Source organism: Bubalus kerabau, chromosome 3, assembly GCF_029407905.1.
Source record: "Bubalus kerabau isolate K-KA32 ecotype Philippines breed swamp buffalo chromosome 3, PCC_UOA_SB_1v2, whole genome shotgun sequence".
In the NCBI taxonomy this organism is placed as follows: domain Eukaryota; kingdom Metazoa; phylum Chordata; class Mammalia; order Artiodactyla; family Bovidae; genus Bubalus; species Bubalus kerabau.
This window is the reverse complement of record NC_073626.1, coordinates 186633877-186704630: the sequence shown is the minus strand read 5'-3', so window position 1 is coordinate 186704630 and position 70754 is coordinate 186633877. Positions and strand designations below refer to the sequence as shown.

Below are 70754 nucleotides of genomic sequence, written 5' to 3'. Positions count from 1 at the left end.
AGGAACTGAGTTTTTTTTTGGCGGGGGGGGGGTTGTCTGTGTTTTAAGGTTCCAGCAATGCCATTTCCTACCAATCATATATTTTAATTGTCAAAAAAACTGGGGATAAATTCTCAGAGAATTCTGAGACATGTTGACATATTCTCAATGCCTTTATCTAAAAATGTGGGCTTTTGCTTGCCATGGTGAAAGGGACTCACCACCTTTCAGGAATGGCCTCAGGATCCTCTGGGAGCTTTTCCTGATGTTCCTGCTCTGCCCTTCACTTCTGGATGGCAGGTCCTAGCACCCCAACTCTGGCACTAGAGATGTGACATCATCATGAAACGTGCAGTCTTGTTGTCCAACCTCTCCCAGACACGAGAGCCTTCTTATCAGCGGTGCGCTCTGCCTTGGGTACCCAGCAGAGGCATCCAGGCTAAATTTTCTAGAAGAGCGGTCCTTACTCATTCACTTCCTGCACTTGTCCATTCCACTCAACACCCATTAATGGGGCCTCTAAGGCCATAGATAATTAATACAGAGTTCCAGCATGGACTGGCCCAGTCTAGTGGAGAGAGGCTGATAGCAACCCTGAATATTTAAAAGCAAAAATTTGAGAATTAATCAACAAAAGTGACATGCATCAACATGGATAAAGTTAATAAAATATAATGTTCATACAGATAACAAATAGGCACATGAAAAGATGCTCAATATCACTGATTGTTAGAGAAATGCAAATCAGAAGTATCATGAGGTACCACCTCACACTGGTCAGAATGGCCATCATTAAAAAGTCTACAAGTAACAAATGCTGGAGAGGGTGTGGAGAAAAGGGGCCTCTCCTACCCTGTTGGTGGGAATGTAAATTGGTGTAGCCAATATGGAAAACAGTAGGGTAGTTCCTTAAAAAACTGAAAATAGATCTGCCGTGTGACCCAACAAACCCACTCCTGAGCATGTCTATGGCGAGAACTGTAATTTGAAAAGAAACACGTGCCACAATGCTCAGGGCAGCACCATTTACAGCAGTGAAGACGTGGAGACAGCCTCATGTCCACTGACGGATGGACGGATACAGATGCGCTGTGCGTGCATATATACATATACATACAATGAAATGCTACTCGGCCAAAAAAACAGAATGAAATAATGCTGTTTGCAGAACATGGATCAACCTAGAGTTTATCACACCAAGTTAAGTAAGTCAGAAAGAGAAAGACAAATCCCATATGATACCACTTACATGCAGAATCTAAAATACGACACAAACTTATTTACAAACCAGAAACAGACTTACAGATGTAGAAAAGAAGCTTACGGTTGCCAAAAAGAGAAGGAGAAGGGGAGGGATAGATTGGGAGTTTGGGATTAGCAGATACTGATAGATAAATAGATACATATTATATAAAATTATATATGGATTATTATATATAAACAAGGACCTACTGTATAACACAGGAAACTGTATTCAGCACCCTGTAAGAAACCATAATAGAAAAGAATGTGAGAAAGAATAAATGCGTGTATTACTGAGTCACTTTGCTGTACACGGGAAACGCAACACTGTGAACCATCTACTTCAATCAAAACGACCACTGAAAGCATGATGTTCAGTAAGCGAGTCATAGAGGGATACAGTCACTTTGGTATCGTTTATGCAAAGTTAAAAATGCTAAACCATACTGCATGTTGCGTAGTGACATAAACCTGTGCATGATAAACAACAAATTTATGAGTGTGGTTACCCCAAGGAACTGGGAGGGAGCAGGTTTGGGGGAGCATGGGTGTGGGCTTCAGTTGTATGTGACATCTTATTTCCCAAGAGAGGAGGGTCAGGCATGTTGGTGTACACTGTATTATTCTTAATCCATGTTTGTAATTGTCAATATTTCATTTTAAAAGGTAGATTTTAAAAATGCACACACCTGCACATACAGTGTCATCTTAATTTTGTATTTAAAAATGCATTTTGTTCATCATAGAGAAAAGATGGGAGGAAATGTTAGGTTAAACCACATGAAACTGTTCTTTTTGTAGGTTATAAAGTGGTCAATTGTCAGCGATCTCATATCAGCCTCATACACTGAAATTGCAACAATCACTATCTCTGAGAGCGGGATTATGCATGAGTAAAAAAAATTCTTTAACGTCTTTTCGGGTTTTCTCCCGTGATAGGTTATATTTTTCCTATCAGAAAAACTTCCCTGCAGATTGTCTGGGAAGAGAGAAAGCTGTCTCTCTGCTGCCCCCTTGTGGGCCCTGCAGCACAGGGCTCCTCTGCCCAGCGCCTGCCAGCGAGTTAATCCGCGCCGCAGGGTGGGGTCCTGGCACGTGAGCTGATGAGGCGGCTTCAGGTGGTTTGCCCAGATGTCTGATGATAACCACGGACACTGAGGGCTATTAGGATCGTTGGCACAGAGACACCAAACAAAGAAATTGTTCTGGAGCCGTACAGATAAGTCCTGCAGCTCAAGGGCTAGCAAAGTCATTTTGAATGAGTATGAGCATCTCCTCCAGGACTGGGGGCTCCCATTCCCACACCCATCACCTTTCATCACCTTCAAGGGGCATTGATAAAATGGAGAAGTCAAATGAGGGGCGCGAGGAAATAAAAACTTTGTTAAAATTTTTTATTTTTAGAATATCATTCTATTATTAAGGGAATGTTCTTTTCAAAGAAATTGGGATAATTTGGTCTACATTATAATAGTGAAATACTGTTTAAGAGTCAGTATTACTTCCTTTAAAATTTTTGTATTTTATATCAGAGTATAGCTTATTAACGGGCTTCCCTGGTGACTCAGACGGTAAAGAGTCTGCCTGCAGTGTGGGAGACCCGGGTTTGATGCCTGAGTTGGGAAGATCCCCTGGAGAAGGGTGTGGCAACCCACTCCAGTATTCGTGCCTGGAGAAGTCCATGGACAGAGGAGCCTGGTGGGATACAGTCCACGGGGTCGCAAAGAGTTGGACACGACTGAGTGACTAACATACACATAGCCAATTAACAATGTGATAGTTTAAGGTGGACAGCAAAGACGCTCAGTCATACATATACAGGTATCCGTTCTCACCCCAATTCCCCTGCCATTCAGGCTGAAAAACCTGTGTCTGTTAATCCCCTCAAAAGCCAGGTAAAATATTCTGTTTAGTTGCCAGGAAAATTAACAATGTAGGATATTGAACTATTCACTTTACATGTAAATGTAATTTGGTATTGCAGACATGAAATTAAAAGACACTTACTCCTTGGAGGAAAGTTATGACCAAACTAGACAGCATATTAAAAAGCAGAGACATTACTTTGTCAACAAAGGTCTGTCTAGTCAAAGCTATGGTTTTTCCAGTAGTCATGTACGGATGTGAGAGTTGGACTGTAAAGAGTGCCAAAGAATTGATGCTTCTGAACTGTGGTGTTGGAGAAGACTCTTGAGAGTCCCTTGGACAACAAGGTGATCCAACCAGTCCATCCTAAAGGAGATCAGTCCTGGGTGTTCATTGGACGGACTGATGCTAAAGCTGAAACTCCAATACTTTGGCCACCTGATGTGAAAATCTGACTCATTTGAAAAGACCCTGATGCTGGGAAAAATTGAGGGCAGAAGGAGAAAGGGACGACAGAGGATGAGATGGCTGGATGGCATCACCGACTCAATGGACATGGGTTTGCGTGAACTCTGGCTGTTGGTGATGGACAGGGAGGCCTGGTGGTTCATGGGGTCGCAAAGAGTAGGACATGACTGAGTGACTGAACTGAACTGAATATATTTTTACATAAATATATATATATAATTTATATACATATTTATATATTTATATCAGTTTTATAGCCATTTAAGGGGAAGTGGGGAGAGTCAGCAGTGGTGAGGTGGAAAAAAAGGAGAAGTAAGGGAGAGAGGAGGCAGGAAACTCAAATTTAATGGATCGGGTGCTTTCTGAGGGTTGTGATATTAACATCCCAGAAAAACTCAGAGAAGGAGCCACCGCTGCCCTCATTTCTGGGACGAGGAAACCGCAGCTTGGGAAGATGATGGAAAGCAGGGCTGGCCACACAGGCGGCTGGCAGCAGACACGGGGTCTGGACTTAACTCAGCCTGACCGCTCCGAAAGCCTTTTCTTTTTCATCTACCCTATGCTGAGGGAGTGAGACAAAGGAGGCACTGGAGCTTCAGAGAAAGATGCCGAGAGGGGAAAACGAGAAGGACAGAGGCACCCACGGGGAGCAGCCGCCACCAAGAACAGGGCCACAAAGGGAAAGAAGCAAAGGGGGGGACAAGGCTTCATGCGTGTGTGCACACACGCACACCACCACCCCCACCAGACACAGAGGACGCCTGAGAGAGACAGAAAAAAAAAAAAAAAAAAAAAGACAAAACGTTTATTTGACTGTGTCACGCAGGCTCTTGGTTGTGGCATGTGGGATCTAGTTCCCTGACCAGAGATCGAACCCAGGCCCCCTGCGTTGGGAGCGCAGAGTCTTAGCCACGAGACCATTAGGGACGTTCCAAGACTTTTGCTGAATAACATTCTTCCCTGTAGCCTGCTAAGAGATGGAACAGAAGGCAATCAAACCGTGCTGCATTGCCACAACATTAAGCTCAAAGGATGAAATGAAAGACCTGGCCTTGGTACTCTCTTCCCTGAACTTGTCCTCTGAGACTCTGCCAACCAGCCAACTGCACAGAGCACCCACCCTGCCCAGGTGAACATGCAGAGTGGTTCCAGGGGGTGAGGCGAGGGGACGTTCTCTGTCCTGAGTACTCGATGTCTACATATCCGCTGCATGCCCATCAAATGGAATGACGTGTCATTAACTCAAATTTAGTACTAAAAAAATCTGTGATAGTTTGGACATGGCTGAGTTGGCATTTGATTTTGCTTAGAAAGTCATGTCCTGGGACTTCCCTGGTGGTCCTGTGGTCAAGACTCTGCCCTTCCTGTACAGGGGGCATGGGTTCTATCCCTGGTTGGGGAACTAAGATGCTGCACGCTATTGAGAGGCCAAAAATTAAAAACAAACAAAAAAAAAGCCAGGTCCTCACAGGAAGGGTGAATTAATAATACAGTAAGATTGATCTGAGGGTGGTACAGTGGGAAAGGCAAGAAAGCAAGATGCTAAGGACGCTTAAATGACTTAGGGAAAAGCAATATGCTTATCACCAATTCATCTTACCTGATAAAGCAGGTCCCCCAAAACTCTATTGAGCTTCAATGTGAAGGAAAGAATAGATTTTATTAGCCCAGTAAAAACAAGAAGGCAATGGCACCCCACCCCAGTACTCTTGCCTGGAAAATCCCATAGACGGAGGAGCCTGGTGGGCTGCAGCCCATGGGGTTGCTGAGGGTCGGACACGACTGAGCGACTTCACTTTCTTTTTTTTTTTTTTTTTATTTTATTATTTTTTTTAATTTTATTTTATTTTTAAACTTTACATAATTGTATTAGTTTTGCCAAATATCAAAATGAATCCGCCAAAGGTATACATGTGTTCCCCATCCTGAACCCTCCTCCCTCCTCCCTCCCCATTCCATCCCTCTGGGTCGTCCCAGTGCACCAGCCCCAAGCATCCAGTATCGTGCATCGAACCTGGATTGGCAACTCGTTTCATACATGATATTTTACATGTTTCAATGCCATTCTCCCAAATCTTCCCACCCTCTCCCTCTCCCACAGAGTCCATAAGACTGTTCTATACATCAGTGTCTCTTTTGCTGTCTCGTACACAGGGTTATTGTTACCATCTTTCTAAATTCCATATATATGCGTTAGTATACTGTATTGGTGTTTTTCTTTCTGGCTTACTTCACTCTGTATAATAGGCTCCAGTTTCATCCACCTCATTAGAACTGATTCAAATGTATTCTTTTTAATGGCTGAGTAATACTCCATTGTGTATATGTACCACAGCTTTCTTATCCATTCATCTGCTGATGGACATCTAGGTTGCTTCCATGTCCTGGCTATTATAAACAGTGCTGCGATGAACATTGGGGTACACGTGTCTCTTTCCCTTCTGGTTTCCTCAGTGTGTATGCCCAGCAGTGGGATTGCTGGATCATAAGCGACTTCACTTTCACTTTTCACTTTCATGCATTGGAGAAGGAGATGGCAACCCACTCCAGTGTTCTTGCCTGGAGAATCCCAGGGATGGGGGAGCCTGGTGGGCTGCTGTCTATGGGGTCACACAGAGTCGGACACGACTGAAGTGACTTAGCAGCAGCACGTAATATACAACCATATTGCACTCATTAAAAAAATAACGTATAAAGATAAATGCACTACCACTCTTTCCTCCCTCCTCATTCCTGTCAATTTGGTATTTATCTTTCCAGACCTTTTTTTTCACATATTTAAGAATAGCCAGCATGGACTTCCCTGGTGGTCCAGTGGTTAAGAATCCTCCTGCCAATACAGGGGACATGGGTTCCATGCCTGGTCAAGGAACTAAGATTCCACACATGCCATGAGCCCACGTTCTTGGGCCTGCGTGTAGTAACTACTGAAGCCTGTGTTCAGGCTTCTAGAGTAACTACTCTTGAGCCCATGTTCTGTATCAAGAGAAGCTACAACCATGAGAAGCAACTGGGGAAAACCCATGCACAGCAGCAAAGACCCAGCAGAGCCCAAAGTAAATAAATATAAATAAATACAATTAAATTAAAAAGGAACAGTCAGCCTTCTGTATCTGGGAGTTTCCCACCCATGAATTCAACCAATGGTGGATCCAAGGTTGGTTGACTCTGAGAGTGGGGAAACTGCGGTTACACAGGAAGGACTGTGTTACAGCTGTTTTATACAATGGATTTGCGTGCCTGTGGGTTGGTACCACAGGGGTCCTGGAGCTGTTTTCCACACATACCAAGGAGTGACCATACACATGTATAGTAAAAAACATATAGTTCTTTTGTTTTGTTGTTTTTTACAAAGATTATGTGGAATGGATTGCTTTGCCACATGCTTTTCCTTTCTACCGACATTCAGGAAAGCTACCCATGTGAGCTCATCCAGACCTGCCTCATTTTCCCTTCACCATTCTTTTAAATGGTTGCCTAGTATTTCACAAATGACTACTTCATAGTTGAAGAAGCTCTTTGCCTCCTGATGGGTCTTCCTCTATTTCTGACTACTTTCTTTTACTCACTGCTATGCCAGCTCCTAGTGCTGGTGTGCAAGATTTGTTTTAGAACAGTTAACGAGATGGGATATTTCTAAGTCACCAGGCATTTAAATGTTACCAGAGACTGCCCAAATTGCCCTCCCAGTGGCCAGACTAGTTTACCTCCCAAGGGTAGTGTGTGAGATTTCTCATTTCCCCATACTCTCATTGTATATTCTTGCAAGTCTTAAAACTGCATTTCTTCACTAAAATTCTACTTTCTTGTTGTTAAGTCATTAAGTCATGTCTGACTCTGTGACCCCATGGACTGCAGCACACCAGGCTTCCCTGCCCTTCGCCATCTCATGGAGTTTGCTCAAACTCATATCCATTGAGTCAGTGATGCCATCCAACCATCTCATCCTGTCGCCCCCTTCTCCTCTTGCCCTCAATCTTTCTTGGCATCAGGGGCTTTTCCTATGAGTCAGCTCTTTGCATCAGATGACCAAAATGTTGGCACTTCAGCTTCAGTATCAGTCCTTCCAATGAATATTCAGGGTTGATTTCCTTTAGGACTGACTAGTCACACTAAATTTTTTTTTAAAAATTAATTTTATTTGGCTGTGCTGGGTCTTAGTTATAGCACATGGGTTCTTCAATCTTCCTTGTGGCATGAGGGATATTTTCAGTTACAGGATATGGGATCTAGTTTCTTGACCAGGGATCAAACCTGGGGCCCCTGCATTGAGAGCATGGAGGCTTAGCTAGAGGACCACCAGGGAAGTCCCTAGTCACACTTTAAAAAAAACTAATTTGGACTAAATGCCAGTCAATGAGGTTCAATGATTCTTTTAATTAATTCTGGAGAAGCTAGAATTAGAACATTCATTTTAATTCCCTAGTCCTCCCTTCCTTTGGCCTTTAGATATAATTTATAAGCAGTATTGACTTTCACTCAAAGGGAGACATTGTCAAACACAGGCCTGTGATGACAGAAGAAAGACAAGCTCGTTCAAAATTCTAGGCATGGCCTGACAGGTCAAGGGCTTATGCAAGAAAAGATTCTACAAGAAGGGCTATAATATGGAAGAACGAACCTGACTGCATATTAGATCTGCTTTTTACTTTAACCTTTGATTCGATTGCTTTTGCTTCCAGTTAAGAATGCTGCCTATAGCCTGAAATACACAAGACAGCCCATTCTCAAGGCTCTGATCTTTAAGGGTATAACACTTTTCTACTCATATAGAGAAAAGAAGTCGCAGAACAGAGAATAAGATTTGTCATATTGATGGTTTACAAGAATATTGTAACCTGACCTGTGTGGATAGCTGCAAGAACAAAGGATTTCTACACTAAGAAGTCTGGAAAAACCAACTAAGACCCTCTCTCACCTTGTCTTTGAAAATGGCTCGCTGAAACCCTTCTAGGAGTTTGGAGTTTTGGGGGCTCAAGTCACCCATCTCCTTGGGGCTTCCTAGGTGGCATTAGTGGCAAAGAACCTGCCTACCAAAGCAGGAGATGCAAGAGACACTGGTTTGATCCCTGAGAAGATCCCCTGGAATAGGAAATGGCAACCTGCTCCAGTATTCTTGCCTGGACAATTCCGGGGACAGAACAGCCTGGTGGGCTATAGTCCATGGGGTTGCAAAGAGCGGGACACGACTGAGTGACTGAGTGTACATGCGGGCACACACACGCACCCCCATCTCCTTGCATGGCCCTGCAATAAAGCTTTCTCTGCTCCAGACACTGATGTCTTGGTTTGTTTGGCCTCACTATGCATCGGGCGCATGAACTTGTGCTCAATGCGCAAGTCTTTGCAATTGTCAGTATTTCCATATGTTCTGCCTTTCCGCATGTTTGGTGGAACTCTTCTTTTGTGGAAACTCTTCTTTCCTGGTTTCTGAGGTTTGCAATGTCAGTCTTTGCCCTGAGCCCAGGAGTTTTCCACAAACAGAGGGACGATTCAAACAGCTTAACTATGCTGGTACCTACTGCTGACCTGGGGCTTTACATTTTTATGTCATTTTTACAATGCTTCCTCCCATTCTAATGTTATCTTAGTCGTTTTGCAGAATAGAAAGCTGAGGTTCAGAAGTTAAACAACTCATCTAAAATGAAACCAGGATAGAAATCCAGGCCTACCAGGCTCTGAATCTTTATGATGCACTTTAACACGGAGAGAGTGCAGATGGTAGTGTTATCTGGCAACAGATACAGTAGAAAGCCTGTATCGACAACAATTATGGGAGTGGAAGGGAGTTAATAATGACATAAATTCAGGTGTTTTGTAGAGGGCTCTCCATAGTTTAAGAAAAAGTTATATGTGTGATATAACACACTGGAGCTAGGTGGCCTGGCTTCAAATCCTATCTCTGCCACTTCCTGGCTGTGTGACTTTGGGCAAGTTACTTGACCTCTCTGTGACTCAGTTTCCTCAACTACAAGGTGGGGATTAAAAATAACACACGTTTCAGTAGGTCAGACAGAGAAAGAGAAATACCATATGATATCATTTACATGTGGAATCTACAAAAAGGGTACGAATGAATTTCTCTACAAAACAGAAGCAGAGTTACAGATGTGGAAGACAAATTTATAGTCATCAGGGAGTAAGGCAGGGGAGGTATGGACTGGAAGACTGCAGTGGGCACACACACCCAGCTAAATATAAAAGAGACAACGTAAGGACCTACGGCACAGCACGTGGAACTCTACTCCATACTCTGCGATGGCCTATACGGGCAGAGAACCTAAAAAAGAGCGAATGCACGTATGTGGATAACAGACTCACCGTGCTGTGTACCTGAAGCTAACATGACATTGTAAATCAGCCATCAGTTCAGTTCACTTCAGTCGCTCAGTCCTGTTCTGACTCTATGAAACCCCATGGACTGTAGCCCGCCGGCCTGCTCTGTCCATGGCGATTCTCCAGGCAAGAATACTGGAGTGGGTTGCCATGCCCTCCTCCAGACGAGGAATACTCAGCTCAGTCCAGTCGCTCAGTCGTGTCTGACTCTTTGCGACCTCAGGGACTGCAGCATGCCAGGCTTTCCTGTCCATCACCAACTCTTGGAACTTCCTCCAACTCATGTCCATCGAGTTGGTGATGCCATCCAACCATCTCATCCTCTGTCGTCCCCTACTGTTCCTGCCTTCAGTCTTGCCCAGCATCGGGGTCTTTTCCAATGAGTCAGTTCTTTGCATCAGGTGGCCAAAGTATTGCTTTTTCAGCTTCAGCATCAGACCTTCCAATGAATATTGGTGTATGTACTCCTTTCCCAATTTGGAACCAGTCCGTTGTTCCATGTCCGGTTCTAACTGTTGCTTCTTGACCTGCATACAGATTTCTCAGGAGGCAGGTCAGGTGGTCTGGTATTCCCATCTCTTGATGAATTTTCCACAGTTTGTTATGATCCACACAGTCAAAGACTTTAGTGCAGTCAATGAAGCAGATGTTTTTCTGGAATTCTCTTGCTTTTTCTATGATTCAGCGGATGTTGGCAATTGGATCTCTGGTTCCTCTGCCTTTCCTAAATCCAGCTTGAACATCTGGGAGTTCTTGGTTTATGTACTGTTGAAGCCTAGCTTGGAGAATTTTGAGCATTAGTTTGCTAGTGTGTGAAATCAGGTATACTCCAATAAAAATTAAAAAAAAAAGTTCAGTTTCAAAAAACCCCCCAAAATGTCACTGGGTTGTTGTAATGATTAACTAAGGTAGTATTTGTAAAGCAATAGAATAATGCCTTTGCATGGTAAACACTATAGAAGTTCACATCACTATCACTGTGATCGTCTGTGGTCTGCACTGTCACTCCCATTTTATAGGTGCGGAGAAGGTTAAGCAACTCACCCACGATCATGGAGTGAGTCAGTGATAGACTCGGACCACAACCTTGGTCCCCACCATCCTGTCCAGGGGCTTCCCACTCCTAGCACTTCCTCCCAACTTAACTAAATGTAAGCAGAGGGGCTGCTGCAGGCCTTGGAATGTCTGTTGCAATTAAAGACAGGGCCAGGTATAATTCATGTTCTCTCTGAGAACAAAAGGGGGATCTGTAGAGGAGGAATTTCAGGAACTTCAGAGAAGCATGTGAAACATTCCACAGCAGTTCAGTCCAATTCTGTTTCATGAGCTTTTTCTAGCACGTGAATCCATCTTCCCAATCTACCACTCCCCTTTCTCTCCATCCCAGAGTCAGCATAACATCCCCATCACCTGTCTTTGGATAGCTACAGGAACTTTCTGCCTGGCATCCTACCTTCAACACATTCTCCTAACTAAAGCCAAAGATATATTTTAAAGGTAAGCCTACTCATGTCAGTTCTGGATGAAAATGCTTCAGTGTCTCCCCATGGCTCTAAGGACTTGGACTAAACCCTTTCCTCTAGCCCGCAAGACTGGGCTCAGAATGGACCCTTCCTTTCATTTCCTATCTCATAACTCATGTTCTGGGCTCCTTGGTCAAATTAAACTGCCTTCAGTTCCTCAAAATAGAGCTCTGGTGTTGGACACACAATCCCCTCTCTTTTAACTGTCTTAGTCTGGCCAAGTCCTACTGATCTTCTGAGCTTCAGCCCAGAACGCAGCTCTTCTGGGAAACCTTTTTGCATTTTTCACTCCACTTTTTGCACTCTTGATAACACATGTCATGCAGCATGGAAACTGCTGTATCCTTGCCTGTATCTCTCACTGGAATCTGGGCTCCTTGAGGACAATAGCCGTGCCTGATTCAGTGCTACACCCACATCTAACACAAGAGCTGAAGATAAATACGCTAGTTGAAACTGAGGACACAGAGGCTATTCCCAAAGAGGAACTTGTAGGTAGAGTGCGAAAATAAAATTATTAAGGGCAGAAACTTTAGGAACATTTCCAGAAATGGTGAAAGAGGCTGTTTGGAGGGTCAAGGGGTAGGCAACACCGTGGCAACACCTGTGGGAAGAGAGAGCGGTAAGAGAGCCCGGAGCGAGGCAGGAGAGGGGTTCTGCAGGGGAGAGGCGATTACTGACGGACTTAGCTTTTAGGGGAGCTAGATGTGGATTAGGGTTACCCAGCTACTTTGGTTTGCCTGGTGCTGTCCCCGTTTTAAAATCGAAAGTCCTGTGTCCAGTGAAAACCCTTGGTTCAGGCAAACCTATGTTGGTGGCGTTAGGGTGGAATCCAGGTTATTAGAGGAACTAGTGGTTCTGGACAAGGGCTACTTCTCTCTGAGTTATGAGAGAAGGCAGAGAAGGAGAGAAGGGCAGGATTAAATCAAGGGTGTGGGCTGAGCCATTAGGCTTCCCTGGTGGCTCAGATAGTCAAGAGTTCAGTCCCTCAGTCGTGTCTGACTCTTTGGGACCCCATGGACTGCAGCACGCCAGGCCTCCCTGTCCATCACCAAATTGCAGAGTTTACCCAAACTCATGTCCTTTGAGTCGGTGATGCCATCCATCTCATCCTCTGTCGTCCCCTTCTCCTCCCTCCTTCGATCTTTCCCAGCATCAGGGTCTTTTCCAGTGAGTCAGTTTTTCGCATCAGGTGGCCAAAGTATTGGAGTTTCAGCTTCAACTTCAGTCCTTCCAACGAACACCCAGGACTGATCTCCTTTAGGATGGACCGGTTGGATCTCTTTGCCGTCCAAGGGACTCTCAAGTCTTCTCCAACAGCTCAAAAGCATCAATGCTTCGGTGATCAGCTTTAAGACAGTAAGGAATCTGCCTGCAATGTGGGAGACCCAGGTTCCCTCTCTGGGTTGGGAAGATCCCCCTCTAAAAGGAATGGCAACCGACTCCAGTACTCTTGCCTGGAGAATCCCATGGACGGAGACTACAGTCCATGAAGTCGCAGAGAGTCGGACACGACTGAACAACTTTATTATTTATTGTTCCGCATCGGCTTTGGAACCTTTCCCTGTTTTGCTCTCTCCGGTCCCAGCGGCGCCGCAGTTAGGAGGTCCGCTCACCGCTAGGGGGAGGAGCGGCGCAAACAGCCACGGGGAGAGCCCCTCTAGCTCTCCCCGACGAGCTCTCTATGGCGCTTGTCAGCCCGGCCAGGCCAAGGGGGCGGGGTCCCGCCACGTGACCGAGGTGCCTCTCTCTCCGCCCCCCGCCCATCCTCAGGCTGGCGCAGGCGCGGTGGTCGCGTCGCCGTCGCCGGGCTCCGTAGCCCGCGCCGCTTCTCCTCCTTCGGCCGCTGAGGCGGCCGCCCCGGTGGTCCTGCGGCTCTTCCTCCTGCGGCTGCGGGCCGCGGGGGCCGAGGCCATGTCCCGGAAGCAGGCCGCCAAGGGCCGGCCGGGCAGCGGCAGCCGCAAAGCCGAGGCCGAGCGCAAGCGGGACGAGCGGGCGGCGCGCCGGGCCCTGGCCAAGGAGCGGCGGAACCGGCCGGAGTCCGGCGGCGGCGGGGCCTGCGAGGAGGAGTTCGTCAGCTTCGCCAACCAGCTGCAGGCCCTGGGGCTGAAGCTGCGGGAGGTGCCGGGGGACGGGTGAGGCGGGCCCGGGAGCGCGGGGTCGGGGGGCGGCGCCGCGGTTCGCGCCGGGGCTTGACCGTCTGCGTGCGTCGGCGGAGCGCGGGACGACCGCGAGCCGAGCCCGCCAGGCGCCTCGTCCTGGCGAGCCGTGGGTCCCGACACAAGGTCTCCCCTTAGATCGGTGGCCGGGAAGCACCCCCTCCCCCCCGCAAAAATAAGGTGACTCTTAAGCCGAGACCTGAGGGAATGAGACGGAGCCAGGCAGTCAGCGAGCAGGGCCGTACGAAGAGCTGCCTGTCACAATGACGGTCAGATAGACGCAAGGAGGTGTAAGCCCCACTTGACAGGACGCTCGGACTCCTTTGAGCCCTTACTGTTGGGTATTGCCCTCCTGCCACACTCGGGAAATTAGGCCTGCGAGGCCCTGTCGTTTGCTAAGTTGAAGGCAGCTTCTCTTGATTCTTCCTTGCATGGACTTCAGTTTCTCCTCTGTAACCCGTGGCGCTTACCCAGGGTTGCTTGGGGGGTTTAGACAGGAATCTAAGTCCACCTTTGTAGGTCTAGCTTTTTGAAAGAACACGGGGTAAACAGATGGGGTAGTAGGAGGGAGAGAATGGATGATGGGAAGGAAAAATGACCCCAGGAAGAGGGATATGGATCCCGGAGTGTGGAGGAAAGAAGAAAAAGGGAAGGGAGAGGGGAGGAGATCAGTTAGCATCCCCATTGTGGGGGTAGGTAAACGGGAGTCTGGTTGCAGGAGTGTGGCACGGTGGAAGAGGTAGTATTAATAACAGCCTGGCTATTGTGTCTTCCTTCATCTGGGGGCTCAGCTAGGCGAAGAGGCAAGAATAAGATGAAGCTGAAGACCGTATAGAATTGCCTTAGCCTTAATCGTGGAAGAGGGGCAGGAAAATGTTTTTTGGATTACATTATGTTGCACCTTATTAATCAAGACTGTTTATGACTTGGCCTTAATTTACCTTTCCCAGTTTTCCTACACGGAGAAAGTGATGGCACCCCACTCCAGTACTCTTGCCTGGAAAATCCCATGGATGGAGGAGCCTGGTGGGCTGCAGTCCACAGGGTCGCGGATAGTCGGACACGACTGAGCGACTTCACTTTCGCTTCTCACTTTCATGCGTTGGAGAAGGAAATGGCAACCCATTCCAGTGTTCTTGCCTGGAGAATCCCAGGGACGGGGAGCCTGGTGGGCTGCCGTCTATGGGTTCGCACAGAGTCGGACACGACTGAAGCGACTTAGCAGCAGCAGCAGCAGCAGTTTTCCTACATATGTGCAGTGTTTTAGGCAGATTGGATTTAGAGCTTGATTGCAGTTTATTCGCCACCACCTGACACACTGTCTGGTACATTAAAGGCATTCACTGCATTTTTGTTGAATAAATGATGATAAGAATATCATAGAGGAAGGCTACCTAGGCCCTTAGCAGGGCCCCTCAAAGAGGTGTTTTCTTAGTGGAGTCGCTACAGTTCAAAGGTTGCTTTGCTGGGTCTTGCTTTTAGCCTAATAGCTTGGTTTTTGTCAAATATAGTTTATTAAATATTCTGGGCACTAGCCACTCATAAGCACAAGACATTGGTATATAAACCGAAGTACTAGTTGAATTTGGTGGGTCTGAGCTGGTGTCTGACTCTTCCTTACAAATGATTGGATTGCTTGTGTCTGCTATACTGGGGATGGTATTCCCACTGTCAGTGTGTCCAGGAAGCTGACATACTCAACAGAAGGTTGCTTATGAGCAGGAATTGCGGCACAGGGAGTTGTAAGATCTTGAGGGAGTTTTCATAATGCTGTGGGAAACTTTGGGAGTACTACTTCTGCTCCCCTGCCCCTGAAGAGAGCATATTTCTTTAGTTACTTCGGCAAACGTTGGTTGAGGAAGGTGCTGGGAATACATTGCCTAGTAAGAGAGAGACAGGACAGCAGGTCTCAAACATTCTGGTCTTAGGATCCCTTTACCCTCTTTAGAATGAATGAGGGCTCCAAAGAGCTTTGGCTTATGTGGATTATGGTTATCAGTGTTTACTATATGAGAAAGTAAAATAAAGTAAAAGCATGGTATGCAAACACATTATATTAGCTTTCAGAGTGATAGCATCAGATATCGTATATCAAGTAGCCTCTAGAAAACTCCACTGTACACTTGTGAGAGAAGTAGAGTGAAAAGGATAATTGACATTGGTTGCGGAGTCAGAACTCTGAAAAGGCCTCAGAGACACCCTCCCTTCCCAAACTGGGCCGTACTCTAAGAATGAATGGTATAAATACTTAAAATAAAAGTTGCCATATTCTTTACAGTGACTGATTACAGTATACTCTTGAGAAGAAAGCGGCCAACACTCCCTGAAGTGGCCAGGGAGACCGCGTCCATTCAGCACACGCTCATCGCAACCTGCCCTGCGCTAGATGCCTCTCAGAGAAGCTCATTTTCAGGCTGGGTCATGAAGGGCCAATAGAAATACGCCAAGAGAGCATTCCGGACTGAGGAGTAATATGTATAAAGGCACAGGAGCGCTTTATTTTTGAGACATCTGCAAATTGTTGAGTATGACGAGGCCGGAGGCCAGCTTGACTGCATTGCTCACGTCTCTCCCTTCTGACGAGCCTGTTCTTTGGACAGTGTTAGGTTAAATGATAATGGTAATTCCTCCTCTGTGGGCTCCGTGAAGCGAACCCCTTTCCGTTCACAAGTTCTTCCCATGGGTGCCATGCAGTGGGCTGTTTAGTCCTCTTTAGTATTGCCCACTCCAGTACTCCTGCCTGGAAAATCCCATGCATGGAGGAGCCTGGTGGGCTGCAGTCCATGGGGTCGCGAGTAGTCGGACACGACTGAGCGACTTCACTTTCGCTTTTCACTTTCATGCATTGGAGGGGGGAATGGCAACCCACTCCAGTGTTCTTGCCTGGAGAACCCCAGGGACGGGGGAGCCTGGTGGGCTGCCGTCTCGGGTCGCACAGAGTCGGACACGACTGAAGTGACTTAGCAGCAGCAGCATTGTGACTTTTGGATATGGTGAAGACAGGCTTTATCACTGTGCAGTGGATGGTGCTTCCTGTGTTTGTAACGGGTTAGTAGATATCAATGGACTATTTTGTTTGTTGATATTTCTTGAGTACTCTTGGTGAAATATGAAGTTAGGTAATGAAAAAATAATCAAGTCTGCACTCTTCTGACTTTCCATTCTGGTCTGATAAGAATATTGAATAGCCCGAGATAGCATCTCGCTATATAAATGTATTCATTGTTGGCAGCGTGGCATTTGTAGCATGCTGGAACCTTTGGGTGCTTGGGAATAAACCAGCTGGTGTTCTGTGATGTAGCCTGCATGTGGGCTGGACCAGTGTGGCATGGATTAATCAGGGAGCCGCTTATGGGGTGTTGTGATGCTTAGTGGGCCACCTTCATATTTATTCTGTTGTCTGGAGGGTGGGCCCACATAAATTGGATTCAGTTTCAAAACAGGAAATATTTTAACCTTGATGTGGTTCTTAAAAACATGATTGAATGTAGCATGAACAGAATCTCTAATTGGATTAGGCAGTACAGTAGTAACATTTCTCTGAACTCGATCCGGTTGTGTCTTCCTAAATGTAGCCTCAAATTACAGGACTAACTAGTAGTGTTCTAATAGTAAAGCATTAAAGAATCATTAATTTTAGCTACTTATTTCTGTCTCAGACAAGTTGTTTTATTTTTAAAGTTTTACCTTGTTTTTATAATTGTAGGATTTTAGTGACAGAAGGGTATCTACAATATCCATTAGTTCCTACATCACGTGTATAGCAGCCTCATCTTTTGAGTCTTGCTCAGTGGTTTTCCACCTTGGTGGCACAACAGAATCACTTGGGGAGCTCTGGAAAAAAATACAGTGAGTGGGCTCTGCCCCAGATCAGCCACACCAGAATCTCGGGCAGTGGGGCCTGGTTGTGAATAATTGAAAAAAAAAAGTCCACATGTGATTCTAAAGTGCAGTTTTATTGAGAACTGCTGATTTAGAGTCTAGATCCTAGTGTTGCTCAAACTTTAGCATAAAACAGAATCAACTGGAGGGCTAATTAAATCCTTAGTGAGACTAGATTGCTGGGTCCCAACCCCAGAGAGTTTGACTCAGCGGGCCTGGGGCGGAGGGCTCAGAATTTTCATTTTGAACAAGTTCTCAGGTGATGATCAAGTTGCTAGTCAGAGATCACACTTTTGAGAGTCAGTGATTGAGCCCATTGCTGCCTGATCGAAATCAGAACCACATGTATAATTTGAAAATTTTTTAGTAGCCATGTTAAAAACGTAAAATGAAACAGATGAAATTAATTTTAGTATATACGGCAAGCTACTGTATCTAAAATGTCATTTCAGCATATAGTCAATGGAACAAATTTTAATGAGATACTTTACATTTTAAAAAAGTGTTCAAAATCCAGTATTCAACACTGAATTTGGATTAACCACATTTCAAGTGGTTAGTAATCACCTGTGGATAGTGGCAACATCTTGTATAGCACATAAGTGGACAGTTCCTGAGGCTTGACAATAGAAATGTACAGAATCCTTAGTCTGTGCGGTCTGTCTGTATAAAACTAACAGAGTCGCCTTTTGTTTGTCTTTGTCTCTGTAGCTTCCTTGTTTTGGTTTTAGTTTTATTGCACAAGGATAACATCCCTTTCACTATGACAGACAGTTGGAGGCAGCTTTCATGTCCCCTGGAGCCTTCTTCAGGCTGAAGGTCCCCAGGTTTAAAGCCACATCACCTCACTTGAACATACCTTAAATGTACTGATCATAATTATATCTAGTACTCTAGCAGTGGTCTGACCTCAAAAGTGAAAGTCACTCAATCGTGTCCAACTTTTTGCGACTTCATAGACTATACAGTCCATGAAATTCTTCAGGCCGGAATACTGAAGTGGGTAGCCATTCCCTTTTCCAAGGGATCTTCCCAACCCAGGGATTGAACCCAGGTCTCCCACATTGCAGGTGGATTCTTTACCAGCTGAGCCACCCTGGAAGCCCAAGAATACTGGAGTGGGTAGCCTATCCTTTCTCCAGCGGATCTTCCTGACCCAGGAAGTGGACTGGGGTTTCCTGCATTGGAGGTGGATTCTTTACCAGCTGAGCTACAAGGGAACAAAACCTGACCCGCCGCCCATTTTTCTGCATATTGTACTATTACTGCACCCTGTGTGTGTTTTAAGTCGCTTCAGTGGTGTCCAACCCTTCGACCCTATAGACTGTAGCCTGCTAGGCTCCTCTGTCCTTGGACTTCTCCAGGCAGGAACACTGGAGTGGGCTGCCATTGCCTCCTCCAGGGGCTCTTCCCAGCTCAGGGATGGAACCCAGGGCTCTTCCGTCTCCTGCATTGGCAGCAGGTTCTTTACCACTAGTGCCACTTGGGAAGCCCTACTGCGCCCTAAGAGCCCGTTAATTATTTTCATGTCTGTGTCGCAATATTGTTTCACGCTAAATTGTTGAGGCCCCAAAGCCCTTGGATGCTACTTGTGTGATTGATGACTTTTGTACGTGTATCTGTAGGGCTGGTGACGTGGTTCTGAAGTGGGGAGGACAGCGGCTGGAAATGTTTTTGGCTGTCCCAGCCGGCAGGGAGAGCAGTGGCAGTGGCGCTGCCGGCCTCTAGTCGGTCGAGGCCGGAGATGCTGCTGAACACCCCCCGGTGCGTGGGACAAAGGACGTCAGAACACCAGCAGCGTGAGGGCGGACAGGCGCTGCTCTAGTGTAGTAGCTGAGGGCGTGGGCCCGGAACCCGGCGGGGTCTCCTGACGGCCCTCGGGCACTGGCCGCACTGTTCTCCCGAGGGTGGTGCGTGCTCTTCCTGGGCTCCCTGAGGGAACCCTGGTCATTTGTAGCGTGTGTTCACATTTTCTGTGTCATTGCCTTATAACTTAGGAAAGGAAGTGATCATCTGTCTTGATTTTTCATTTTGACTATTTTTAGTGAGCTCGAGGAAATTTTTTTTAAATATAGAAAAGTATATTTAACATTTTAAATAAGTTTGACACATACTCCTAGCTACCCAGGGATAACTTCACTAACATTTTGGTGCCTGGCATTGAATCCTGGATGCAGCACCTACTGATTTTGTGACCTTGGGCACTTTACCGTAGGGGGATAGTGATTCTGCCTGTCTCATAGAGTTAACCGAAGGACTGAATGCTTGTAGTGCGTGGAAAGTGTTTGGAACAGCCCCTGGCACACTGTCAGAGCTGCTTAAGTGATGGTTTCCGTGCTTTTTCCCCGCATACGTTTGTGTGTGTCTCTGCATCTGTGTACGTAGTATGCAGATGAACATGGTTGAGCTTATGCAGTGTACACAGTTTTATACCTACTTTTTTGACTTGTGTGTGGAATATTTGCCCATTACTGAAAGTTCTTAGAAAACATGTTACTTTCTGTAGAACACCATGAATTTTGAGATATCAAATGTAAAATAACTTCATATGTAATTTTTTGCCAAATCGTACCTCTTAAATGGAATTTAGGAGTAAACTAGTGGTAGCAGTTGGTAACGGAGAAGGCAGTGGCACCCCACTCCAGGACTCTCACCTGGGAAATCCCATGGACGGAGGAGCCTGGTGGGCTACAGTCCATGGGGTCGCTAGGAGTCGGACACGACTGAGCGACTTCACTTTCACTTTTCACTTTCATGCATTGGAGAAGGAAATGGCAATCTACTCCAGTGTTCTTGCCTGGAGAATCCCAGGGACAGAGGAGCCAGGTGGGCTTCCGTCTGTGGGGTCACACAGAGTCGGACACGACTGACGCGACTTAGCAGCAGCAGCAGCAGTTGGTAAAGGTTTAAGAAAAGTTTGAGAGGGAAGCTTAAAATTGAGAACATGTTATCCACTGGCTTCCTTTTTTATCCCTGTGGTTGAAAAAAGACCACCATTGTTAGATTTTATCAACAGACCCCTCATTCTAGTGTATAGAACTGTTAGGTTCTAGTCCCTTCTAGAATGTTGCCCCAGACAGATGCAGAGTTTCTTGGATTCTTTTGTTTATAGAATCTGTTGCCTTTTAAATCTCCCTTCTTACCTGCCAAAAAAAAAAAAAAAGTATAAATCCTTATACGTTTGACGAGATTCCTGCCTCTCCAACTTTCTGTTGAAAACTCACTTTTCTAAGTTGAAAATAAAAAAACCTCCGTCACCAAACACTTACGTCTAAAGTCGTTTGAGAAGTGATGAGTTTATATTTTGGAATTAGAATGTCATAGATTTTCATTTGGAAGGTGAACAGTTTGACGTGAAAGTGGGCAACTCTTTGGCTTCAGAACGGCTCTTGCCTTAGTTTTGAGGATGCCAGATTGTGTTTCAGTCTCTGTGTATCTGGGCTCTGTGTTTGTGATGTAGTTTGGAATTTTAGAAGCCGTTAAGGGGTGTGAAAGTAAACTCTTAAGATTTATTACCAGCATTTTAACTTTAGGAAGAAAACAAAAGGAAAACTAGGAGAATTTCCATCTGGCAGAAGTAGAAACATCACTGTGGCTCCTTGAGTAAGCGGAGAGGTGCCAGGGAGGGAGAGTGTTGCTGTGAGCTGTGCCTGTGGGCGGCCCCAGTGCTTCCCTTCCCACACCTTTCTCCACTGTGTCCTCAGGACTCAAAACAGGATGGGACGTTTGATTGCTTCTATTGGGAGCTTGACAGATTGCTGTGTTTTTGATAGTTGTTGATTAGTTAGCTGTGCAGCCATAGTGGAAGGGCTTTCGGAAAAGAGGTAGTAGATACGATTTACCATTTTGGAAGGAGATGTGAGCGTCATACATAGCCCTTAGATGTGGAGTGGCCATAGTGTCTGGACCTTGTCTTCAGGTGGTTAGTAAATCACCAACTCCACTTGAAGCAGTGGAGGCTCAGAGAAGTTCAGTATCTTTCCTGAGTCAGCCAGCTCGTAAGTGGGGAGTAGATTCTTGTTTGTTGCCTCTCAAAAAGGTAATGTGGTTGAATATCTTCCCTGGTGCTCTCCTGCCCCTGGTATCTGGGAAGAATCCTGGACAGTCAGAGAGTTGATGCTTTATCTCTTCTCTGTGTGAAAGATTACCTTGAATGGCCTGCCATGAAGCATCATTGTTTGAGATGAACTAAGCTCATTTTTAAAAGGTCTTGACCAGCATTTTTGTTTTGATAGCAATTGCCTGTTCAGAGCTCTTGGTGATCAGTTGGAAGGACACTCACGAAATCATCTCAAGCACCGACAGGAGACAGTGGACTACATGATAAAGCAGCGGGAAGATTTTGAACCCTTTGTAGAGGATGACATTCCTTTTGAGAAACATGGTAGGTTCACTGTGGGACACTGGATCCTCCAGGAGTAACGCAGTGGGCAATTAAATCCGTTAGCATCCCCGACCCTCCCAGCTAGGGGTTTGATTACATAAATTATGGTATTTTTTTATTCAAAAAATATTTGTTTGTCTGCTCTGTAACAGGCAGCATGTTAGGCAGTTAAGAATCAGTACGTTTAGATGTAGGTGCCATTAATAAAAATGATGATAATTAACTCGAAAGTGACTTCATTTGGGGTGGAGGGGAAGGGAGAAAAAAGTTTTATTTATTTTTGGCTGTGTCTTGTCTTCGTTGCTGCACACAGGCTTTCTCCGGTTTCAGAGAGGGGGTACCCTTCACTGCAGCGCGTGGCTTGCGCACTGCAGGGGCTCTCTCGTTGCGGAGCGCGGGCTCTGGACGCACAGGCTTCAGTGGTTGCAGCATGCGGGCTCGTAGTTGTGGCTCGAGGGCTTTGGGGTGCAGGCTCGGTAACTGTGGCGCACGGGCTTAGTTGCCCCGCAGCATGTGGGGTCCTCCCAGAAGAGGGCTGGACCTCTGTCCCCTGCATTGGCAGCTGGAGTCCCATCTACTGCATGTGGGGTCCTCCCAGAAGAGGGCTGGACCTCTGTCCCCTGCATTGGCAGCTGGGTTCCCATCTACTGCGCCACTCCGCATTCCAAGGTCGACCCTATTTTTAAAAGGTGTATTTATACAAAACAAATTAGGAAAGGTCTGTAGTTGTTGTCTGACTCTTTGCGACCCCATGGACTGCAGCACGCCAGGCTTCCCTGTCTTTCACTACTTCCCAGAGCTTACTCAAACTCATGTCCATTGAGTCGGTGATGCCCTCCAACCATCTCATCCTCTGTCGTCCCCTTCTCCCGCTTTCAGTCTTTCCTAGCATCAGGGGCTTTTCCAGTGAGGTGGCTCTTTGTATCAGGTGGCCAAAGTATTGGAGCTTCAGCATCAGTCCTTCCAATGAATATTCAGGATTGATTTCCTTTAGGTTTGACTGGTTTGATTTTGTAGTCCAAGGGACTCTCAAGAGTCTTCTCCAGCACCACAGTTTGAAAGCCTCAATTCTTTGGTGCTCAGCCTTCTTTATGGTCCAACTCTCCCATCCATACATGACCACTGGGAAAACCATAGCTTTAACTATAAGGACCTTTGTCGGCAAAGGGATGTCTTTGCTATTTAATATGCTGTCTACATTTGTCATAGTTTTTCTTCTAGGAAGCAAGTGTCTTTGTATTTCATGGCTGCATTTTCATGGCTTAATTTCATGGCTGCAGTCACCATCTGCAGTGATATTGAGCCTAGAAAAATAAAATCTGTCACTATTTCCTCTTTCCTACCCTTCTGTTTGCCTCAGAATAATGGGACTGGTTGCCATGATCTTAGTTTTTTGAATGTTGAGTTTTAAGCCAGGTTTTTCACTCTCCTCTTTCACCCTCATCAAGAGGTTCTTTAGTTCCTCTTTGCTTTCTGCCATTAGAGTGATATCATCTGCAAGTCTGGAAAGATGCTAACAGTTTATGGTTGTTAGTTATGTTTTATAACTCTTGGCTCCAGTTATTTTTCAGGAACCACTCTCTGTCTTTCAAGAACTTCTATTGAGGGGAAATAATAGGACCTAATTTCTAGGGGGTTTTAGTAAAGAATAAACTAGATTATGCAATTAAAATAAGTTCTTAGTAAGTGCCAGCCATCTGGGGATCCTGGGACTATTGAGTATTTAAATTATCTTCTGTAGATTTTCTGATTTTTAAGTGATTATGAATTACTTTTATAATCAGAAAAATCAGTAAGGTCATTTTAATTTCTCCCCCAAACCCAAACACAATCTGAGTTCTCTGAGGCAAGTCAGGGATTTAAATTAGTACTTTAATAGGCTCAAATCTAGTAAGAAAATACTTATGAGTTTTAAGCTTTGATTCTGACAATTATTTACTGAGACTGCTGTGCTAGGTGCTAATATATTTATGTTTTACAAATAGCATTTTCATCGCAGGGCTCATAGTCTTATCTGTCTCAGGAAAGAGAATCATTCTGTGTTTTGGAGCGCTGACTCTGGGAACCAGTCAGGAGTGGGTGGGGGAGAGACTGCGAAGGGGCTGAGGTGGAGGGCTCTGCACGTTGGTGAAGGGGTGAGCACGTTTCCACCAGGGCTCTTCTGGGGATGATGAGTGGGTCCAGAGCAGCCCCCAGTGTGGCAGTGTAATTGACAGGCCTCCCTGGAGGTGGCAGAGACAAAGATGATTTTGAAGTTGTGCTTGAGGAATGGCTAGGGTAGCTGTGCTTTAATAAATTAAAAGGCGGCAGGAGGAACACATTTGAGCAGGAAGCTTTTCTCATTCATCACTGGGAAAGCACTCATTCATTAGGCACAAGCAGCAAGAGAGACAGAGCAGTGAAACTCCACTGAGTGGTTTATTCTAGTCACTGAGTTTTCATGGTCCTCTTCCTGGATCGTTTTTTGTCTGGCAGGCATCAGTTAATTAGGTGGTCACCAGTTGATAGATTAAATATGGATATATGGAGCAAGTTTTGTTGTTTAATGATATATAAAATGAGTTGAGTCATTGATTCAATAAGTATTTTATGTGAAGAGAATCTTTAGTTTGTGACTTGGGATTCTGCTTTGACCCTCTTCAGTGAAGACCCTGTGGCGGGTTTAGGGGTGGAGGACTTAGATGTACAGGTGCTGTGTCTTGGTTTGAATGTCACAGTGGGTAGTGGCTCTGATCGCCACGGCAGACAGAAATGAAACCTGGAATCTGCACGTTCTCCTTGTGTGTCGGTGGAAGCCTGGACTTGTTACGCTTCCTGCTCGTATAGTTACGTGTTTTTAACGTCTGCCTTGTTACGCTGTGAGATTTTGAGGGCAGGGACTGTGTCTGTTCCCCACTGTGGCAATGGCTGGCACATTCGACACTCATATTTGTTGATGGAATAATTGAATGACTCACTTAACTCTTCAGGACCTGGTTATCCTTGCCTCTGACTGTGTCTTTTCTTTGGTCTATGGCTTTGGAGAATCAGCATCATCTTTTCCCTAACTAAACAGATACCCACCAGAAACCTGAATGTTCTTAATGCCTTCTCATACTACTCACTTTTGAAGTCTTGTCACTTCCTCCAGTGTATTTTTCCTCATTTCTGCCGCCTCATAGAATCAGGCCTCTTGGACCAGTTGCCTAGATTTCTCCAGTACTGTGGATTGCTGTCATTGCCTCCTGACCCTTTCACTTTGCTTTCCATGTGGAAGCCAGAGAGGTGATCAAACATATATCAAATAGGTCTTCCCCTGTCTAACACTTGTAGGCAGCTCCCCATTGACCTCTAGAACCTTCCAACTCTTTAGCCTTTATGATGTGTGATTTTCTTGTTTCCCTACCCTCTTGCCATTTCCCAGTATATTTTCCTGCTCCCCCGCCCTGCCATCTCAGCATTCTAAGTTCCTGCCAGTACTGTGCCGTCCGTAAACTCATTGTGTTCTCTTTCTTGCTTCTGCTTGGAACACCACCCATTCCTCTTCTGTTTGTCTTTTACCTGCCCTTTGGGGAGCATTGTAGTTGTCTCAGCTTAGAAGTTTATCTGGTACACCTTCCCTCCCCTCCCCACTGTTCACACTGGCTTATGTTCCCCACCTGGAGTTAGCCAAGCTGCAAGGTTTGAAGACACAGTCTTAAGACTGACTTCTGACACCAGCTGCAAATTTGTGGTTTCTCAGAACCATTCTCAGGTTTGATAGTGTGCTAGAAGGACTCACAGAGCTCACTGAAGTCTGTTATACTCACAGTTATATAGTGTATCACAAGGAAAAGATCCAGATCAAATTAGCCGAAGGGTAGAATCGTTAGAGAAGACTCTTGAGAGTCCCTTGGACTGCAAGGAAATCCAACCAGTCCATCCTAAAGGAGAGCAGTCCTGGGTGTTCTTTGAAAGGACTGATACTGAAGCTGAAACTCCAATACTTTGGCCACCTGATGCGAAGAGCTGACTGATTTGAAAAGACCCTGATGCTGGGAAAAATTGAGGGCAGGAGGGGAAGGGGACGACAGAGGATGAGATGGTTGGATGGCATCACTGACTCAATGGACATGGGTTTGGGTGAACTCCGGGAGCTGGTGATGGACAGGGAGGCCTGGCGTGCTGTGGTTCATGGGGTTGCAAAGAGTCGGACATGACTGAGTGACTGAACTGAGAATCTTGGAAGGTTATACAAGGGTAAAATATCGAAAGGTTACACAGTACACAGTATTGTCAACCAGGGAACCTCACCCAAACATCAGTGTCCAAAATTTTTATTAGGCTGTCATCATGTAGATGTTATTGATTGATTGCCTAAGTGGCTGAAGTCATTCTCTAGTCCCTGAGATCTTTCTAGTGTGACTTGACCAGGGAGGTCCTCCGAAAGTCACCTCATGCATAAACTTAGCATCAACGGTTAGATGTGGCTGAGGGGCACACTGTGGATAATAGAGACACCCCTATCACTTGGGAAATGCCAAGGTTTTAGAGATTCTCTCCCAGGAGCCAGGGGCAAAGGTCAGACTTCTCTGTGTAAGGCCAGATGCTTTACTATGTGTTTCTTTCCTGAAGCACCTGCATATCAGCAGTGTCTGTTTTCTCGTTTGTCCCCCACTGGTTGTAAACTCCTTGAGGGCAAATTGTGACAGGCTATATAACGGAGTGGCCAAGAGCCAAGATCTTGGAGTCAGGATGCCTGGGATAAAACTCAGCTCTGCTGTGTACTGACTTGTGACTGTGGACACAGTTACAAACTGCCCTCTCCTTTAGTGTCCTCCTCTGTAAGATGGTGTGCATGATAGTACCTCTTTCACTTCTCTCAGAGGGCTGTTTTGAGGGTTAAAAGTGATTTATGAGATAGAGAACGAACTATGGATGTGCAAACTGCTAGACTCTGACAAAGCCATTGGACTTTTCCAGGCATATACCCTGATTTCTCATTTTTGGAACTAAATAAATACCAAAGCATGTTTGCATTTGGGTTTTTCCATTATAAAGACTTTGTTTTTCTTTCCTATTTCCTTCATACAGTGGCCAGTTTGGCAAAGCCTGGAACATTTGCCGGCAATGATGCAATTGTAGCCTTTGCAAGAAATCATCAGTTGAACGTGGTGATTCATCAACTTAATGCCCCATTGTGGCAGGTAGGTCATCTGTTGAGGAATTTATGTTAAGCCTTTATTTAAAAATTATCTTCGGGGATATCCTAAGATAATGGGGCTTGACTGATGATATTGAACTATGCAGGGTAGCTTGGACTGTGAACCTCACCAAGCTTGTGGTGGCTTGGAATTAAACCCTGCATTACCAATGGAGGCTGAAGTATAATTCAGAGACTTAAAATGCCAGAAATACTACTAACTAACTAACTAACTAACTAAATACTACTAACTAACAGTTAGTTAATTGGGTGATTTGGGGCAGAGAGCCTAATGTGGAAATAGCATAGATAATTTTGTAAAAATCTCTAGATGAGAATTCAGAGGATTTGCACACAGATTCTAGTGTGAATATACCTGTTCCATGTGTATGTTTTTGTGTTTTAGATGCAGAGAAACAAAGACCAAATTGACTATAATAAAGTGTTGCTAAAAAAGAACTTTTGAACAACAAAATTTCATGGCCTAGGGCGTCAAGCTCTGTGTCTGTGCTCTCCCCAGCTAGCCGTAGCATTCTGATGGTGTTTCTGCAGCAAGTAGGATTTCACAAGTGTTCAGTTTGTGCTGTGGGATGGCAAAGCATGGTGTTGAGCTGCTTAGGCCTCCCTTCCCCTCCTCATACCCCTTTGCCCTTGCCGTTGGTATTCTAAGTTACCTTTGTGTTCTAAATTAACCTGATCTCCCAAACAGTCCATCAAACCAAACATTCTGGAGCGTGGAAGTCAAAGGTCGGGATGAAAGTGTGCACAGACCACCCCTGCTCGCCCTCCTTGCTCGCCCTCCTTGCACTTGTCACCCTGTGGCTCAGCTCCTGGAGACCGGCCAGGCGGTTCCCACCAGACTCCTCCCTCCCCTTCTCTACTGCTTCCCCAGTTCTAGCTTTGTTTACATTAGAAAGTAAAACATAATGATTATAGAACAATTTGAAAATTCAGAAAAGCCCATAAAGCCAAATAAAAATCACCCAGTCACACTTCCTAGAGATAATTGCTGTTAACATTTTAGTGTGTATCCATGTTATTCACACACACTCTTAAATATACAAACATTCGTATGTGACTGGGAAGAGACATACCACAGTGCCACAGTTTAAGAACTGGCTCAGGGGTAAAGAGTATGCCCGCACCGCGGGAGCTCCAGGAGACTCTGGTTCTGTCCCTCGGTCGCGAAGGTCCCCTGGAGGAGGAAATGGCAGCGCACTCCAGTACTGTTGCCTGGGAAATCCCGTGGACAGAGGAGCCTGACGGCTACAGTCCATGGAGTTGGACAGAGTCAGACACGACTGAGCGACTGAGCATGCACACACACATAGATACATCCGTGTGTATATATCTGCACACAGTATATATCCCTATATACCATATTACAAAGGTAGCAGTGACCTTTTTCCCTCATTGTTTTCCTGTGAAAAGTGAAAGTTTTAGTTGCTCAGTCATGGCTGACTCTTTGGGACCCCATGGACTGTAGCCCGTCAGGCTTCTCTGTCCAAGGGATTCTCCAGGCAAGAATAGTGGAGTGGGTTGCCATTTCCTTCTCCAAGGGTACTTCCCAACCCAGGGATCAAACCTGTGTCTCCTGCATTGCAGGCAAATTCTGTTTTGTCTGAGCCACCAGGGAATCCCATTTTCCTGTACCACCTGCATATATATTCCTTTGCTTAGCTTTTGCTCTTTAAAAATAAAGTCAATTATAGAGATATAATTTACATATATCAAAATTCACCCTTCTCTGGTGTATAGTTTGTGTTTGGACATAGTCATGTAAATGCTACCACTACCTCAGTTCAGTTCAGTCGCTCAGTCGTGTCCTACTCTTTGCGACACCATGAACCGCAGCATGCCAGGCCTCCCTGTCAATCACCAACACCCGGAGTTCACCCAAATTCATGTCCATTGAGTTGGTGAGGCCTCTCAACCATCTCATCCTGTCATCCCCTTCTCCTCCTGCCCTCAATCTTTCCCAGCATCAGGGTCTTTTCAAATGAGTCAGCTCTTCACATCAAGTGGCCAAAGTATTGGAGTTTCAGCTTCAACATCAGTCCTTCCAATGAACACCAGGACTGATCTCCTTTAGGATGGACTGGTTGGATCTCCTTGCAGTCCAAGGGATTCTCAAGAGTCTTCTCCAACACCACAGTTCAAAAGCATCAATTCTTCAGTGCTCAGCTTTCTTTATAGTCCAACTCTCACATCCATACATGACTACTGGAAAAACCATAGCCTTGACTAGACAGACCTTTGTTGACAAAGTAACGGCTCTGCTTTTTACTATTCCGTCTGGGTTGGTCATAACTTTCCTTCCAAGCAGAAAGCGTCTTTTAATTTCATGGCTGCAATCACCATCTGCGGTGATTTTGAAGCCCCCAAAAATAAAGTCAGCTGCTGTTTCCCCATCTATTTGCTATGCAGTGATGGGAGCAGATGCCATGATCTTAGTTTTCTGAATGTTGAGCTTTAAGCCAACTTTGTCACTCTCCTCTTTCACTTTCATCAAGAGGCTTTTTTTAGTTCCTCTTCACTTTCTGCCATAAGGGTGGTGTCATCTGCATATCTGAGATGATTGATATTTCTCCTGGTAATCTTGATTCCAGCTTGTGCTTCTTCCAGCCCATTGTTTCTCATGATGTACTCTGCATATAAGTTAAATAAGCACAGTGACAATATACAGCCTTGATGTACTCCTTTTCCTATTTGGAACCAGTCTGTTGTTCCATGTCCAGTTCTAATTGTTGCTTCCTGACCTGCATACAGGTTTCTCAAGAGACAGGTCAGGTGGTCTGGTATTCCCATCTCTTGATGAATTTTCCACAGTTTGTTGTGATCCACACAGTCAAAGGCTTTGGCATAGTCAATAAAGTGGAGATAGATGTTTTTCTGCAACTCTCTTGCTTTTTGGATGATCCAGCAGATGTTGGCAATTTGATCTCTGGTTCCTCTGCCTTTTCTAGAACCAGCTTGAACATCTGGAAGTTCACAGTTCATATATTGCTGAAGCCTGGCTTGGAGAATTTTGAGCATTACTTTACTAGCATGTGAGATGAGTGCAATTGTGCGGTAGTTTGAGCATTCTTTGGCATTGCGTTTCTTTGGGATTGGAATGAAAACTGACCTTTCCCAGTCCTGTGGCCACTGCTGAGTTTTCCAAATTGGCTGGCATATTGAATGCAGCACTTTCACAGCATCATCTTTCAGGATTTGAAATAGCTCAACTGGAATTCCATCACCTCCACTAGCTTTGTTCGCAGTGATGCTTCCTAAGGCCCACTTGACCTTGTATTCCAGGATGTCTGCTACCTGCATATAGAATATTTCCACTGCCCCAAAAAGTTACCTCATGCTTCTTTGTAGTCACTAGTCCCTTCTCCTCTTCCCCAGATTCTTATAACCACTAATCTCATTTGCCTCTTGTAGTTTTGCCTTTGGTTTTCCCTGGTAGCTCAGCTGGTAAAGAATCTGCCTGTAATTCAGGAGACCCTGGTTTGATTCCTGGGTCTGGAAGATCCCATGGAGAAGGGATAGGCAACCCACTCCAGTATTCTTGGGCTTCCCCAGTGGCTTGGACAGTAAAGAATCCACCTGCAATGTGGGAGTCCTGGGTTTGATCCCTGGGTTGGGAAGATCTGCTGGAGGAGGGCATGGCAGCCCACTCCAGTATTCTCGTCTGGAGAATCCGCAGGAGAGAGGAACCTGGTGGGCTATAGTCCATGGTGTTGCAGAGCTGGACACGACTGAGCAACTAAGCACAGCACAGCACAGTTTTGCCTTTTTAGAGTGTCATACACGGAAATATATCACTTTTTGTGTCTGGCATAATGTCCTCCTAACAATCGCACTACAACAGGATAAAGTAGCTACTGCCTAGACGGGTGAGGACTCTTACTTTACAGGGACACGGCGAGCCGGAGGAAACGATACCTGCGTGTGCTGTGTGCTCTCTGGGGCAGTGTCGTGGCGCGTCCTCCAGGAGAGCCATCATGTTACTGAGGCACGCTCTTCCTCTGATGTCTTTGAGTCAGGAAGACTGGTTACCTCCTTGATTGTCCCAGTTCTTTGTCCTTAAATCTTTACTGCTTAGCAGAAGTCATCAAAATCATTTGAATATACAGTGTAATGATCCTATTCTTGAAGGAGTATACTCTGTGCCAGCTTAGTAACTACAGCTTGCCTATTGCTCCATCAATAGCTTTTTTAAAGTTTCTTAATTTTCTAGGTAGTGGTGGAAGATATTCTTCATAGTTAGACTTTTTTTTTTTCTCTTAAATCCATGTATTTCTATAGTGTTCCCTTTTATGAGTTGCTTTTTTTTTTCTCTTAAATCCATGTATTTCTATAGTGTTCCCTTTTATGAATTGCTTTTTTTTCCCTCTTAAATCCATGTATTTCTATAGTGTTCCATTTTATGAATTGCTTAACAGTCGAAGTGTGTGTTTTCAAAATAAATACATTTTCTGTATACCATAACTATCCATTAGGTTTCCCCCATCACCCCCTACCCCAGTGAAGCTTCTTATAAAATTTGAGAGTTAAAACTGAATCAGCTCTTACGTTGATAATGAGGAGGTTTGTACTCAGCCTCCTTTTTTGGCTGCAGATAGAACGTACGCTTGTGTGAGCAGTGAGGCGCTTTAAGTGGAAGCATAGGTGCGCATAGAAGGCGAGCGTCCTCTGTGAGCGCCCTCAGCTTGGGCAGCACAGTCAACACTTTGGTGACTGGCGCCCAAGTTATTTTTTCCTCTGGATAATACATACATAGTGTGTTATTATTATTTAAATATGTAACTGCTGTAGGGATGACATCACTCACAGATTCTGATTGGCTAATTTCCTTTCCAGTAGTCTTCCTGGGAGATGACCGGTGCTCTCTCTATTTTCTATGTGTCAAAACCAGACTCTGCACTTGGAGACCTAGATACTCTACCTGGAGAAAACTGCTGTGATTCTGACTGCTAGACCTGTGTGGTTCCTGTTTGTCCCATGGTTTTGCTATGTTTTTAGACCACAGATCAGATCAGTCGCTCAGTCGTGTCCGACTCTTTGCCACCCCATGAATCGCAGCATACCAGGCTTCCCTGTCCATCACCAACTCCCGGAGTTCACTCAGACTCATGTCCATCGAGTCAGTGATGCCATCCAGCCATCTCATCCTCTGTCGTCCCCTTCTCCTCTTGCCCCCAATCCCTCCCAGCATCAGAGTCTTTTCCAATGAGTCAACCCTTCACATGAGGTGGCCAAAGTACTGGAGTTTCAGCTTTAGCATCATTCCTTCCAAAGAAATCCCAGGGCTGATCTCCTTCAGAATGGACTGGTTGGGTCTCCTTGCAGTCCAAGGGACTCTCAGGAGTCTTCTCCAACACCACAGTTCAAAAGCATCCATTCTTCGGTGCTCAGCCTTCTTCACAGTCCAACTCTTCCATCCATACATGACCACTGGAAAAACCATAGCCTTGACTAGACGGACCTTTGTTGGCAAAGTAATGTCTCTGCTTTTGAATATGCTATCTAGGTTGGTCATAACTTTCCTTCCAAGGAGTAAGTGTCTTTTAATTTCATGGCTGCAGTCACCATCTGTAGTGATTTTGGAGCCCAGAAAAATAAAGTCTGACACTGTTTCCACTGTTTCCCCATCTATTTCCCATGAAGTGATGGGATACTATTTAATAATAATGTCTTAACTGCCTATGACTTGGCACAAAGATAAGGAGGTGCTGATATTTAGGGGATTTAACAGACAGTCTCAGCTTTCTAAAGGACGGATTGAGGATTACTCTGGAGCTTCTGTGGAGGTGGTGGTTTGGGGGAAATGCCCAGGCTGCCTCTCAGGGCGTGTGTTTCGCGTGACTCCTGGGAGCGCTGTTCTGGCCGGGTTGTGCTCCAGGGGTGCAGTCACGCAGAACACTGTGAGAGCAGCACCTCTGGGGTGTGCAGTGCAGGAGTGCTGCTCAGCTGTACATGGTTTTGTTTTGAAATTAACATAGATGGGACATTTGTGTGTTTTTCAGTATGTGTTTGATTAAAAATGCTGTTTTTGTTTTAAAGACAGGGTAGATTTTCTGTGAAGCCTAAGTATCAGGTCCTTCAATTTTATGGCCCCCTTTCAAGGTCTTGGGAGGGGTGATAGCAATTTTATATTTGTAATTTTATATATTTGTTTTTCCTCAAAGAGGGCCCCCAGTTTTCTGAGATGCAAGGCCCACAAATCTGCATCTGCCTTTGGGCCTTCCTTCATAGAAGGAACCTGAGCATTTGAGGGGCTGAGGGGTCCTGATGCTCCTGAAACTTAGACTTACTTAACTTTGTGGTCAATTTGCCCCTGGTTTTTGAACATGCCTTTTCAAATGGCTTTATTTCTACTTAGTTGCATATTAAGTACATGGAATCATACACACATGAGTGGGAGAAAGATAATTCAGAACTTGCTTAGGACGCATCACAGTGGTGCTCCCAGTCGCTGTTGTAGAGAGCCTGTGGACGGGGCGTCCTGGGGGCCAGGTGGCTTTTCTTCCGACGTGGACACTGCAGACCCTTGCTGGCATCTCCTCTCCCTCTGCCTGCAGATCCGCGGCACAGACAGAAGCAACGGGCGGGAGCTGCACATCGCGTACCGGCACGGCGAGCACTATGACAGCGTGCGCAGGCTCAACGACAACTCAGAGGCGCCCGCACGCCTGCAGACGGAGGTGAGCGGGGCCGGCGTCCTCTGCTCTCAGCCCCGCGGGGACCCTGTCGGGGGCTCCGTGCCCTGGAGCCAGAAGCCAGGCACGTTTTCATAGAAAGCTGCCTCTAAGAATCTGTGGGCTTGTTTTTTTTTATGAAGCTTTGTTCATTTGGGTGAGGGCAGTGGATAAAATTGTCCTTCTTCTGCTTTCCCTCACAGTGATGGCTGCGGTTGCATGAATATAATTTAGAGAAACTTTTAAAATTACTTCCATGCTTTAAAATTCATTCATGCTTCATATCTAAAATTTGGAAACTATAGAAAAAGTAAAGAAGAGAATAAAACATAGCACAGAATCAGCATTTTTGTAACTGTTTTCGTATTTGTATAGCTTTTCCCCATTATTTCATATGTCTTTCCTCACATGATTAGACACTTTCTTTGTAATTTAAAAAAGTACAGTGAAGGTCACTCTGTCGCCCTGTTCACCTCTCTGGTGACAGTGGATACGGCCACTGTTCTTAGTGCATCACAGAATTGCCTAGAGGAGTTTACATATCAGACATCACGGGGGTGTGTGCATGTGGTCTAGCTTTGCTAGAATGCGCTCCCCTCATCCACAGTCGTGGCATCCTCTGCATAGTGTTCTGCGCTGCACGTTTCAAATGGAACATATCTCGGAGTTTAACTCATAGCAGGACGTAAGAAACTTCCTACATCTTTTTAAACGGCTCCGTAGTTATTTAGTGTGTGGTTGCATTATAATGTGCTTAAGTAGGCCCTTCGATGGACTCTTAGATGGCTTTCAAACTTGGTTTTACAAACAACATACAGGGCCTTATATGCATGTCTTTTCACACACACGCGGGTGTGTTTGTGGAATAAGTTCCTAGAAGATTCTTCCCGCGTCGGAGGAAGTGTGTGTTTATGACTTGCTCGGCATTGCCAAGTTGCTCTCTGCAGCCATCTTACCCGTCTGCCCTCCCACTCGCAATGTGTCTCTTCTGTACCTTTGCCGACACAGTGTGTTACCAAGTTTTTAAATCTGTGTCACTCAGGGAAAAAATCCTAACATGATTTTAATTTCTATTTTTCTTATTAATGAGCTTATACATCTTTTCTTGTGTTTAAAACCGGTTTGTACTTTGTTGTGTGTGAACTGTGTGCATACTCTTTATTTTTTTTCTGTTCAGTCTTAATGATTTTTGGGAAATCCTTTATGTACTAGGGAAATTAGCCTCTATTTGTGGTATGAGTTCCAAAATTTTTTTCAGTCTGTTATCTTTTTATTCTTTCTCATATTGTCTTTGCTATGAAGGAATTTTGGATTTTTATGTGGTTAAATTTATCTCATTTTCAAGACATCAGGTAAATGTCTTCTGGGTTTTGGGTCATAATTAGGAAGCTCTTTCCCATTCTGAGTTTAAAAAGAATTTTCACATAGCTTATTTTAGTACTTCTGTATGTTCATTTTTTAAAAGAAAATTAGGTCATGTCTCTATTTGGTACTTACATTGATATACAGATGTGAGTGTATGGATTCAACTGTATTTTTCCTTGTTGTTACTTACTTGAGCCCAAACTGTTTATTTTTATAATTATACATCTTTTTCTCCATTGATTTAGCTTGCTGCTTTTTCCATATACTAAATTCCCATATGTAGTTGGGTCTATTTCTAGACATTGATTCTATTCCACTGTTTTTTTCTGTTCAGATGTTCATGTGTTCATTGTTTTAATTAAGAAAGTATATTTTAAAATCTAGTAGAATTTTTCACCCATCATTACTTTCTTTTTTTATGGTTGCCTGTATATTTTTGCTTTTTTGTTTTATATATGACTGTTAGAATAAGTTTGTCTAGCTAAAAAGTCCTGGTAGTATTTCCTTTTATTGTAGTCTCATTAAATTAACAAACAAGCAGACACTGACATCTGTATGATGTTGGATCTTCCTAGCCGGGAACCTGGTGATCTTTTTGTTTGATTGACTGTTTTCGGTTATCTGCAGGAGCATTTTTTTCATATAGATCTATCCCATTTTTTGCTGACCTTACTCTTAGATGTTTTGTGCTTTCTGTTCCTTTTCTAAGGAAAGGGTCTTTTTTTCCTTTACATTTGTAGGTATGAAATTTGATAACAAAATATTAGTTATGGATATACTCAGCTAGCCTACAGAGTTTTCTTTCTTTTTAATTGAGGTAAAGTTCACATAACATAAAATTCACCATTTTCATGTGTACAATTCCGTGGCACTGAATACACCCACAAAGCTGAATAAACACTTCCTCCATCCAGTTCCACCCCATCAACACCCCACAAGAAAGCCTGGTGCCCATTAAGCAGTTACTGCCCATTGCTTTTCAGCCCCAGCCCCCTCCAGTCTACTTTCTGTCTCTGGTTTTACTTTTTCTGGACATTTTTTATAAATGGAATCACACTCTGTGTGGCTTTTCAGGTCTGGCTTTCTTCAGCGTGATGTTTTTAGGCTCATCCACGTCACTGCACATATCATTACTTAGTTCCTTTGCAGGGTCGAGCAGTACTCCCATTTTATTGATACACCACACTTTGTTATCCTTTCATCTGTTGATGGGCATTTGAGTTGTTGCTGTTCTTTGGCTGCTGTGAATAGTGCTGCTGTGGTTATTTGGGTGTAGTATTTGTTTGAGTACCTGTTCTTAACGTTTGGGTGTGCAGTTGACCTTTGAACAAGGGGTCAGGGGCACCAGGGGTGCACAGCTGAAACTCTGAGTGTAACTTGCAGTTCACTTGCAGGGCTGAGCTTCTGTATCTGCAGTTCTGCACCTTAGCTTTGACCAGTGCTGAATTGTGCAGTACTGAGCTCTTTACTCCTGGGAGCGTCTGTGTGAGTGGACCTGTGCAGTCCAGGTCTGTCAGCTGGCTGTGGGAGTGAGGTGCTGGGCCCGGTGGTGACTCTGTCTTTAGCTTTTTGGGAAACTACCGCGCTGTTTTCCACAGTGCGTAGCTGTTCTGTCTCACGTTCCCACCAGCAGTGTACGCAGGGCTTCACTTTCTCTCCATCCTCACCAGCACTTGTTATGTTTCCTTCTTTCTTTTTAAAATTATGGCCAGCCTACAAGATGTGAAGTGGCATCTTGTAGTTTCGATTTTCATTCCGTAATGATTAATGGTGTGTAGCATCTTTTCATGTGCTCGTTTGCCATTTGTTTATCTTTGAAGAGATGTCTATTCAAGTCCTTTGCACGTGTTAATTGGACTTTTTGTGATTTGGTTATTGAGTTCTAAAAAGCTCTTTATATATTCTGGACACTAGATTCTTAAATGACTTTCCAGAATTCTTTTTGTTAGAAGTAGTTTTTTTGGTTTTGTTTTCTCTCTCTTGTAAAGGTGTAGAATTATCTGCAAATAGTGATAACTTTTCTTACTTTTCAGTTTTATACTTCTAATTTTTCTTTACTGGGGGGCTAATTGCATTGCTGTTCTCCAAGACATTGTTAAATAACCATGGTGGTGGTGAAGCTCCTTGTTGTGTTCCTTACTTGAGTGGGAATGAAGCTCCATTCTGTGGGTGATTTAACTACACCCACGCTCAGAAACCTGTAGTTGTTTGCAGTTATTCACCACCCTTCGTGGCGGTGGGATGAGCACTTTTACATAAATCCTTTCTGTCTGTGACATTATTTCCTTGGATAAATTTCAAAGAATCCTGATACACATAGCCAAACTGTTAGGGTAAAATTTTAGAATAGGTTTTGCTTTTTATTACACATTCTATGTGTAATAAATATACTGCCCTTATATTTATATGTGTAATAAATACACAGGAATATACTGCCCGTCGCTGGCTTCCACTTGCCCTTTTATTGGCAGAAAGCAAAAGTGTCCTTGCTTATGTTCCACTCGCTGCATTAATAGCAAGCAGACGGAGAAAGTGATCGGAAGCCATGGACGGATGACTTGAGCTTTTCTGAAATGGGCTTAGGTCATAAAGTCCTGTGGATACCAAGTGAGTGGCTCTTGGTGGCTTTAGAATTGGGACTACAGGCTCCCGTGAGTGTGGTGGTAGTACGGGAAGTTGGCGGAGTCATGCTCACCTGTGACGATCTAGTGTGGACAGGAGCTCCAGCACACCACAGCTTGCTGGTGAGCAGATAGAGCCTAGGGAAGCAGGTGAGAGTCGGGTGTGTGTCTCTGCAAGGTGAGTTGTCCTGCTGAAAGAGCTCATTGGGTGCTCGCGTAGAAGACTGATTCTGTTACTAGGCTCACAGCTCTAGAATCCAGCTGAGACAAGTGTGTGCTGCCTGAGTCAGTGGCCATTGCCAAAATGTTGGTTTCTAATGCCATTTTTGGAGAAGTCAGTGGCACCCCATTCCAGTGCTCTTGCCTGGAAAATCCCATGGACAGAGGAGCCTGGTAGGCTGCAGTCCATGGGGTCGCAAAGAGTCGGACATGACTGAGCGACTTCACTTTCATACATTGGAGAAGGAAATGGCAACCCACTCCAGTGTTCTTGCCTGGAGAATCCCAGGGATGGGGGAGCCTGGTGGGCTGCCGTCCCTTGGGTCTCGCAGAGTCGGGCACGACTGGAGCGACTTAGTAGTAGTAATGCCATTTTTACTGAACAGTTTATCCATATCTTGCACCTTCTTTTTTAAAAACAAGCTTTATTTGTGCCAGGTCTTTGCTGTGGCACGTGGGGCGTTTGATCTTCACCGCGCCTTGCAGGAGCTTCAGTTGGGGCTGTGAACTCTTGAGCTGTGGCATGTGGGAGCTAGTTCCCTGACAGGGGTCAGACCTGGGCCTGCTGCATTTAGAGTGCGGGGTCTTAGCCACAGGACCAACAAGGAAGTCCCTGGGCCTTTCTTCTTAATACTTCAAGTTGTGGCCTGGAATCTCAGTGTGTGAATGAAATTTAGCTTAGTGCTTTCTGTTCCTTTAAGATTGTTTCTGAATGTTTTTTCATATATTTGAATGTTTTGAGATGATGGAGTATTTTCCTGTATTCAAAATTCTGAACATAGGTTGCTAGAGTTCCATGATTATCACTCTTGCTGCATCCTTTAGTTTCAGATGCTTCATCAAGATGAATCAAATAAAAGAGAGAAGAGCAAGGCAAAGGGAGTCGACTCTGAAGATGACCTGCGAGATGAAGTAGAAGATGCTGTCCAGAAAGTTTGCAACGCAACTGGGTGTTCCGTTAGTATTTGTCGTGTGGTAACTGATTTAGCAGCGGTCCCTGACCTTTTTGGCACCAGGAAGTGGTTTCGTGGAAGACAGTTTTTCCACAGATCAAGGGGACCTGGGGGATGGTGGTTTTGGGATGATTCAAGTTCATTACATTTATCGTGCACTTTATTTCTAATCTAAGGCCACCGCCGATCTGATAGGACGGACTGGTCCGTGGCCTGGAGGTTGGGGATCCCAGGTTTATAGACAGGCATTGTTGAAAACCCGTCTGTACAGGTTTAACTTTTTGAGAAACTGCCACACTGTTACGGCCTCACTGTAGCATGCCAACACCTGGTGAGCCAAAGCAGGCCCATGATGTTTGTAGTTTGATTTAGTTATGTAGTGTGACTTACTGAGAGCTGTTTATTCATTTCTGTCTTGTTTTCTCCACTTTACCCAATATTGTTCAAAATCCTAAGAAAGTATGTGGATTTATTATTTTCTGACTAGTGCACTTTTGTACAAATTCACTTTATTAAACAGTTATTTCAGGTGTTCACCTTACTGAGAATATTAAGACATTTTCTAGATAGAAAGTCTTGAAACCTTGCCTCAGTTACATTGTTTTGCGTATCAAATTGTTGACGTAGAGATGGACAGGAAAGTACACCCAGGTTCTGATGTGTTCCTTTGTTTCTTTCATAGGATTTTAATTTGATAGTTCAGAACCTAGAAGCTGAAAATTATAATATTGAATCTGCGATAATTGCCATGCTGCAGATGAACCAGGGGAGAAGAAATAGTAAGTCTGTGATGATATTCTTAAGCTTTCAAGATGATTATGTTGGTGATTTTTCAAATATTTAATTTTAATATTTTTATTAATAATTGGAGAATAATTGCCTTATAATGTTGTGTTGGTTTCTGCTGCACAGCAGCATGAATAAACTATAAGTACGCATATATCCTTCCCTGATGGGGCCTCCCCTCCGCAGTCCCCCCCAGGTCCTGGGTCATCATAGGCCGCCAGGCTGAGCTCGCCGTGCTGAGCGGCGGCTGCCCGCCGGCCTCTCTGCACGAGGCGCGGCTGCCCGCCGGCCTCTCTGCGCGAGGCGCGGCTGCCCGCCGGCCTCTCTGCGCGAGGCGCGGCTGCCCGCCGGCCTCTCTGCGCGAGGCGCGGCTGCCCGCCGGCCCCTCTACAGGAGGTGGCGTGCGTATGTTAGTGTCACTCTCTCAACTCCTTTCCACAGATGGAGTCTGTCTGTGTCTCTATTCCTGCCCTGTAACTAGGTTCATCAGTGCCGTTTTTCTAGATTCCATGCGTGTGCATTAATAGATGGTATCAATTTTTCATTTTTAATCAAGTGGCAGGTAGGTAACTGCACTGCATTTATTCGTTAACAGTTGTTATTGAGCACCTTGTGTGTGCGGGCGGTTCCTGGGTGCTTGCTCTGCATCAGGAGCGTGTGCTCTGGGGGTGGGGGCAGGTGGAGGCAGGTAAGTGAATTGCATAATCATATGTAATGAAGTTGGGGTACAGGGTGCTAGGGGCTGCATGGGAAGGCCACCTAGCCAGTTTTGGAGGAGTGGACAGTGTCAGGAAGACTTATCCTTTTAGAAAGAAGATTCCATTATAATACCAAAATGATAACTGAAGTGGAATGGAGAGAAAAATTACTTTTCTAATGGAAATATTTACATTACTAGCATCAGTCAACTGGTGATAATTCAGAGTTTTTCTTTGCTTAAACTGAGTTTAATTGTATGATTCAGAGGAAGGAAAAAAATGTTAATATCTGTTTTTGCAAGTTATTTATTTTTTGAATGATTTCAGTACTCATTGCCAGACATTTTATGCCAGATACTGTTCCTGGCATTATATTAATAGTTTTCTGATTGGGTATTTTATTATCCTCCTTATATGTTTGTTGTCCCTTCTAAGAAAGCTGATCCATGTGATTTTAAAGCAGTGCCAAGCAGAGTCTGTGCTACCCCATGTGGTATATACTTGACAGGGGGCTAAGTGAGGCTGAGAAACTAAATTTAAAATTTCATTTAACTTTATTTTTAATTTAAACAGCCCCATGTGGCTAGTAGCCACTGTATTGGAGAGCACAGTTTTAGAGCTTATTTCCTTTCTACTTTAGGGGTATAAATGAAAGATTTCTCCCTAAAAATTCATGTTAAAAAGTAGTTTAAACTGATAAAGCACTCAGCTGGTAGGAAGCTGATGAGAGGACTGGTCAACGGGTTATTTTAAAATTTCTTCTCCAAATTTTACCAATAATTTCTTCCTTATGTTCCCCACTGTATTGACTTGATACTGGAATTTTGCCTCAAGGAAACTTGCTCTCCGAATGGCAGTGATTTAGGGAGCCGGGTACTTTGAGTCTTTAGCACTTGTCATGGTGTGTAACTATCCTAGGTTTTCAGTTTAACAAACCGTCTTTCTTTGAAAGATGCAGAGGAGAACCTTGAGTCCAGTGGTGGCGTGCTGACGCAGTGCGGTCCTTTATGGGAAGAGGGTGGCAGTGGCACCAGAATCCTCGGAAATCAGGGTATAAATGAAGGCAGGACTGACAACAGTAAGGCGCGGGCCAGCCCTACTGAAGAAAACAAAGCAAATAAAAACCAGCTCCCAAAGGTAGGCACGATGGGGCTGCCAGGGTAAATGGTGAGTGAGTGAGTGAGTGAGTGAGTGAGTGAGTGAGTGAGTGAGGTCACTCAGTCGGGGCTCTGTAATTTGGCAGCAGTGGCGGGAACTTGGAGCTCGTGTTCGTATGTGATTTTATTTTGATTTTATAAAGTGGTTATTGTAGGAAATATGGGGAGTGCATGGGGGAATATGATGAAGTGGAATGAAGACCCCACTTGTCCCGTTTGGACTTTGCAGTGACGCGTGGAAGGAAGTATACTCTGAGTCCCTGCTCTGTACACACAGATCGGCTCCTCCCCCTGCCTAATGTCACGGCGTGTGGGTGGCTTTCTTGTCTGATCATGTGATTGCATCCCATATGTTGTAAACGCCATCACCTTTAGCGAACACCTTGTGTATAGACCTTTGTATATTGCATTATTTGCTTGGCTAGAGTCCCAGAAGAAGAATTAATAGGTTAAAGGGCATGGAAATGTGAATCTTTTTAAGATCTTCTGGTAAGTTGTCAGATGCTTCCAAGAAAAGTTGTGCTTCTCCCTTCCCAGCCCAACACTCAGAAGCAATATGTGATGCCATGACTTTTACTGAATTTGGGACTTCTTGTTAAGATTTTTACCAGGAAGTTCTGAGCTCAGAATGTAACATAATGTAAAAAGTCACAGGCAGGGGCTGAGATGCAGTAAGCTTGTAAGGACTCTGTTAGGATCCCTGGGGCATTACGCACAGAAAGGCATCCTGGGGCATTTTTGAGCATCATCTCCAGCTGGCCTAGGGTTGATGTTTCTTTAGGTCGCTTTGACTTCTTTATGAGGAGGATGGAGTTGACTTTGCTTGCTAGCCTGGCGCGGGGGTGCACACTTGTGCTGACTCACGCGGCAGTCTCCCCTCTCAGGCCACAAACAAACAGAGGCGAGAACAGCAGCGACCAGAGAAGAAGAGACGACAGGAGGAGAGACACCGCCACAAAGCCCCGGAGAGCAGGAGCCACAGGGACAGCAACAGAAGCGAGGCCGACGCGAGCGCCCAGGTCACCTTGGTGAAGACCTTCGCGGCTCTCAGCATCTGACTCTGGCCTCCTGGGAGTTGCGAGAAGCGAGTGGAAAGCGGAGGGCTGTGTGCCAGGCTTTCCAGTGAGGCCGTCCTTTTACAGAACAAAACTCAACCCACAGAATCACTCACTGAGTTAGTTTCCTTCAAGCTGCCTCTTTTTTGTTCAGAGTTTTGTCCAGTGATGTGTTTTATTTAATGAAAGTGCAGTGAAGCCATTCATGTTCTGTGTTTAAAATACCGAGTTTTAGGGGTGGATAGTTAGGTTAAAAAAAAAACACAAAAAACTTTTAAGTGTGGTTTTATTTGTCCTGAAAATTTAGAGTTTGGTGACCCTGGGATCTTTCCTTAACACTTGGGGTGAGTTTTGCTGTAATTGTGGATGAAGTAGTTTAGATTAATTGCTAGAAATTCAGAGGACAAGTTTCCTTTGTTTCTGTTTCATTTTCAAACAGACATTAATATGCAGGATAGTTTATAAATGATCTCTAACTCAGGTACATGTTTAGAATTAACTTTCTTCTACTCCAAGTTAATCAGAGAATAATTCAGGAAATGTTTTTCCAAAGTAATGTGATAGGGAGGTTGTGGCCTGTAGTCAGGGTGGCAGTTAAAGAACCGCGTTTCTCTTCCTGATGGTGATGTTCAGATGGGATTGCAGGCACTGCCGGTTCGTTTGTACTCAAGCCATATGATAAATGGGCCTGACTGTTAATTAGGCCTGGGCCTTGCTGGAAGGTTGGTCGTGTTGCTGAGTGTTTGATACTTGCTTCTTGGTGGTAAGAAGGTGTTGCGTGACGGCTTATGATACAGGTCTGGGATTGTGAAAGCATGCAGTCCAGAATCCGTAGTTGAGAAGGGAAAGATCACGAGAGTCTGAGGTTTTGCACAGGAGGAGTCTGAAGAGTTCTTTTTGTTTTGTATGGAGAGAGTGTCTGGAAGACTTGCTAAGGTCTTTCATGTTCACATTTTTAAGTGAGTGACTGTCTTTTCTTTCTTGCTGTTCTAGATTTAGAGAGATTCCTTCAGAGGAAAAGTAACTTGAGCTGTTGCTTAATTTGTTAGTATTGTGAAAATGAAATCCCATAAAGTGCTGCACTTTCTTCTTTCTAGTTAAGCCCTTTTAGGGATTTTGCTCTTGGAAAAACTCTCCAGCACCCTCTGGAAGTCGTCAGGGACTTAGGTTAGACCAGCTGGGCTGAGAAAGCACTGTGGCTGAGGCCCTGCCGTGGCTGCACAGTGCTGAAATAGTCGGGTTTGGGCAGTGGGAAGGCGTCGTTCCTCAAACTGAGTTAGATGGATGTGAACTTTAAAACTGACCCTTCAAATGGCCAATCTTGGACTGTTTTTGCCTTTTGAGGACCTGGTATTGGAAGAAATAATATATGCTGAACTGAAAGGTGAACTACTGGTTTTCTCCTCCATCTCAGATTTCAAAATTACAAGAGTTCCAAGGCAAACGGAAAACGATAAGAAGGTTTTGACATGTATAGACATAGCATTGTGTGGGCTGCCCTTGGATTCAGCGGATTGTCTTTATCAGCAGGTGATTTGCTTTCTTTGGTTTTGATTATGTATTTTAATTTTCTGTTTGTTGGACTTCGGTAACTTTTCATGGTTGGAGCCTCAGTAGTCTCTTGGAGGTGCCCCCAGGACACGCTGGTACAGTACCTCAACCTGGCAGGTTTAGAAACGGCATAGCATTTTTTCTTTGCACACTGCAGAGTGTGAGTAAGAGCTTCTGGCGCTCCGCGCGAAGAGGTGAGCCGTCTCTGTTGCCTCGCCGTCTCCAAGGGAGCACGGGCCAGTGCTTCAGGCCCTGTTCTCCTGGCTTCCACTGTGGCTGAGCATCTGAGTGGGCACTGTTTCTTCAATGTTTGTACTGTAAGGATTCAGGAGACCAGATCCTCTCACACGATTAAGCAGTTAGGAGTCTGAAATAGCTGAGGGAGACCCATCATCAGAAGTAGTAGGATTGCTTTATTTTACATGGTAAAGATCGTGGCCTTGGGCTCTGTTGGGTTTTAGAAGTTGCTAAAGAGTTACTATAGAATATTGGGTGCATTTATTTATGAATTACCTAATTCTGAGGATGCGCTTCGCCTTGTCTTGGGTAAAGTAACTGGTTTTAAAAACTAATCTACTGGCTTCAGTAATTTTCTTTTATTACTATTTCACAGTTTTCCAGTTATAATTGATCTGTGTTCAGTATGTTAATTATTAGGGATGGGGTACATGTATCCAACTGTAGTGATATCTTCTAGCTAAGGGTTTAACTGTAAACCTCACTGCCTCTGTCCCACCAGAGTATGAGGTAGATGGAACCCATGTGGTGGCTGGTGGCCTTGGTAGGCTCTGGAGAACCCCCTTATTGGCAGCCAGGTGGGGGCCTGGCGTGTTTGTTGGTCCTGGGCTGACTGGTCAGTGCTGGTCACCCAGTGCAGTTACTCAGGGGCACTGCATAGTGAGGAGTGAAGTTTTCTTAACCTCTGTGACTGTTAGATGTTTGTTCTGTGGGATTGTCTTGGTAGCTTTGGTCAGGAGAAAGGGGATGGGGTGGTAGTCCATAGCTTCTTACTTGTCTTATAAGCTGTACATAAAAGTTTTACGAATTTTTTTTAAAAAAAGATTTTTCTTAAAGGTCAAAATAAGAAAATTATAGTGGCAACAGCTTTGTACTAGAGAGGTAGATGCATTAAAACAGCATAGAACCATAACTTCTAAATTAATATAGTTGCCACCAGGAGATGTTAGAGAGAAGTTGTGTATGTATATTTGATTTTTCAATAATAGCGTAGGTTTTTAGGAGTGAAGTCTGGCTGAAGAATTGTGGCAGAAAGGAGTCTCAAGGGTCGAGCTTGTCTGTGGTTCCCCTGTAAGCTCTAAACACACTTCCACACCCCGTGTGATTCTGGGAGCTGGTGAAGTGGGAGCTCTGCTGTGGGGCAGCTGGGGCCGGGCTTGGAGGGGGTGGTTCCTGATGTGCCGCCTCCCTGCCCAGGGAGCTCTGCCGGCGGGAGACGCCGGCGGGGCGCCGCGCCGTGTTCCGTGGGTGGGATCAGGACTTGGTGCGGGGCCGTGCCTGCCTCGTGGGAGTCCCTGTCCTGAGTGTGCGGTCTCTCTCACTCTGAGAAGCTCTCTAGACTGCCTGGGCGTTACCAGGTCCACAGGGAATGCCGTCAGTTTACCTCTGTGAGACGTTCAACCCAGAGCGTGCAGTCGGCTGAAGGAAACTCGGGTTCCTCGTCAGGGCTGACTCACACTCAGCCTGGCCAGAAGGGTCGGTGTGGGCGGCGTGACGGGGGAGCTTCTTGCTTTTGGTGCCGTGGCCCTCTGGCTCCACTTGGGATAGACGCGTAGCTCTTCACCTTTTTACCTCAAGGCTCTGTCTCTCTGTGGGAAACCTTTAGACTCAGAGTCTGATGCAGTCTTTTTGTTTATTTTTGTTTGTTTTGGCGTTTTCATCATTCACTGTTTCGTTCATCTCAGCTTTCAGAACAAGCGTTGCTCAGACTCTGGGGCCTTCCGACGGTTGTTCTGAGGCGATTTGATAATGGCACTTTCCACAAGGTGTGTCTTTCTGACTCTAAAGCAAACTGTATGTTTCCACTGATGTTGTTAAGTTGAAGATCTCGATTTTAAATGATAGCTGATCTTCTGCCGTCACCTACGAGAGAGGGGACGGACAGTTGATTTGCAGCAGAGACACTGAGCAGCAGTCACGAAGTACGTGCACAGAACTGAACTCAGAAGGTGCCCCCAGAACCCGGCCCTGGGCAGGATTTGGGCCTTGTCCACTGCCTGTCCCCATGTGTCCAGGGTAACATGCCCTGTGAAAATCTCAGGCTCTTATCCATTTCCTCAGAGGGATTGCCTTCTAGAGTCCTGCTCCTGTAGTTCAAACTACTTTGTAACTCGATTAAAATGTTCAGCATCCTTGCAGAGTTACTCGAGAAGGAGCTGATCCAGTGAAGGATAATTTCTGTGAAAGCGCGAACGTGTGTGGTGACCTTGCTGTGAGCAGGGCGTCCCTCGGTCCAGACCCGCTGGTGCTCGCTGTGCTGCAGCGCCGGGCGGTCACGACCACTGGGCGAAAGCTTGGCGGCCCAGCCTCCTGCTCCCATCTCGGCATCCACCGGGGCACCGTTGCCAGCCGTCGTGATGGGGGTTTGAGTATGGCCCCAGGCCTCGGCCTGCGTGCCGATCCCTCGGTCACAGCTGAGGAGTGTGGCTGGGGCTCCTCCCCTGGTTCATCTTCTGGGGGGAACGGCCCTCGGCCTCCCTGGAGCGACCCTTCCAGCATTCACCAGCAGCGAGCACCGTGAGAAGGGAGGAGCCAGGAGCCTGACAGCAGACCTCTGTGTTCCCCGTGCCAACGGGGAAGCGCTGGTGGGCGTTAGTCCTCTTGACGAGGGGAGGGCAGGTGGGTCTGTGGAGAACACCGGAGCCCCTGTGGCTCAGCCACCTTCTCTTTTTCTCCTAATTGCACTATACTTGCTCTCGCTGCAGTCTGGAGATACCCAAGACCTCTGTGGGGTTGTGACCCAGAGACTTAGCAAGTCTCGCCTTATCAGTGGAGCTCGACAGGGAGAAATGTGACCATTGTCTGATGTCTGCAGTTCATTTCTTCCTTCTTTCCTTGCATTGTGTTACTCTGAACCGTTTTGTTTTTATTTACCAAAGTACTGTACTTGGCTATTTGCAGTGTTTCCAAAACCAAATATTTTCCTTTTTTGTGTTTTTAATCTTCAATACTTGGTGCAATAGAAGCTGCAAAGATGTGCCACTTTATCTACGAAACGGAGTTTTGTACACCAATAAATTCTAGTTTAAAGACAGAGTTTCGAGTTGTCTTTGTCACTGTCTGACCGCCGTTTGACGGCACGAGATGGAGAGCCTGCCGGTCCTTCTCAGAGACTTTGCAGGAAACTGGGCCTGTTGTGCCCGTGGACAGTCGTTTGGGATATCACTGAGCTTAAGCATCTGATTGCAGCTTCCGTCCAGGTGAGTGTGGCCGCGCACATGGGGGGCCCTCCTCCTCTTTCCGCCTGGTGTCTAAGAAGGTCTCTCATAGTTAGCAGTTGTCTAAATAAAGAGCAGCTGTCTTTTGGCTGCCCCGAGGGTTTCTCTAGAACTCTGGGGCTTGGTTTGACCCCATTCCAGGAGGGATCGCCTTCCCCCAGACACACGTGGGCAGCAGTGACTGCACAGGTTACCTGAAGAGGTGCTCGTGACGGGGAGGGGCAGGTGGCCACAGAGCGCCGGACGGACGGGACCCCTGGGCGAGACCAACGGGGCCGGTCCCGAGGCCAAGGTTGCTGCCGTCTGGCCAGCCGCATCGCAGCCTTGTGGTTTTGGCCTCTGGGTTCCTGCCTGATCTTGTTCTGTGTGCTCATCAAGCAGCCTGTGGATGGGCCCCACGGTACCTCGACACCGAAAGGGCTCTGCTGCCACCCTGGGTGGGCGAGGCCTCCAGCAGCTGGCGAGGCCGTCCCTTCCCTCTCGGTCACTGTCCTCCCCGTGCGGTTTGCCTCGCTCCATGACCCGGAGACCTTGGGGTCCACAGATACTATCCAGTTCCTGAGCCCACGAGGCCCAGACGCCGGACCCTGCTCACCGACTGAGAATCTCTGAAAGATTTGCTAGGACCAGAGTGCTGCCCCATGTAGGGGTCTGTCCCCCCACCCCAGGCGGAGAACGTCCATGGCCTCCTTGCTGCTGTTCCTCAGTGGTTCACCTGGGGCTGGGGGCCGGGGGCCGCCTGCTGGGCTGCGTGGTGGTCCTGGGGCTTCCTGCCTGGGTCTTGGTGACCCGAGAGGTCGGGTGAGTCTGCAAGGGCAGAAGTGTCCTCAGGCCTCAGAGGGGACAATGAAAGGAATACAGTTTGTTGTTTATGTTTTCCTCCAGGCTACAGCCTTGCTGACTCCGCATGAGTGAGAGTTTATGGTACCAAAGACTGAGATGCCATAAGGGGAAAGTGGCTGTTCCCATGTCCCCTCTTGGTAACTGGCCATGGTTGTCTAGAAGAAAGCAGGGTTGGAAAACCCAGCATTAAAGTTACCTGTTCCCCAGATGGGCAGAAAGTGCATGTCAGCCTTGAGATACAGCCAAGGTTTGTCATAAATGCTCTGCTCCAGTATGGGTTAGGCTGGACTGCTGGACAGAGCGGGCACTCAGACGGCAGCGATGCAGTGATTTAGAACTTTGTACATTAAATAGGATCTAGAGCAATCCTGCTGATTCATGGATTCTAGTTTGGCAGCAGAAAAACTTCCGTCTTGGAGAAACTTGTCTGAAATTCCCTATGTAGAGGGACTTAGATATATCAAGATATTCAGCTTTTGTTCAATTTAGTCACCAAACATCCAGGAATTTATCATTTACTGAACCTGTGCTGTGTTGGAATCTTTATTTCTGGGCATTGAATCAGACATGGACCTTGTCCTCGAAAACCTTTCAGCCCAGCAGTGAAAGTGGACACATAACTATGACCCAAGAGAAGACAGGCCATAACAGGAGGTACTGATAGGAAAAGGCTGCGAGTTCAGAAGGGAATGAAGTGTCATTTAGATGAGGCATGAACAGGGAAATAGGTGTAAATGGGGAGTGAGGTTTTGAGGATCGAAGGGCCAGCATAAACCCCTCGAGTGGGAGAGTGGGATGTCCCATGAATTTGGGACAGAGTTTACTAAGGATGGACAATTTGGAGGCAGACTGGGGACTCCTTTCTTCAAATGCTAGTCACATGTCTTTTGCTCCCAGAAGACTTGCTGCGCTTGCTGAATGAATTCCAAACATCAGGCATTCCCGATCCCTCCTGACCACGTGTTATCGGTGTTCCAAGTCCACCTCTATGTGCATTTTTGACCTTGGCACACATCATAGGTAGCAGCCCTCCAGGAAAATGCTGCACACCATCTCTCGAGGCAGTTTTGCCTCACTGCCTCTGTAGGACATATGTTCAGGGCACAAAAGGTTAATGATTTCCAAACACATGTCCACTGAAGATAAATGAGCACTCAGAGTAGTGAGCCAAGGGGCTGTTCAAATAAATTAGTACAGTATTTATCATGTGTATCATGCCACTTCTGTAAAATCACCATGATCATGTATCTGTGGATTCAGTTGAACATATACTTAGCATCTGTCGTGTGATGGATTCGATAGGGAAGACAAAAATGCAAAGTGACCTAGCGCAGATGGAGCTCTCTGAGGCTCAGGCACTTTGGATAAGTTGTCTCATTTAAACCTTAAAACCACCCAGTGAGGTTGATGGCCCCGTCCCCATCTTACACAGGAGGGAATAAAGGATGCGTCCAAGACCACAGATCTGAATTCAGGCAGTCTGCCCGCACCATGTAGGGACCCAAAGTGAGAGCCCAAATAACTGGGGTAAGTGTCCCTAGGAAGGGTAAGAACACATTGCTTGGTCCTTCAGAGGAGGGCGAGATCTCCAAGTGGAAAAACATGGAAGAGGCAGCATTTCAGATGTGCCTTCAAGCACGCGGATGTGAACGTGGCGATAAGGAGTCTGAAGAGGGAGCCTTCTAGGTTGCAGGAAGCTATTGCGGAGCTGCAAAGGGAGGTGGGCCTGTCCTGGCAGTGGTGAGGAGCATAGAGAAACCCATGTGGCTGGATAAAGGCCTGGAAACCAAGCTTGAATACCAGGGGTTGGTGGACAATGGGGAGCCATAGATGGTTCAGGGCGGAAGGAAGAGTGATGTGATAGAAATCAAACTGGGAAATGAAGCTGGGGCTGGTGGACTGGATGGAGAATGAAGGGCTGAGGACATTTGGTTCTGAGAGCCTGACTTTGGCTCCATTACAACACTTGCTAGTGAAGAGTGACTGGTGGTGTCTGGAGGTTGGCCACATCAGACTTGTTTCTGTCTCCAGCATTCAGCGAGGGGCCAGGAGCGTAGTTTGTATGCAAGTGTGTTGAGGGAAAGAATGAAATTTAATACAGTGTTCAGTTCTCCAGAGACTACAAAGAACCCTGAGGAAGCAGACACATGTCCATGAAGTCATAATGGGACTCAACTCGGGAATTCCAATGTGATTTGATTTCTAACCACTTATTCAGCAAGTTATTTGATTGAACACTTGGTTCGTAGCTTATGCTAGGGGCTAAGTGGGCACAAAAGCAAAACTCATCCAAGTCCTGTCATCAAAATCGGAGAGGCAAGCTAAGACACATTCAGGTGACAGAGCTTTCTTTCAGCCTCGGTTTAGTCCCATGCCTCATTCATTCATTCACTTATTCAAAGAACTGAGAAACAGCATTTATAACAGTGCCTGGTGAGCGCCAAGCGCATGATAAATGTTAGGAATTGTTACTACGACTGGCATTCATTTATGGGATTCTTTATAAGGTGCTCCGCATTATTTTGTGTACATTCATACATGCTAATTTATTAAACCTTGCTACAACCAGCCTGCCCGGGAAGTGTCATTGTTCCATTTGACAAGTGCGGAAACCAGGGCTCTGGCCATACATCAGGGCTTTTTGATTTCAGTGTACATACGAACCACCTGGGGGTCTTGTTAACCAGCAGGTCTGGGATCAGGTCCATGATTCTGTTCTAATAAGCTTCCTGAGCAGTGAGGTCTTGAATGACCCACTGCTGCTAACTGGCAAAGCAGAGGGCTCTACCTGGAACCTCCAACATCAACTTCGGGGTTCTGCTTTCCTCTTTTCAGTCCTTTCTACCAAGTCTACATCTGGAAATCAAGTGTATGGGCTGTAGAGACACACAAACAGGACTTAGATGGAATCATTGACTCATTCACCATATATTTACTGATTCCTGGGAAAGCGGGCTGCGCCGAGGTTGTTCTCAAGTTCTACTTTTCACCCTGTCAGATGGTTAAACAGCTGTGGCGTCACCAGGGCCTCCTCCCAGCGCTACATCACGCCCAGAACACCGCCTTGTCTTCATCTCTCCCGAGTCAGACCCTTCTTCCTGGGCTTCTCGTGTGTGCACTGGCACCGTCATTCTGAGATGTCTTTAAGGACTTATTACTTCTCAGCTTGTTTATTATTGAAGATACGAGAGGACTGATTTCACTAGCCCTGAAACACACTTTGCCTGCCCTGACAAAGGGAAATCCAGGTTTAAACCAAATTTGTTTCCTCCCGGCAGCCTGAACAAAACGGACGCCAGAGGGCGCCTCAGGACCACGCTTCCTAACAAACGCGGCCCTCTCTTCCCCACCCACCCGCGTTGCACTTTAAGACCTCATCTCCTGGTGATTTTTCACACAGGATTTGAGTCAGTCACAGCAGCAAAGCACACACATCTGCCCTTCTCGTGTTTGTTTGGCCAGCACAGAACTGCTTCAACCTTTTAAAATTTATGATGATCATCCTTTTGATGGCATCAGGCTCTCTCCTGCCCTCAAAGCCCTGAATGTTGTACGCATGCCAAGAAATGGAGAGAGGGAGAGAACATTTATTCCCCGTCCACCGTGAGCTTTGCCTGTGCAGTGCGTTTTTACATGCTTTATCTCATTGAATAGGCTCATCCCAACCCTGGAAGATTTTATCAGCATATTACAGACAGTGGAGTATCATGTCTATATTTAGGAGTAGAATCTGCTGAAGTTTATTTCTTCCCAGGTAGGCTGCATTCTAATTTGATGGGAATCCTTTGGTGCATTAAATTGGCTCCAAAGTCAGTCTCAGGATGCTGGATGTAGGATGTAGAAATCTTTCCTCTTCCCCTCCTGGTATCAGGAGCCGGGCCTGGCATGGGTATCCTCACAGCTGACCTTCCCTGGACACTCTGGGTTGTCCATGATGACAATCAGAGGGGCGGAGGGGCAGTGACTGATACTGACTCATGCAGAAGAAGGTCCACTGGCTTGGGAGTGAGGACGCCCCTCCAGGTAGAACCTTCCCTTTCTGACCTCCGGGGTGCCCCTCTGCCAAGGGAGGGCTGTGAATCAGATGATTTGAGAGCCTCTTTTTCACTGTAAGCCAGAATTCTAATGGCAGGGATTTGAAGCCTGATGACATGGTGGGGGCAATATTTTTAGGTTGGCATTTGCATGCTTTTCACATTATGCCATATGGCCAGAAATATTCCTGCTAGAGACTGCCATTATTATTTCGGATAAGACGGTAAACGTTAGAAAAAAAGAGAATCACAAAAACTCTCTGTAATGGAAAACTCAAAGGACAGAGTGTTGGAACTGCATGCAGGGGCCACCCGAGCCAGACCCACGCTGTGTCCCCGTGCTTAGCACATTGCTGGGTGCTCGAGAAACAAAGGCATGAATGAAACCGGAGACTGATGAAACCCTGCGACAGAATCTGAGGGCCAGTGTTAGAATCCTGAGCAAACATTATTCACGTATCAGAAGAGGGGACTGAGATCCCAGGGGACAGGTTGTAGAATCTTCTGGGTGTTCCAGGGGCCCCCTGCCCCCGGTGTGGCTCTTTTTGAGGACGCTGTGGCCAGGGAGGCCAGGGACGGTCCAGGGCTGAGTCTGGGGCCTCTCAGAGAAGGATGGGCTTACGGGAAAGGAGTTTTCCAGCGGGAGAGCCTTTGGTGCTAACCCTCCCGAGGCCTGGGGCCCTGCAGCTGGAGGCCTCAGCGGGAGGCAGAGCGCACCCTTAGCAGGGCGGGGTGGGCCCGGCGCACAGCTTGTTGGGGTAATGGGCGTATTCGTGGTTGTAGGTGCCCAGGTTGTGGTGAAAGCAGAGTGCGGCCTTCTTGTCACACTCGCAGGTCCGTCGCTGGCAGCTGGTTCTGCCCGCTGGATGGGATGTGGGCAGTCAGGGCCCGGGAACCTTGGGCCCACCACTCCCAGCCATGCGCAGGGGAGCGCACTTGGGTCCACATTCTCCTCCCGGAAGCCCACGCTCAGCGGGGGGATGCTCCAGGGTTGGGTGAGAGAACGGGCAGGGTGCTGAGGCCCTGCTGGGGCCAGGGATGCTGGAAGCCTGGAGATTTGTCCTTGCTGTTCCTTCCTCTCCCAAACCCACTCCACTGCCCTAAGCTCCTTCCCCACGGGGAGACCACCTGTCCCAGCCCAGGGAGGGCTGTGCTTTTGGGCGACCCTTCTCCCACGTAATGGATTGCTAACGGTGTCGGCAGCCATGAACCAGAGAGGAAAACTACTGAACGGCAGCAGCTCGATCCCGGGTGACCGGGGCATGCCCCGGGGGGCCTGGAGCTGGGGCCTGCGCCTGCCTCCCTCAGCGGGGATGGAGCCCGTTTCTCCAGCATTTATCTCAGGGCTCCCCCTCCATGCGCGCCCACACCCAGCCTGGGGAGTGGGGCGGACATCAGCTCTGTGGGCTCCAGGGGCCCCAAAGCCTCCTCTTGCCTCCACCGCCTCTGTCTGTCCTCAGGGGCTCTGGCTCCTTTTTGTCCCCACGAAGACATCCCCCAGCTCAGACATGTCCGGCTTCCTCAGGGTCCCTTGCGAAGGTCAGCCTCATTTCCCATCCGGGTTCTGCTCTCCCCTGCTCTTTCCCCAGAACTCAGATTTGGCAGGGGCTTAACAGCTATGTCAGCTCCCAGGAGCTGGGCTAAGCTGGCAAGTGTGAGGTTAGGTCTCCCTTTTACAGATGAAGAAATAGGAGCTTTTGAGGGGTTCTATCCCTTGCCCAGAGTCACACGGTGGGGAGGGGACTCCCTGAACCTGTGTCCCATTCACCTGACCCCTCCCTTCACTCACCCTCTCAGCACTGTCCCCAACAGGTGGCTTCCCAGCCTTGCATGAACTCCCCATGACGGGGAGCTCATTACATACCAAAGCCGCTTTGCTGAGTGGATGGCGGTGGGAACAGGACACTTGGAGCCCAGCCTGCCTCCCGCAGCTCTGGTTCTTGTCCCGCCCCACCCCCAGGACAGACCCCAGAGATCTGAGTCTTCTTTGACCCTCCCAGCCCCCCTGTGCTGTGTCCCCCCAGCTCCGGGCCTGCCGTCTGCCTTCCAGGCTATTCCTGGCTTTGCGGCAGGAAGAAGAACGTTTGGTTCTCCAATGTGAGTTCCCTCCATGGGGCTGGGCTGCATGGAGCCCTTTACACTCTGATTGGGGTCCAGCTGTTTCACCAGGCTGGGGAGCAGAGGAGAAGGCTAACTGGTCCAAGTGGGCATGAGGCCTGGTGAGGAGGTGCCCTGGTGTGGTGGGTCAGCCTTTGGGAGTGGGGTCTGTGGTCCCACATCCGAGCTCCAGCCTCTGGGTCTGGGGCTCTGCCCTCGAGGCCCTGTCCTGGGGACATGCCCCTAGTGGCCGCCCAGGCCCTGGGGAGGGCTGTCTGGGCACAGCTCCTCTGGGCGGGCTCAGCAGTGTCCCTCTGCTCCTCTCCCCAGAGGCTGGAGCTGGGGGGGGACGCCTCTGAATGGGGGGTGTTCCTGGGGTCCCAGGGCAGGAGCTGATGGGTCCCGGGCTCTCCAGACTGGGTGCCATGGGAGCATCTGGGCGCTGGGACATGCCTCTCCCTGACGCTGTGATGATGGAAGACCTGCCTCTCCTGCCCAGGTGACCAGGCTCAAGGGTCTCCATCAGGAGAGGGGGTTCCTGGCTGAGTCCCCTCCCTCTCTAGGGGTCTGGGGGACCCCCGGGTCTGCTCACTCACCGCAGAAGATGCTGTGCCTGGTGGCGGAGAAGAGGTACCTTTCCATTTTGGGTTCACAGCCCAGCTTCTCCAGGCCCCCCGTAGCAGCAGTCGTGGGCGTGGCAGCACCTGAGAAGGTCGTGGTCGGCCTGAAGGCGCCTGTGAGCCCAGCTGGGCTGGACTGGGGGCCGCCTGGGGGGCTTACGGCCCAAAGGGGCCTGCACGTGTGGTGGCCGCGCCTCAGCTTCCTAGGTAGCCCCAGCTCCCCGCAGGATGCGCCCCTGGCGCCTGCATCCTCCAGGCAGGCCCGTGGCTGGGCCGCCCGCTCACCCGTCTGTCTCGCGCACCGGCGCGTGGGAGCCGCCGACGCCGCAGTAGCAGCCGTCGTCGTGCTGCAGCGCGGGCTTCCCCGTCATCCTCTCGGTCAGCGCCCCAAACTGGACCAGGTTCCCGCCGGCCAGGGCCGCTGCGGGGACGGAGCGCGGAGGGCGTCAGCTCCCTCGGGGCCCCACCCTCTGCGGCCAACTGCAGTCCCCACATCTGCGTGCAGGCATCTCTCGGATCCTCTCGGGAACCTCCACCTCCCCGAGCACCTCACTCCCGATGATAACAGCGCTAATCAGTAATACGACAGAGACGACAGAGGAGATGGCTGGATGGCATCACAGACTCAATGGACATGAGTTTGAGCAAACTCCGGGAGTTGGTGATGGACAGGGAGGCCTGGCGTGCTGCGGTCATGCGGTCGCAAAGACTGAGCAACTGAGCAACAACGCCAATCAGTCAGTAGTGATGTCCCGGTGACGTCACTGCACCTTGGTCTCCTGGTCCTCACCTGCATCATGTCCCCACCTGACCTCCCACCCCTGCTCTCCTTCCACCGTCTCCCAGAACTCCCCCGCCCCCGGCTCATCCTCTAGGCTCCCATCCCAGTTTCCTGATCCTCTCCCCTGGTGTCAGCCGCCACCCCCACCCCCAGGAGCATTCTGTCCCCATTGAGTCCCATCAGATGTCGCTGGATAAACTTCCTGACCACCTGGACTTCCCTAGTTCCTCCGGGTCCTGCTGCTGCAGCAGTGGGGGCCCGCCCACCCGGCAGGTTAAAGGCAGAAACGGACACTCAGGTGGGGGGTGGAGCGCGGGCGGCAGCAGCTGTCGGGGCCCCCTGGCCGGCCCCGCTCCTCTGTCCCCCAGGCCGTCCAGGCTGCAGCCGTGCCCCCTGACCCCTTCTCCACTGGCCAGTTCTTCCTGGGCCAGCACTGGCCTCAGGGTGACCGATGACACACTCCCTGGGGCCTGGCTCAGGAGCCCCCCGGAGTGTTCCCAGCCGGGGCAGAGCAGGAGTGCAGGCATGAAGGTCACTTACCCAGGAGGCATAGGAAGGTCAGAAGAGAGGGTCGCTTCATCCTGGGGGGCGGGGAGGGGAGCAGGGGGCAGAGAAGCTGGGCTGTAGGAGATGGAGACAGAAGCCAGCAGGGGCACCTCTGATCTCCAGGCACCTCCCCGATTAGTTAAATACCCGGGTCCTGTCCACTCCCCATCATTAACCCCCGAGCACCCAGTGATGCAATGATGCTCCCAGCTCTGACACTCTGGCCAAGTCCCCAGGGGAGGGGCCAGGCTGGGGCCTGCGGCTGTGCTTCCAGAGCCAGGCGGTGGAGCCAGCCTCTGGGCCTTCTCCTCCCTGCCCTTCCCATCACTGCCCTCTGCCTCAGAATCCCTGCGCTCACCCCCGCCTCGGAGCTGGGATCCTGGGCCATGCCAGGGCCTTTTCCTTCGTGGGGTCTTTTTCTCACCCTCATTTTACTGACGCTGCTCCTGAGACTCAGAGAGGCTGAACTCAAACATCCTGGGAGCAGCAAGGGTGAGCCTGGCCTGTGTCCATGCCACTGGCTACTTCAACTTGGCTCCGACTCCCCACCCTGCCCCTCAACCAGCCCCCGTTGGACCCCGACAGGGCCTGTAGCTTGGGTAAATGACAAGGCTCTGGGCGCCTGGAGGCCGTGTGTCGAAGAACCTAGAGTCCAAAGGCTGGGAGCTGAGCCAGCTGGGCTCGGGGGTTTGTCTTTATTGTTCTTTCTTAGGCATGTTACTGCTTGCTTGATGGGTAGCGAAAATCCTCCCGGTTGTGAACTCTGTCTCCCCAAAACCCTTGAGCGGTGGTGTAGTGTGGCTCCTGTAGAAACAGGCTCGGTCTGAGTCAGCTGGAAAACCCACATTCCAGCAGGGACTGGAAGCTTCCATCCTTCTGATGTCCTCTTGGGGCCTGCACCGCGGAGACAGCAGCTTCCTACTCCGGCGTGGCTCCGAGAGAGACTGCTGTCCCTGGAGTCAGGTCAGCACGTGGAGGCTGGGCTTCAGAGCGTGGCTGGAGGTCAGCAGGACAGAGGAGAGGACCCGGCTCTGCTGTGATCAGAAATGTCAGGGTCCCACCAGCCTCAGCCTCACCATGGCCTCGTTTGCTGGCTGGAGTCCACTCAGGCAGAATCGGACGCAAGATACCGGGACCTGGCCTGTGACTTCCCCCTGCCTTCCGTGTTCCTGGTCTGCTGGGATAACCAGATTGGCCACTTCCATCAGCGTACGGGGCCTGGGAGCTGCTTGGTCTGTGCCCCTGGAGTCCCGCTTCCGCCACTTGTTACGTTTCCTTGTGAGGAATTTCAGTTTTTCCTGTTCCTATTATGGGGATAGAAGCCATCTCCTTCATGGGAAAGAAGGAAGCTCATAGCCAGCTCAGCAGTCCCTGTACCACTGTTTATGGCAGGACCATGCCAAGCTCTTCTCCAGCAGGATCTCCAGGAACCTTCAAACAGCCTCATTACTTGGTCGTGGTGATCATTCCCATTTTACAGAGGAGCAAACTGAGACACATGCCTAAGTAGCTGGTGAGCCAGAACAGGGGCCCAGACAGTTCAAAGGGCTTACAGGAGGCAATACCAACAGTAGGCAGGCTGCCGGGCACCTGTGATATCTTTGAAAAAAGTCAAAGTGTTGGTTGCTCAGTCGTGTCCAACTCCTTCGTGACCCCATGGACTGTAGCCCACCAGGCTCCTCTGTCCATGGAATTCTCCAGGCAAGAATAATAGATTGCGTTGCCATTTCCTTCTCCAGGGGATCTTCCCCATCCAGGGATTGAACCCGGCTTTCCTGCATTGCAGGTGGATTCTTTACCATCTGAACCACCAGGGAAAGGGGCCCTCAAAATTTTCTCTCATCTTTAAAGTCAGAGTGACTATGATCCAGCTTGGGTTATATTTAGCTTCATACCATTGTGGTCACAGCATCTGCTTTCCAATATCTTTCCTTTTTTTTTTTTTTTTTTTTTTAATGAGGAGAGGGTCCATGAAAGGGAGAGTAGCCAAGGGTCCACAGTAAAAGTCGTCCTGTAGCCTCGAGCTGAGCCACCCGTGTAGGGCCTCCCCTTCAGGAGCTGATTGGGGGTCTGGCTTCAGCATCCTTTCCAGGGGAGGAGGCTGGGCCTCAGCCCGCAGATGGGGAGGACTCCCAACTCGAATTCCCTGGCCCAACTCGATATTCCCTGTCCCGTCTGGGATAGAGTCCCTGGGGAGGTGTCACCTTGGGGTGGGGTGGGGAGGGCTGGTGGCAGGGATCTCGGGCGGTGATTTGGGATTAAAGGTTTTTTAACCCTGGACAGTAAAGCTGGGTAAGCACTGACATACATTCTGCTGCGGCCCTGCCTCCGGCCCCTCCCATTTCCTGCTCAGGACTTCTGGAACCCTTTCCATGCTGGGCTGTGCTCACCCACTGGGAGAAGACTTGGGAGGAAAGGAGCCAGAGAGGTGAATCCCCTTGGCCAGGGTCACCTGGCTGTGCTGAGTCACCGTCTCCAGGGGGGAGGGGGCGTCCCCTTCTCATTTTGCCTTTTGAGTTTAATGAGGGCGCTCTTGGCAGCCCGGGCTCCTGGCCTGGGTCATTATATCCCAAACAGTGAGTCACAGGGGAGCTACCTCCTAAATAACTGAAAATTAGCTTTGATTCCGGGGGAGGTTTGCCCCACAGCCCTTCCTCCAGCAGCATAAAGGGTGTTTCCCAGGAAGGGCCGGGTTTCTGAAACAGTGCCTTTATTGAGCCATTTTGAGTCCTGGCCTGACCAGGATGGGGCCCCTGTGAGCTCTGCCAGGGTGCACCTGTGGCAGAAACCTGAGGACTGTGGGGCCAGAGTCAGGCAGGGAAATGCAGGCAGGCTTCCAGGAGGCGGTGTCCCCAGCTGAGGTTGGAAGTGGGGACGTTTGGAGGAGACTTTTAGGCATTCAGGAACTGTGGTTGGTTTTATGGTTTTCTCACTAGCAGCACAATGTAGTTGAAAGCTCTGGATCTCTGCATCACAGAGACGGGGCTTGAGTGTTCGCCTAAGCTCCAGCACTTGCAGGCTGCGTGACCTTGGCCGGCTCCATCACCACCCAAGCTCAGTTTCATCATCTGTGTTGTTGTTCAGTCGCCACGTCGTGTCCAGCTCTTTGTGACCCCGTGGACCGCAGCATGCCAGGCTCCTCTGTTTTTCACTGTCTTCCAGGGTTTGCTCAGATTCATGTCCATTGAGTTGGTGATACTATCTAACCATCCCATCCTCTGCTGCATCATCACTAATGGGGGATAATTAGGCCTACTTTTCAGAGTTTGGGACCAGATGAAAAGGAAATGAAATGTGGAAAGCTCTTTGTAGGGTGCCGTGCCCACGGGAGGAATCCATAAACACTGAGTCCCTCCTTAACCTGGTCACGGAGGAGGCAGCTGCTGGCCTAGAAGCTCAAAGCCCTCATCCCCGCTGGAGGCCAGCGTGCAGCTGGGCCGGGTCTCCCCTCATTTCAGTGGGGCTATTGCCCCCACTTGCAGATTCTAACTTCCATGATGGAGGAACAGGGAACAGAGCCCCATCTCTCAGCAAGGGCTTCTGTCTCTTGGCGTAAAGCTGTCCCTGTCGTGAGAAGACACCATCCTCCTCCTACTTGGCATCATCATTGTCATCCTCATCACAAACAACCACCATTTATTAAGTTCCTACAGTGTTGCAAGCACTTTGCGGAGAGCTCGTCATCTGCTCAATCTCATCACTTCCATGCTTACCCCAGCGCCCGAAGGATCCCACAGCCTCTCCCAGCAAAGTGCAATCCCCTTCATCCGAAAGAATTCATTGCTCTTCAATCAATAAACTAGATTGAGGATCTTCTAGGTGCTGGGACTCCACGGGAGAGCAAAGCCAGACCTGGTCTCTGCCCACATGGAGCTGGCAGTCCAGCAGGGAGACTGACATTAGTCATTGTATACTGAATGGAAACTTTCAAATAGGGATAAGTAGCCCAACCAAATGTTCCTTGGGTTTATAAGACCATTTATTGGGGATGTCTGATCTGGGCAGGGCTTCCCTGTGGAAGAAATGAATTAGCAGAGATCTCAAGATGGTAATAAGGAAGTGGGGAGAGTTTAAATGGAAGGATAGTCTGTGCAAAGGCTCTGTGGTCTGAAGGACGTGGCACCTGGGAGGGGCTGAAAGGAGCCTGGGGAGTTGGGCTGGTGGTGCGTGGGTCTTGAAGGGCATGATTCACTGGGAAGCTGATCCTGGGACCTTGACCTCCCGTTCACCTCACAGCTTGAGTCTGATGGACTAGCGGCCTAGAACTTGCATGATGCAGGAGAGGGCCTGAGGTTGCCCATGAGAATAAGGCCCCTCTCTGCAAGACCTCAGCCTGAACAATCCCGTGGATGGAGAAGCCTGGTAGGCTGCAATCCATGGGGTCACAAAGAGGTGGACACTACTGAGCGACTTCACTTTCTTTCTTTCTGAAAGACCTGGTGATATTTTCATCCCAACGAGGAACCTCCCTCCGGTGGGAACGGGCTTTGTACAGCTGTCATGGCAGAGTTGGGTCCTCCCATTTGTGATGGAGGGTAAGGAACAAGGATCCTTGGCCTGGACCTGTTGTCTATAAGGTTGCCAGCATCTTTGCGAAGTGGCTCTGCTGAGCCTTGCTGAGCTCTGTCCAGGGAACAGTGGAATGCCGTAAGGGTTTGAAACAAGTGACTTGCTTGTATGTTTGGACAAGGTGACTCTGGCTGCTGAGAGGTGAATGAATGGGAGAGACAGCAGCCAGGAAGAGAAGCAGGCAGGAGAGCGGGGTACCGTGGACTCCAGGGTGGGCTCACGCTTCAGGGGACACCTGGTTCAGTGCAGGTGGGTGGTGGAGCCAAGGAGGAAGGAATGCATTGGGCTTCACCCCTTGCCGGGCAAGTGCAGGGCCACCAGAGGGAGCGGAAGCCAAGAGTCTCCACCCCAGATGGCTTCAGTGCCCCTGCTGGTCCAAGAAGGGAGAAAGGGGAGCAGGGACGCCCACACAGGTACGGGCCGGGGTGCGGCATGAGCTCCTGTGTGATGCTGGTGGGGGGGGGCTGTCTGTAAGTGCCTGTGCATGCTGGTGGGGTGGTGGGGACGTTCAGGCCCGCCCGCTGGGAGGGGCCCCTTTGCTCCAGGTACCATAGGGTCCTGGTTCAGATGATGATGCGGGCTTTGTGGTCAGGCCGCCTGGTGTTACCGCTGGCTGACTGGGTGTCCTCGGGCAAACGACCTCATTTACCACACTCTGTTCCTCATCTGCACAGTAGGGACGTCAGTAGCGTCCATCTCATAGCATTGTTGGGAGAGTTAACGAAATAGTACCTTCAGGCGCTTCCCTGGTGGCCCAGTGGTTAAGATTCCGCCCAGCAATGCAAGGGTCACCAGTTCGGTCTGTGGTCCGGGAAGATCCCACTAAGCCTGGGCGCCGCATCTACTGAGCCCATGCGCTGCAGATACGGAAGCCACGTGCCCAGAGCCTGTGCTGCAGAGCGAGAGAAGCCGTCTAATCGAGAAGCCCTCACACCAAATGGAGAGCAGCCCCTGCTCGCTGACTCCCAAGTCCCTGTCCTGCTTGGTGGTGGTCAGTCTTACTCCTAAAATTTTCACATTTTTCGGGGCTGATGAGTCCTCACACCGTGTGTCTAAATATTTAAAAGTTATCAATCAAGCCAACAGACTGGGAAATAAAGCATGTTCTATGTTTCCATCTAAATATACTCTCCCAACAATAAATTGAAGAAAATATGGAAAGCCACAGTTTTTATAAAGTTGAAAATTAGAAATATGTTCAAATCGATTGAGTTTGATTATTCTCATGTGCTCTGTTGATGGGCTGGTAATGTTTGAATGACTTATAAAGACAGACACACTTCACAAATTATTATACATTTATTCCATAAAATATATTTCTCTTGCTTTCATTTCAGCAAAATCAACTATGCTATATTCAAAATGTTCTCTAATTTGTGTTCCTCTGACAGTAATGATCTAAAAGATTTTTTAAAGATGTAGTTATATTCAAAGTGTATGAAATCTAACTATGTTTCCTAAAAAAGTAAATCTAAAGACAAAATAATATCAAATATTCAGGTGATACCACCCTTATGGCAGAAAGTGAAAAGGAACTAAAAAGCCTCTTGATGAAGGTGAAAGAGGAGAGTGAAAACCCTGGCTTCTAAGATCATGGCATCTGGTCCTGTCACTTCATGGTGAATAGATGGGGAAACACTGGAAATAGAGATAGATTTTATTTTCTTGGGCTCCAAAATCACTGCAGAAGGTGACTGCAGCCATGAAATTAAAAAAGACACTTGTTCCTTGGAAGAAAAGCTATGACAAACCTAGACAGCATATTAAAAAGCTGAGACTTTGCTGCCAAAGAAAGGTCTGTATAGTCGAAGCTATGGTTTTTCCAGTAGTCATGTATGGATGTGAGAGCTGGACCATAAAGAAGGCTGAGCACCAAAGAACTGATGCTTTTGAACTGTGGTGCTAGAAAAGACTCTTGAGAGTCCCTTGGACTGCAAGGAGATCCAACCAGTCCATCCTAAAGGAAACCAGTGCTTAATATTCATTGGAAGGACTGATGCTGAAGCTGAAGCTCCAATACTTAGGCCACCTGATGCGAAGAGCCAACTCATTGGAAAAGACCCTGATTCTGGGAAAGATGGAGGGCAAGAGGAGAAGCGAGCAGCAGAGAATGAGACAGTTAGATAGCATCACCAACTCAATGAATATGAATGTGAGTAAACTCTGGGAGATAGTGAAGGACAGAGGAGCCTGGTGTGCTGCAGTCCATGGCGTCACTAAGAATCAGACATGACTTAGCAACTGAGCAACAAAACAACTTTTTAAAAAGGTTTTTCCTCTAAAGTACTCTGAATTCTCTATGAAAATTAAAATGCAAAATGTCAATAACAGCACATGATATACAAAATTTTAAATGAAATTATTTGAATAAGTTGACTTTCTGAAAGTTTTTGGTGAAAATTTAATCACACATGCCAAATATTTGAATAAGAATAAAACCATTCCCAATTCTAACGTTCAATGTCATTCAGTTGCCAATATAAGAAGCTGCTCTCATGACACAGTGATATGCCCTGTTGTTCAGTCGTGTCCAACTCTTTGCGACCCCATGGACTGCAGTAAGCCAGGCTTCCCTGTCCTTCACTATCTCTCGGAGTTTGCTCAAAGTCATGTCCATTGAGTCTGTGATGCCATCCAACAATCACCTCCACTTATATAAATGTACAGGTAATACGTATTGTTTGATCTCATCAAATAGTCCTTGAAGGGTACCTTACTAGTTCATGAGCACCTCCAGACCTGTGGTTTGAACAGACACAGGCAAAGGGTATTTGGAACTCATGGGAGGTGGTACTTTGTTAGGCAAGAACTTCTGAGGTAGTCTTAACAGACTCTGTGCTTCCGACGCAGAGGGTGTGAGTTCGATCCCTTGTCTGGGAGGATCCCACCTGCCGTGGGGCAACTAAGCCCGTGAACTGCAACTCCCGAAGCCCACATGCCTAGAGCCCATGCTCTGCAATGAAGAGCAGCCCCTGGTCACTGCAACTAGAGAATGCCCGTGGGCAGCTGTGAAGACCCCATGCAGCCAAAAATTAAAAAAAGGAAAAGGAAGAAGAATTAATGCTTCCATCCTCTCCGAGAGGAGAGCCTGATGAGGTCGTTCAACCCCGGGCTCCTGCAGCTCGTGGCCTCCCTGGGAAGAAGCGTCCATTGATGACGTGGCTACGGCACCGCCCACAGGGCAGAGGATGCTCGCTGGGGCCGGAATGATGTTGGATGTGAGCAGGATGCTGAGGGCTGGGGATGTCCTGCCCCAGGGCTGGGTGCTTGTCAGGGTGCAGAGACACTCCTGGGCCTCCCAACACATTCAGCGTGTGTGAGGGTGTGCCCCTCTGCCAGTGTGCATGTGGGCACGGACACGTGTGTCTGTGTGCCTATGTGTCTCTGTGTGCGTCCCTCTGTGTCCATGAGTTTGTGTGCATCTGATTATGTGTGTGTGTGACACGTGGAGTCCTCTAGAGCGTGGGGCCCTGGGCAGGGCCTCCTTGGCCTGCCTGTCCAGGTAGTCAGGGCGGATGGTGATGCCATGTCTGTTCAGCACCTCCTATGTCATTCCAGGGGCTTTACATTTGACCTTCACCACAGCCCTGTGGCGTGGGTCTTGGTCTTTCTGTTTCACAGACAGTAGAACTTAGGCTCAGTATCCTGCCAAGGTATTAATCAGCCAAGGCTCCCGTTCACAGGCTGGCTCAGATGACAGGCGGCTCTGCCACTGTTGCTCCATGCTGCCTCCTCATGGTGAGCTTAGGGACAGGGCTGACGTCCCTTGCTCACTCACGTGCCCCAAACTCAGGGTCTCAGGAGTCGGTGGGAGTGAATGCGCTGAAGCTGACCTCAGCCGCCTCCTCTGACCCTTTGTGCTTTGGTCTTCCAGAGCCTGCTATTCCGCCCTCCCTGGAGATACCCAGGTACCCAAAACCTAACACTTGGGGCTTCTTGGTTTGTGATCGGGAGTCCCTGAAACTCTGCACACTTCCTCCCCCTGGAACGCGTCACCGCACGTCACCACTGCTCTGCGCTCGGGGATGTTACTCCTTCGGACATTAAGCAGCTGAATGACAGGCTGGAGGGAAGAACCCCAGGTGGGGAGGTGAGAAACGAGGCTTCGGGTTCTGCCACCAACCCACCGCTCTTCCTGAGCTTCTGTGTATTCTAATTTTTTATCTGTTTTTGGTTTCTTTCTGGCCACACCTCAAGGCTTACAGGATCTTAGTTCCCCAGCCAGTGGTTGGACCCAGGCCCACGGTGTGAAAGTGCTGAGGCCTAACCGTTGGACCTCCAGGGGATTCCTAGTTTGTTCCATTTTCTTGCAGTTCTAAACCACAACTTTGCCATGGCCCTGGACCTGGTGGGACTCTTAGTGAGGAAAATCCCAGATGTGAAAGATATCAGTCCCCAGGTATCTGTTGCTGGTGACCAGCCATCCCAAAACACCATGGCTTAAAGCAACAGCGATTTCCTCTTTGTCATATTTCTGGGGATCAATTGTGTGGTTCCTCTACTGCTTTCTCCTACACTTGCTCATGGGGCTGTCACCAGCTGGAGGGTCTTCTGGGCAGGGAGGTCTAAGACAGCCTCACCCCCAGGTCTGGTAGTTGGTACCAGCCATCAGCTGGGACACCTTGACTCTCTTTCTGCATCGGGATGAGAGATGCAGCAACTCACCCTCCACTTGGCTTGGCCGGCTTCCTTCCACATTAGTCTTGGCATTCCCAGGGGGCAAAGGCGGAAGCCAGTCTCCCTCTTGAGGCTCCTGTCCTGAAACCCACCCATGGCAGCCCTTCTGCACATTCTACTGGTCGATGCAAGTCCCAGAGCCAGTCTAGATGCAGGGAGTGGAGAAACAGATTCCACCTCTGAATGGGAGGACTGAGTCCCGTTACAAAGGAACCTATGCACTAGGAGGGGAGGAAGAAAGGGAAAGTGTGAAAGTGTTGGTCGCTCAGTTGTGACTGACTCTTTATGTCTCATGAACTGTGGCCCGCCAGGCTTTTGGTTAATGGAATTCTCCAGGCAAGAACTTCAGATTGGGTTGCCATTCCCTTCTCCAGGGGATCTTCCCAACCCAGGGATTGAACCCAGGTCTCCTGCACTGCAGGCAGGTTCTGTATCATCTGAGCTATTTGTAGCTATTTTGTAACAATTGATTGAGCTTCCCCAGTGGCTCAGCAAGTAAAGAATCTGCCTGCAGTGCAGGGGACACAGGAGATGCAAATTCAATTCCTGGGTTGGGAAGATCCCCTGAAGGAGGAAATGGCAACCCACTCCAGTATTCTTGCCTGGAGAATCCCATGGGCAGAGGAGCCTGGCAGTCTCAAGAGTCGGACATGACTTAGCGACTAAACGACCGCCACCAAGAAGTTAGATGGATGCTGCAGAAACACAGAGCCTGTTGCTTTCACTACTATGTTTCCATGGGTATTTCTAGAACCACATAGAGTAAATTCAGAAATCGTATTTAATTGGAAGTGGGTAGAGAGAAGGGCCCATCATTGTGCAGTTGGGGGAAGATCCTAAATCCAAACTGATTCAATAAAATTGTGGAGCTGAAACTACTCTTAGAGAAAAATCCAGAAGAACCCCAACAGGATTTGGGTAATTCTGGAGATATCTGCCCTAAGCCCTAGAGTCTTAATGTAAAGATATAAATTTTGCTGTTCTAATTGGTTGGGAAGAGACACAAGTTCTATCCAGGAAGTCAGCATCCTAAGGACCACCCAGGTGCTTCCATGTCAGCCAGAAGACAAAACAATCCGATGCCCTTAGACAAAGAGAAATGACAACCTTAGGAAGAAAAACTGGAAAGGTAAGATGCGGGAACAAAGAGCACATCTCAAAGACAAAGCAAAGCGGCTCTGATGTGCTCAGCAAGTCTCCAGACCCAGATGAAGGAGCTGCCAGAAGTCAGACAGAAGCTGCCAGAGCAGCAGAACACTCCCCATGTTGCCTGGAGATACTCAAAATAGGTGCAAATGAATGGTTCCCAAGTCCCTACAAAGAGAGAGAAGGAAGCCAACATATGCAGTTTAGCAAACACTTAGGTTCTAACACCCTTGACTGCCATGGTGAAAAGATTCATGCTGATCCCAGGGGACAGATAAGCAAATGTGTGAGCGGCTGTAACAGAGTGTGGAATGGAGCACAGGGAGTCACAGAGGAGGAAACAATTCATTCTGCCAGCCTGGCCTTTAAGGAGAGCTGCAGAGAGGGGCTGGCCACTGAGCCGGGGCCTTAAAGAGTGAGCAGGGCTCTGCTGGGAGAGTCCGGAGGAGCTGTGGCTACAGAGGCTCAAAGGCTCGGAAGTCCTGTGGGCATCCTTGCTTTTCTCTGCTCCGAATCCCCTCTCCTCTCCTTTTCCCTTCTCTCATTCAACACGCGCCTGGTGGAACTGCCAATCACAATGAGGCTCCACCCCCAAAGGCAAGCTCATGACACAAGCCAGCCAATCAGACCCTCTCCTGAGATGCTGTATCTTCTGCAGAATAGTGCCCTGGCTTAAAGCTGATGGAGCAGAGCCATGCATTCCTTAGTGTCTTAAAGAGGCCATTCATGAGGTCTTGCTGCTAGGCGTTCTGTGTGTTTATGTGACCGGGTGTATATATATATATATATGTAATACTTTGGCCACCTGATGGGAAGAACCGACTGATAGGAAAAGACCCGGATGCTGGGAAAGACTGAGCACAGGAGGAGAAGGGGACAACAGAGGATGAGATGGTTGGACGGCATCACCAACTCAATGGACATGAGTGTGAGTGAGCTCTGGGAGCTGGTGATGGACAGGGAGGCCTGGCGTGCTGCAGGCCATGGGGTCACAGAGAGTTGGAACGACCCTGAGTCAGCGGAACTGATCAGGGTGTAGTGGGGAGGGTTTGTGTTAACATCTTTCCATTTGGTAATAAAGACTTTTTACTTTGAAAAACCATCTCCCCTCCATTCCAAGTGACCCTATACAACTGTTTGCCATGATGTCCTGCGTTTTCTACCACTAGAGTGGACTTCTGACCCAAGATGTTCAAACACAGAGATATTTCCAGGAATAGGCACCCAAACTGGACCAATCAGAATCTTTCCTTAGGTTTGGTTTATGGGTCTCCCCTTTCTCTGGGGCCTTGAGCTGGCAGTGACCATGTTTCTTGACTCCATGGGAGAATCTGTGTGTAGAATTAAGCCGGTATGCTTAATGGTGGCTGCTGGAGGAAGTGGGGAGAGACAGAGAGAGAGAGAGTGATTGAGAGAGACAGAGAGAGAGAGCTATGCTGAGATTCTTGTATCCAACATTCTTTGATTTCCAGTCTGAACCTTCAAATTATGTGAGTCAACCAATTCTCTTTAAGACTTATGCTACTTTGACTTCAGTTTCTGTCATTTGAAACTGAGAAGCATCTAGACTAACCCAGCAAGTTCCCATGGGTAGCAGACATCTGGTCCTACTTGTACTCGGGAGACACCAGGGTGAGTATCTGGGTGGTACATGGAGGTGAGATTGAACACCAGGTGCAGAGGTTAGAAACCTCAAGAAAGATGTGTGGGCTCAGCCATGGCTTGGAGAGAGAAAAGCCTCCACTTTTCATATGGGCCAAGTGACCTCTAGGAAGTACAGCCGTGGTGTCCCAAGGTTCTTTCCCAAATGCCCTGGCCTGAATAAATCCTGAGGACTGTGGGACAAATCCAAGGGAGGTGGAAGAGATGCCTTCAAAACATGACTTAAATTGCCCACCAACCTGGTCAGGTGAGCCGCACTGATTTGATTTGGAAAGTTAAAGCAATGTGACATTTCATGGACTTAAGTGCCATGGGAAAGATCATATTAATGACCTGCCCCCTTCCTCCTTATCTTCATCATCATCGTCATCCATCTTTACCATCCCCATCATCACACCTCCCGAGTGTATGCTGCTCCATGTTAAATGACACCACGCGTGAAACACCAACAGCCAAGCTCAGGCCCATCCCTTTCTCATTTTTCCTCACCAAGGGTTAAAACATTTTCAAGTCTTTTCCTACCCAGGATCACCTTGTTACAGTTTGATGTTAGACACAAAACATCTTCAGATTGAGATCTGAAATAATTTGTCCATCAAGGCCTTAACTGCTGAGATAACAGAACAAAGGTGGTCTAAGAACAGATGAAAGCAGATAAGATAAGTGTATTCAAATAGTAACAAAAGGCCAGACCTAGACAAGGAAAAGACTGTCAGTGAAGTAGACCACATGACCTAAGATCTGCCAGACATAGTTTGAGAGTTCCGTATGTGGGAGAGGGTCTGGTCAGGGTAGGGTATCCCATAGAAGCAGGCTCCATGTCACGTCCAGAAGGAGTTGAATAATTACTTAACTCATAAAAAAACAGACTAAGGGGGTGCAACAGTTGTGATCACCCATTAAATAAGTGTTTATTGAGCTTCTCTTATGTGCAAGGTTATAGTCAGATGAAGAACAAATCAGATCTGTAGTCTATCGTGCAGGTCAGTCGTCCCACAGAGGAGATAACTAGGTGCAGAAATAGCTTTGACCCAGTAGAAAGTAATACGTGGCATCAGTTCAGTTCAGTTCAGTCGCTCAGTCGTGTCCAACTCTTTGTGACTCCATGAATCGCAGCACGCCAAGCCTTCCTGTCCATCACCAACTCCCGGAGTTCACTCAGACTCATGTCCATCGAATACGTGGCATAGGAACCATAAATTTAGAGATAAAATTCTACAGTATTTGTGTTAAAATGTTTCAAAATGTTAAAAAAAATGAGTCAGGTGAAATAAGATGTTCATCTGGATCTGGGTTAATAAGAGATAGAATTTAAAGTTCACTACAAAAACCACCTACATGGGAAGGGAAAAATACTGTTTAATGACCTTCCTCCAAAACCCATATCTGATCTTCATTAGGAACATAAGAAACAAAGAACAGAACTAAGAAGCAAAGTGCAGATGGCATTTGAGGCAAGCTCCTGCTCCCTCTCAGGTGGAGCTTCAGGTGACACTCTTAGCAGACATGGGCAGGTGCATGAGAAGGGACTTAGCAAAAGTGTGAACCACATAACTTACCTTGACCTTGAACTTGGAGCCAGCCTTAGCACAGCCACTTGGGATAGCAGAGGTCTTTAGCAGGTGCTGGAGAGCCGTGGAATCTTTAGGCTGTATTCACAACTGAAACAAGGATTCATGATGATTCGCGGTGGGTGAATGAGGCTTCCTATAGGAAGGTCCTATAGACCCTAGGGGTAGGACTTGCTGCATTTCCTGTGTTTCTTCAGCCAGCTCTGCAGACCAGCACTTAAGCTTCAGCTAAATTTGAGTGTGTTTTTATAGGTAGTCCTTCTCAAATTTAACATGCATATGAATCCTCTGGGGATTTTCTTAAAAGGCAGATTCTGATTCACTGAGTTGGGCCGGACTTCAAGTATGCAGGTAGGTTCCACTCCAGAATCAGGATCTGCATTTTAAAAAATTAGTTTTGAAATCGAAGTATAGTTGACTTACAATACTATGTGAGTTTCAGGTGTACACATAGTGATTCAATATTTTTATAGATTATATTCCATTTAAAGTTAAAAAAAAATGCTAGCTGTATTCCCTGTGCTGTACAATATGTGCTCGTAGCTTATTTACTTTATGCATAGTAGCTTGTAGCTCTTAATCTACTCTTATCTTTCCCTCTTTCCTCTGCTGACTAGTAACCATGAGTTTGTTCTATATCTGTGAGTCTGTTTCTTTTT

General features: G+C 47.5%; 2 protein-coding genes across 4 annotated transcripts; one reads left to right on the top strand and one right to left on the bottom strand.

Moving 5' to 3' along the window:
• The first annotated feature begins 13183 nt into the window (after positions 1-13183).
• Positions 13184-47367, top strand: OTUD3 (OTU deubiquitinase 3). Of its 3 annotated transcripts, none has more exons than XM_055574275.1 (8): positions 13184-13549; positions 21691-21839; positions 26892-27004; positions 33573-33695; positions 38720-38851; positions 39530-39626; positions 41284-41468; positions 42360-47367. In XM_055574275.1, exons 1-8 carry the CDS (start codon positions 13329-13331, stop codon positions 42612-42614), a joined length of 1275 nt encoding a protein of 424 aa, XP_055430250.1. In that variant the 5' UTR covers positions 13184-13328; the 3' UTR covers positions 42615-47367. The 3 variants fall into 3 exon arrangements, with proteins under 3 accessions (XP_055430250.1, XP_055430251.1, XP_055430252.1); XM_055574276.1 differs by having other exon boundaries at positions 13185-13549; positions 42373-47367; XM_055574277.1 differs by having other exon boundaries at positions 13432-13535.
• Positions 47368-53145: 5778 nt separating this feature from the next.
• On the bottom strand, positions 53146-56504 carry PLA2G2E (phospholipase A2 group IIE). Its single transcript, XM_055574877.1, is given in 5 exon segments — positions 53146-53288; positions 55120-55198; positions 55200-55227; positions 55429-55564; positions 56465-56504. Coding segments are annotated over 5 exon segments (426 nt in total).
• Between the last annotated feature and the right edge of the window lie 14250 nt (positions 56505-70754).

What these genes read in the sequence shown, in the direction of transcription:
- OTUD3 (XM_055574275.1), top strand. Translation starts at nt 13,329, where the DNA reads ATGTCCCGGAAGCAGGCCGCCAAGGGCCGGCCGGGCAGCGGCAGCCGC. An exon ending in CATTCCTTTTGAGAAACATG is followed by an intron (nt 21,840 to 26,891) that starts GTAGGTTCACTG and finishes TCCTTCATACAG; the next exon opens with TGGCCAGTTTGGCAAAGCCT. An exon ending in CCGCACGCCTGCAGACGGAG is followed by an intron (nt 33,696 to 38,719) that starts GTGAGCGGGGCC and finishes TGCATCCTTTAG; the next exon opens with TTTCAGATGCTTCATCAAGA.